The sequence below is a fragment of the Podarcis filfolensis genome (genome assembly GCF_964270895.1).
Source record: "Podarcis filfolensis genome assembly, chromosome: 17".
NCBI lineage: Eukaryota > Metazoa > Chordata > Lepidosauria > Squamata > Lacertidae > Podarcis > Podarcis filfolensis.
Genome location: NC_139621.1, coordinates 4,266,690 through 4,336,931, shown reverse-complemented (window position 1 = coordinate 4,336,931; position 70,242 = coordinate 4,266,690). Strand labels below are relative to the sequence as shown.

The 70,242-nt window shown below is 44.6% G+C and overlaps 2 protein-coding genes and 3 long non-coding RNA genes across 12 annotated transcripts; 4 read left to right on the top strand and 1 right to left on the bottom strand.

Moving 5' to 3' along the window:
- Positions 1–8,518: 8,518 nt before the first annotated feature.
- On the top strand, positions 8,519–16,452 carry UBL4A (ubiquitin like 4A). Its single transcript, XM_083592542.1, has 4 exons — positions 8,519–8,833; positions 12,583–12,688; positions 14,885–15,090; positions 16,178–16,452. The coding sequence occupies exons 1-4, from the start codon at positions 8,786–8,788 to the stop codon at positions 16,286–16,288; spliced, it is 471 nt and encodes a 156-aa protein (XP_083448668.1). The 5' UTR covers positions 8,519–8,785; the 3' UTR covers positions 16,289–16,452.
- Positions 16,453–23,484: 7,032 nt separating this feature from the next.
- Positions 23,485–37,234, bottom strand: LOC310752413. The gene is made up of 2 exons (XR_014542945.1): positions 37,200–37,234; positions 23,485–23,854 (listed from the first exon to the last, which is right to left on the bottom strand). It is a non-coding gene; the product is annotated as an uncharacterized lncRNA (long non-coding RNA).
- Positions 37,235–37,317: 83 nt separating this feature from the next.
- LOC310752411 lies at positions 37,318–46,904 on the top strand. 3 transcript variants are annotated; one of them, XR_014542941.1, is made up of 5 exons: positions 37,318–38,394; positions 38,942–40,331; positions 40,494–40,602; positions 40,696–40,753; positions 46,618–46,904. It is a non-coding gene; the product is annotated as an uncharacterized lncRNA (long non-coding RNA). The 3 variants fall into 3 exon arrangements; XR_014542942.1 differs by lacking the exon at positions 46,618–46,904 and adding an exon at positions 41,354–41,607; XR_014542943.1 differs by lacking the exon at positions 46,618–46,904 and adding an exon at positions 41,137–41,239.
- A 743-nt stretch (positions 46,905–47,647) lies between these two features.
- On the top strand, positions 47,648–52,193 carry LOC310752408 (EKC/KEOPS complex subunit LAGE3-like). The gene is made up of 3 exons (XM_083592543.1): positions 47,648–47,810; positions 49,035–49,163; positions 51,819–52,193. The coding sequence occupies exons 1-3, from the start codon at positions 47,755–47,757 to the stop codon at positions 51,928–51,930; spliced, it is 297 nt and encodes a 98-aa protein (XP_083448669.1). The 5' UTR covers positions 47,648–47,754; the 3' UTR covers positions 51,931–52,193.
- A 3,104-nt stretch (positions 52,194–55,297) lies between these two features.
- LOC310752410 lies at positions 55,298–69,538 on the top strand. Of its 6 annotated transcripts, XR_014542938.1 has the most exons (5): positions 55,298–56,400; positions 58,959–60,838; positions 61,190–61,298; positions 61,392–61,449; positions 61,837–62,656. It is a non-coding gene; the product is annotated as an uncharacterized lncRNA (long non-coding RNA). The 6 variants fall into 6 exon arrangements; XR_014542935.1 differs by lacking the exons at positions 55,298–56,400; positions 58,959–60,838; positions 61,837–62,656 and adding exons at positions 67,210–67,383; positions 69,358–69,538 and having other exon boundaries at positions 61,034–61,298; XR_014542937.1 differs by lacking the exons at positions 55,298–56,400; positions 58,959–60,838 and adding an exon at positions 62,667–63,072 and having other exon boundaries at positions 61,034–61,298; positions 61,837–61,956.
- The last annotated feature ends 704 nt before the right edge of the window (positions 69,539–70,242 follow it).

Below are 70,242 nucleotides of genomic sequence, written 5' to 3'. Positions count from 1 at the left end.
TCAGAAACAAATAAAAACTCCAAAATCCACACTTGTGCGATGCCTTTTATTACGGCCAACCAAAATGTCACTTGTAGGACCTAATAAAGGTGTTGCCCAACTGTGGATTTTGGATTATTATTATTTTCTTATAGACCGAGATGGCTACCTTTGCTTTTTATATAATGAAGTAAAAAAAAGTTTGGAGTTGGGTGATCGTTTTCTTCAGAGAATTACAGGGAATATGAGAGGGGCATTGTAGTCTCCCTCCCTGTGTGTGCATAAGTGTGTGTAAGAATATATATGCATCCTCTCTACTGTTGCCTCTGGTAAACAAATTTCTTATTAATGTTTTTGCACCGTTAAACAAGTTTTTTAAATGGAGGCAGTGAGGAATATGCAGTGTGAGTATATGCTGTCGCTCAGCAGTCTGAACAAAAGGAACTCTACCTCTGGCCTGTGAAGAGCCAGCTCTGCGCGTCAACATTCAGTATCCTCCGACTCCAGCACGGCCAATGGTCAGGGGTGAAGGGAGCTAAAATCCAACAACAGTGGGAAAACCACACGTTGACCACCTCTGAGCTAGTTCAACTTCAGCTCTCGCTACTCATGCAGAATGCCTGCTGAGTATAGATCACAGTCTGCTTGCCTTTCACTATTTCCAGGCTGGCTGTGTCTGGCATACCACAGGGGAGGGTGGTGACATTTGTGCCCAGTCCTCTCGTCTAGCACAGTTTGTTCTGAGGGCACTGATCGTTTGCTGCGGTTGGGTGTCTCAATTAAAGGTGTTTGATCTTGTGCCAGAGGGAAACAGTGACTTTACTACTACAAAACCGCCCTTCTCACCTGTCAGCTTAAAGAGTCCAATCTACTTTTTCAACTATGGCCCCAAATCCATTTTATGGACCACTTTCCCTTTCATCACCCCCCTCACCCTCCCCTGCACTGCCTGGTTGGGTGGACAGTGCTGGAGATGGATTAACAATCAGGCAGAGAATGGAGTAGAGTAGGACACCCCCCCACACACAAACCTAAACTGAGAGCCCCTTCTGTGTTGTAAGTATTAAGGAGAGGTAAGGAGACGCCTGTTCTGTTCTACGCTTGGTGGGGAGAGGCATGTTCTGCTCCAAAAGTCTTCATGGAATGGTTTGTTTCATTGTTTGATAGGGCAGTAAGAATGAGTACTAGCTAATGTTTGCAATCCTACCCGCACTAGGGAGTAGGTTTCATTGAAATTCAGTGGGAATTGTTTCTAAGTAAATATGCATAGGATTACATTGTAAGTTTGAGTAATGGTCGGGGTGTGCGTGATGGAAGTTGTAATCTAGCTTTGAAGAGGAAGTTAAATGAAAAAGAGAAGTGGTATCATAGATGCATTCTGGAAATGGTCGGGGTGGGGGTGGGGTTTCAACTAATGAAAATTGTGGGATTAGCAGGACGTTCATAACTGTTCCGCATCTGAGGATGAGGGTTGCCTAAGGGCATCAGATGTATAGAATTCAAATTCAGTCGTCGTAGAGCTCCCGTATCCTTTAATCCATTGCTGGGCATTATCTTTGTCGATTTGCTGGGCTATTTCCATTACTTAGAAGTGGGTGTTGGAGGACGGTTACTTTCCACTCTCGAAATAACTTCTTTGTGGTCAGGTGTCGTGTTTTTCTCTCCTCCTTGCATATCCCATGTCAGCCCAGATAGAGCTGCTCTTCCAGGATGTCTGCATCAATTTTACCAACACCTCCACTCAGCAGCCCCGTTGGGTAGCAGAGCTGGAACCTGCTCACCTAAGAGCTTCTGGGCAGTGTCTTTATTAACATAGGCTTCACAGATTAAAAAGAAAAAAGTGTTGGCATGAAGGCCACTTGGTAGAGCCCACCCAGAGTGCCAAGTGTACCCAAAGGTAGGCCCGTTGAAGGGGCAGAACTAGCAGGACTGCCATATTGTGCTTTGCTAAGTAGAAGTGGTTGACTAATATTTCCCCACCCCTGCTGATAAAAGAAAAATCCCATATCCTCTAAACTCCTCTACTTCCTGTGAAGGGAGTATGAGATAGGGCTTGAAAGGCAAGATGGGGGACACTCATGTGTTGGAATAAAAGTATTTGGGGAGATTTTATGAGGACTTTTTGCTCATTTCCCCCCTTTGATATCTTTCTTAGTTCCCACAGCGTTAGTGGTTGTGATGTGTAGATAGCCATTCAAAGGAGCAGGTTGAAATTTGTCAGTTTGGCTTAGGAGTTTCTGTGACTATGTTAACACAAAAACAGTGGTTCCATATAAGTATATTATTATTAATTCCATATCAGCATCTGTTTCTACAAATAAATAAAATGTGTAGATTAGGAATTGGGAGTAAATGGCTGAAGGGCATAAGAGGCTCCTGCCAAAGACACAGGGGAGCTACAAAGGTGAGGAGTTCTTCTCAGGCAAGATATTGCCCAACTCATTTCAGGAGGAATACCTTTGAAAGCGCAGGTCAGGGCTGTGTACACACCATACATTCAAAGCCCCCACACCCCAAATCCTGGTAACTGCAGTTTACCCTTCGCAAAGCATCTTAACAAGCTGCAGTTCTCAGGATTCCTTTACATGCAGCCCAGTCTGGGTGTTAGTGGGCCCAGTTTGCACGTTCAGAGCACTGGGCAGCCTCTTAAATGAGGTGAGCTGACTGAAGGTACTGATCAGACTGGCTGACAGCCAACCTGATTCATGTTTTCAAATGTGTCCCTCTGGCCACTGACCCATGGGATGGGGAATCCAAGCTCCTCATTGATTTTTCTTCTGTAGGTTAATGGTCCCTGATAAGACGTACCTCACCCCTATGCCAAAGAATCATTTGTGTAAGGAGTGAGTCAGTGAGTGGAGCAAGTGTTGGTGACTTAGCATGTTACCAACATGGAATTTGAGGGCGCTTATTGAAATAAGACTTATTGATACGATACGATAAGATAAGCATGCCCACATTAAAAACTCTTGCTTCTCTCCCCATATTCTACACCCACTCCTAAAATCTTGAATGTGGAATATCCCATAATCAGATGATGACCAGTGGATGGTTGATAGATTGGTGGGGGGAGTGGCTCATAGTTTTAGAATAGTTCTACAAATCTCTTCATCTTGTACTCCTCACATGCATAGATGGTCTTTCTCAATCCCCAGCCTACTACTGCTGAGCTCTGATTTTTCAATAAACGAAAGCAAAAATATAAACATTTTGTGCAAATACATTTAATATGCATTTGTAAAAGTTGCAAGAAACCCCACCAAGCTTTTCTTTGGGGGAAGTTATAGAACCTTAATGCTCATTTCTGAGAACCGGACTTCAAGGTGGTGGAGCTTTACCTCAGATGTTCTTTGGAGTGGTATTGCCAGCCCAGGCAATTGGATTGGACGTTATATTGTGGCAATGCCTCCACTAGTTTTTAAAACTAAGAAATGCAATCATAACATGTCTAAGTCTGGCATTTCTTTTTCTTTTGTTGCTTTGCCTAAGATATTGAATCCAAAAATACAGGCTATTCAGCACCTGCTCCCATCATGCACACAGATAAATTATCCACAAATACCTATATATTATCCTTTGAGTCAGGTCAGAGGCAAAAAAAAAAAAAAAGGAAAGAGAGACTGATAAGTGGAAAGGAATGAAGAGAACTAATTTGAGGGCAAGGTTAATCTAACTTGACAGGGCAGGTGGAATGCAATCCGCTCTGCACACCTGTGCGTGCATGCACACGCCTGCAGTGGCACTGTAGACAGGAAATTTCCATGAGATAAGATCACACTCCGTAATTACCTCCAGTTTACAAAAGAAAAAACACCTTCTCCCTCTGTAACTAGAGACATATATGCCACAACAGTGGAAGATGATTCCGCAATATCAGCAGCATTAACGGACGGAATACAGTGAGACTCACAAATAGCAGATTGGCTTTATTTCTGAAATAATAAAAACACTGTGCCTGTCTGGCCACTACAAGCATCTCCTAACACATGAAAAAAATACAAAGGGGGGGCACTTCACTAAGATGTGAAACTGGTTAAATATCAGTCTTTACAGAGGTTGCCAAGCTTTTGGAGCATGTGGACACATTTGCAAAGTGGAGAAACCTCGCATACATGGCAGGCTATTGGGGAAGGACCATCGCTCAGTGGTAGAGCATCTGCTTTCCCAAGTTCAATCCCCACCGGCATCTCCAGGTATAGCTGGGAAATAACCCTACCTGGAATCCTGGAGAGCAGCTGCCAGTCAGTGTGGACAGTACTGAGCTAGATGTACCAAGGGTCTGACTCAGTAGAAGGCAACTTTCTATTCTATTGACTACAATGAAGTGATTGTTTCAAGGTTAATTTCAGCAGGGAGAGGGTAGGTGGACACTGGGCTCCAGAGAAGGCCTGGGTGGTCGTAGAGGAGTACTGGGAGGGGCCAAGTTGGCGACCCTGTAGGTATTTCAAATCTCTGTTTTAAAACTCTTATTCCTCTGGCACAGGTATTTATGTGCAATGCTATTTATTGATGTTGAAACTGTCTCGATTGATTCACTTGTGAATTGAATCGGATCAGAGATGTTTGTTTTTTAATCACAACAGATGGGTTAATTAGCTGATCAATATGCTACAATGTCTGTGACTGAAAAACTTTGTGTTTCAGATTCCAGTATCTTTTGTTCCAGCCCAAGTTTCACCCCTCTGCAGATATCTTTCTGAAGTACTACCTGGCTGTGCCTTCCTGGCAGACAGCTGTAGCAATATCCCAAGGGACATGGCTAATTGTGGTAATAAGATTTTACCTGCCTCAGATCCCAGTGCTGTTACCTTCCTGTTGTTCAATCCATGTGTTAATTAGCTTGCCATGGTAGACAGAATAGGCTTGAACTGGTGAAATGCCAATTCAAATCCTCACAAAGCCATGAAGCTCACTTAGGGCTCATCTACACTTACTTTTGCTATGCACTTTCCAGGCATAGGTCTGGGCTTTCCAGGTCTGCGTCTGAGCAGGGGTTTTTCCTGGCGCTTTCCCTAGGAAAACCAGCATTTCACTGCTGAAGCAGATCAAATGGCAATCCATGGACACATGGCACAAAAGGAAATGTGGATGAGCCCTTAGTGGGCCTTTGATGACCAACCAACTGGAAAACTACAACACATATATAAAGGAGGGCGTTGGCTTTCCCCAAGAATCCTGGAACTGTAATGGTGGTGGGAACTGTAGCTCTGGGAGGGGCATATTACTGTCCCCAGGATTCTTCAGAGGAAGCCATGTGATTTAAATATGCTTTAAATGTGTGGGGTGTGCGCAGTCTCAGTATAAGGCAGCTTCCTATGTACCTATGATCTCTCCTTCCTTCTGTTTCAGTCTGGTACTCAGAAATGCTGCTTGTGTGCAGTGTGTGCTATAACTTGAACACCTGCCCCTGGAGCAACTGGGTTACTGCTGCCTGTTCCACTGGACTCTTGGGAGGGTTTGATTTTTTGTTTTTTACAAAATGATTTTTATTGCAATTTAAAATTCCAGGTACACATCAACTTTTTCTTTACATTGACATACATCTTCTACTTTATTCTTCTACACATATTTGCATACTCTAAATAATAATTATTGACTTCCCTCTACCTCTTAACAGCTTCTTCTTCTCTATTTCATTTTCTTTTGTATTGTGTCAAAATCCTACCAACCTTCTCTTTATATATGATTAAATATTTTGTAATTTTGTGAAATTTACTCTAGGCACATCCAAGCTTTGATTTGGGAACCATGTTTACACATATAATTTTTAAAACAATCCCATTCTTTTTTTATCCTTAAGCTCGAGTGATATAACAATATCACCAAGTGTTCCATGCTGCTCATATTTCCAGTGCAATTAGCACACTCAGAGTGAAGGGGCAAGAGCAGAGGGGGCTCAGGAAACGAAGCAAACTTTTAAAGCAGGGCTGAGTTATATTCCCATTTTGTTCAAGTGTTTTGAAATAACCATGCCCATTTGCTCCCAAAGAGTTGTATCACTTGCTAGAGGAGCCTGCTTCATCTTTGATTGTTAAGAAGAAAAGATTTTACGGAGAAAAAGGCAGCCCAATTTATCAGAATGGAACACTTCCCCATGAAGAAAGGCTATATAGATTACAGGTGTACTTTGGATCCTGAACGCCTTGCAAGTTTAACGTTTTTGCTCCCGAACGCCACAAACCTGGAAGTGAGTGTTCCGGTTTGTGAATGTTATTTGGAACCTGAATGTCTGACGTGGCTTCCTGCAGCCAATCGGAAGCCATGCCTTGGTTTCTGAACGTTCTGGAAGTCGAACGGACTTCTGGAACAGATTCCGTTGGACTTCCGAGTTACCACTGTAGTACCTTTTGGTTAATGAAAAAGGTAAGTAAGAGGGGTTGGGATGGATGATAACAGCATGACAATCATAGAACTGTAGAGTTGGAAGGGACCCCAAGAGTCATCTAGTATAACCCCCTGCAATGCAGTAATAAAAAAGCCTTACCGGATCATGCTAATGCCTTATCTAACACAACATTCTGTTTCCGACAGCCACTACATTCATGCCTATGGGAAGTCCGCAGGCAGGCTATGAGTACAATAGCCTGACAACGCTAAAGTTGGTATTATTAATTAATTTCCCTGCCTATTTCCCTGATGGGACTCATGCATGGAAACTTTAAAAAGAAGCACCTGCCTAGCCAGCAAAAAGAGCAGATGGCTTGTAAAGGCAAAATTATAGATATGATATGCTTTCACAAATCAGAACCACCAGTTTTGTAGGCAAGTGCACAGGCGAGTCCACTGAATGTGCTCTGGTGTGTGTGTCAGGGACCCCTTTGTATTTTTTTGTTTTTTGGAAGGGAAAAAAACAAAACTCAACATTTTGCTCTCTCCATAGCAGAGGAAAGAAAGTGAGGACCAACCTACTGAAGTTCATCCTTAGTGTTTTATAGACACATGACAGACACATGATGTAAAGGAGTGTCAGCTTGGCCCTGCGACTGTGGGTGCCCGCAGCGCCCATGGTCCTGGCACTGAAATCTGTGGGTTGGGTCCCCAGCCCCTTTCACGGGGAATTTTATGGGTGCTTCCAGGGCCCCAGGAAGTTGGCATCTCTGTGAGTGAGCCTGCCCAGAGAGAGAGCGACACAGCGACATTTTCTAGCTTCTTTTGTGCTTTCTTTGAGAGGCGGCACACAGGCCCAGACGGAGGGGTGGCCATATGGGCCACTTGGCCCGGGCCTCCGATTCCAAAGGGGGCCTCGGTCAGCATATTTATCTATATTTTGCATTTTGTCTTTCTATGCAGATACGGTTCAAGCCTTGAAATAAAATTATTTGTCAGCATAACTTCTGTGAAAATTATTTATATACTTACTTATTTATAAGACTTCAGTTATCCCCAGGGTAAAAAAAAGGGGGGCACATGATCTGGCTGGCTCGGGCCTCTGCCTGGCTCTGCAAGGCCCTGGCGGCACAACGACGGTGTTTCTTTCAAAGCACTTCAGCGAAGGAAAGCTTCGAGTCCGCCTGGATTTCGGCCTTTTATATTGCCTCCTTTGTCCTTGTGAGAGATTTTACTTTCTTGGGCTCCATGATCACTGCAGATGGTGACAGCAGCCACGAAATTAAGAGACGCCTGCTTCTTGGGAGGAAAGCAATGACCAACCTAGACAGCATCTTAAAAAGTAGAGACATCACCTTGCCAACAAAGGTCCGTATAGTAAAAGCTATGGTTTTCCCAGTAGTGATGTATGGAAGTGAGAGCTGGACCATAAAGAAGGCTGATCGTCGAAGAATTGATGCTTTTGAATTATGGTGCTGGAGGAGACTCTTGAGAGTCCCATGGACTGCAAGAAGATCAAACCTATCCATTCTTAAGGAAATCAGCCCTGAGTGCTCACTGGAAGGACAGATCGTGAAGCTGAGGCTCCAAGACTTTGGCCACCTCATGAGAAGAGAAGACTCCCTGGAAAAGACCCTGATGTTGGGAAAGATGGAGGGCACAAGGAGAAGGGGACGACAGAGGACGAGATGGTGGGACAGTGTCTTCGAAGCTACAAACATGAGTCTGGCTAAACTGCGGGAGGCAGTGGAAGACAGAAGTGCCTGGCGTGCTCTGGTCCAGGGGGTCACGAAGAGTCGGACACGACTAAACGACTAAACAACAACAAATATTGCCTCCTGTTCATTTCTACTGATTTCGCCCCGCGCTTGGCAGATTTTAAGCGCCGCAATGGACAATCTGGAATCAGTTAATCAACTAATTAATTTCATAAAATTTACACACCTCAAAAACCCTCAAAGCGGTTTACAAAAAGATAAAACAACAGACTCGGGGGGGAAACTCACAACCCTACTTCAAAACATACACAAGTTAAAATACCGAAAATGAAAATAACATTACCTTCGCTTTCTAAGCATCTTATTAAAGTCTCTCAGGCTGCGACCCCGAGTCTCCCTTATTCCCGCTCTACCCCACCTCCACTCTATGGTTAATCACTCCCGGGCACGTGAGCCTTTGCATCATAGAGTTTCATATGACGTGAAAGCGGTTGGGTTTCGCCGCGCCCGCTGCCTTCCGGTCTCTCGGATGTTGCCCTCCTCCTGCAGACTCAACTTCCGCCCCTCTGGCCGCTTTCTCTCTCTGGCAGCTTCAGTGCGCGTGCGGCCCCCCCGTCGAGATGAGAGGCCTCCGCGTCTTCCTTTCGCCTGCGTAGCTTCCCTTCGCCGCGCCGCTCTGTCTTCCGGACAGCTTCTTCCGCGCGTGTCTATGATTCAGTTAAAGGGGCCGCTTCTGGCTTTCCGAGCTGCGGGGTCCCGAGATGCTGCTTACGGTGAAGGCGCTCCAGGGCCGGGAATGCAGCCTCCAGGTATCCCTGCTCCTGCTGCTCCCGGGCGGGGGGATGCTGAGTCAGGGGCGAGGCCGAGCTGGGTGTGGGCTGTTGCCTGGGTGTAGCCCTCGCCCGCCCCAAGCCCAGAGGAGCCACCGGGAGGACCTGGCCTGGAGGAAGGAGGCCGAGGGCGGCAGGAGCGGGCGGGGGGTCGGAGGGCAGCGAGGGGTCCCTTCCAGGATGGAGAGAGCACAGCAGAGGTCGTATCTCCTGAGAATCCTCCGGAAAAGCAATCTCTCAAAGGACCTGCTGATGGCCTTTTACCATTGTACACTGTGGAGAGTGTATTAACTTATGGTCTGTGTGGTTTGGGAGCTGCACGGTCAGGGGGAAAACAATGCTGTCCAGGGTTGTAAAGAGAATAATTGGGTGCACTCTTCCCACCTTGGATCAAATCTATGCTTCCAGGTGCCATAAGAAGGCTGTAGAGATAGTGCAGGGCAGTGCGCACCCCGGAAATGACCTCTTTCAGCTTCTGGAAGAAGGTACAGGGCTATAAAGGCTAGGACTAGCTCACTGAGAAACATTCTATTCAAATGCGATTTTGGTTTTAAACGCAGTGTAAGGCAGTCTCTAAAGGAGTGTATTGTATTTAATTATGCCAACCTAGCAGTTCTAAGGGACGCAGGTGGTGCTGTGGGTTAAACCACAGAGCCTAGGACTTGCCGATCAGAAGGTTGGCGGTTCGAATCTCCGCGACGGGGTGAGCTCCCATTGCTCAGTCCCTGCTCCTGCCAACCTAGCAGTTCGAAAGCACGTCAAAGTGCAAGTAGATAAATAGGTACCACTCCGGCGGGAAGGTAAATGGTGCTTCCGGCCACTGCTATGGTTAGCCAGAAGCGGCTTAGTCATGCTGGCCACATGACCCGGAAGCTGTACGCCGGCTCCCTCGGCCAATAAAGCGAGATGAGCGCTGCAACCCCAGAGTCAGCCATGACTGGACCTAATAGTCAGGGGTCCCTTTACCTTTATCAGAGTTTTTAGGGGGCTAACAAGGCTGGGATAGCAGGCTTGTTGGGTTTTGAACGTTTGATGTAGATTTTTTCAATTTCGTTGTTCTGTATGGGACAATGACAATAAAGATTATCGTATCATATAGATGGCTGTGAAGGGATCTCATGCACTCTGGGGGGTGGGGGCTCCTGAGCAGATCTGACACCCCCCCCGGCCTTCAGCTGTTTCTCCTGCTGCCTTTTTCTTCCTCTGTTTATGAAGTCGAATTCAGCTCTGCCGCTGGAATATTTATTTTCATAGAGTCATAGAATGGTAGAGTTGGAAGGGAGCCCGAGGGTCGTCTCGTTCCTTTCAGTCTCCTCTTCTCCAGGCTGAACATACCCAGCTCCTTCAACCGTTCCTCATAAGGCTTGGTTTCCAGACCCTTGATCCTCTTGGTCTCCCCTCTCTGCTGTTGTTCCATCTTGTCAAATATCCTTCTTAATTTATGGTACACAGAACTGGACACAGTGTTCCAGGTGTGGTCTGACCAAGGCAAAATAGAGTGGTGGTATTGCTTCATTTCATAAAATGTGTACACAGCTTGGTTGTAAAAGAGAAACAAACAAAAAAACCTCAAAAACACAAAATGGCAGAATCAAGTTAAAATGCTAAAACAGATTAAAAGTGGCATCAAGTTCTACGTATCTGGGTGGGGCAGGCTTGTCTAAACAGCCTGTACCTATTTGAGATCAAGCAGGAACCCTCACTGTACCAAAAGGAGTACAGTGAGGGCTCCTGCTTGATCTCAATAGGCAGGGAGTTCCAAAGTGCAGGCGTGGGAATGCTAAACAGCCAAGTTCTTACAAATGTGGAACGGGTATGGCACCTGTAATAGTGCCAATTCCATCCATTGGATTTGATTAGGGTAACGCGATCTTATTGGTAAACTGGTCCTAAGTTCTTAAGGGCTTTATAGTGTCTGCTATCACTAGGGCTCACGCCCAGGATCTGATAGAGGAAGGTAAGTGTTTCTAACCATGCATTCTGTGCCTTCCCTTTGCAGGAAAGTAACCACATGCCTTTGGGTCAGAGTTAAGGGCTCTTAATACAAGGTTGGGGTACCTGTGGGAGTTGGGAGACCAGCAACATTTGGAGGGTCAGAGGTTCCCCATCCCTGATTTAGCACATTTATACCCCACATTTCTTCCATAACGCTCAAAGCAGACCAGACCTAAACCACCTCAGCTTCAGCAAGTGGTTGCTCATGTGGGAGGGTTGTTGTACTCGTGTTCTGTTTGCAAACTTCCCACAGGCATCTGGTTAGTCACTTTGGAAACAGAATGCCAGACTAGATGGTTTTTCATCCGATCCAGCAAGGCTCTTCTTGTGCTTTTATATCCCCTCAGACTGTACCTTGAAAAAAGATTACCTCCTTCCAAGGTCGGAACCCCCAGTAATGTTAGAAGTACATTAAAAATGTATTTCATTTCGTTTATGAAAAATCTCAAGTGATTTAACACTACAAAATCAACAAATAAGACAGTTTCTCATATAAGAGCAAAACAATCTCTGCTTAAAAGAACTGTTGAAAAAACAGAAGGTCTTCAGCAACACCAAAAAGACAGTAGAGATGGTGTTTGTCTGATATGCAGTGGGAGGGAGTTCCAAAGGATAGATGCTGCCACACTAAGGGCTCGATTCCTACATTGTATGGAAAAGACCTCTTGCTGAGGTAAGTGTTCACAAGAGGCCCTCTCCTACAGAGTGCAGTGGTTGGTTGACTATATAAAGGGTGAGACCGTCTTTTAGGTATCCTGGTCCCAAACTATATAGAAGGCTTTGAGCACCAGGACCAACACATTGAACTTAATGTGCATTGCTCTTCCTAAGCATTGCACACGCATGAACATGGTCATTCTCATAACAATTGCTTAAGGCATCCCTGTATTTATAAAGATATCAATAAATGATAATAGTATTATTGTCATGTTACAGCTGGGGGAACAGACTTTCAGTGGTTTCAAGGGAAAACAGAGATTTTAACTATGAATTTCCAGTTCATACCTTGTACAGTCAAACCTTGGCTCCCGAACGCCTCCATTTTGGAACGTTACGGCTTCCAAACACCGAAAACCCAGAAAAAAACATTTTCAAACGTTTTTCGGAAGCCGAATGTCTGACACGGCTTCCGCTTGAGTGCAGGAAGCTATTGCAACCAGTCAGAAGCCACACCTCAGTTGTCAAACATTTCGGAAGCCGAATGGACTTCCGGAACAGATTACTTTCACCAATGAGGTTTGACTGTACTTTCTACCTTCAAGTGATATCAGCATTTTCATGCCTGGGAGAAAAAGGGGCCAACACTAACTCAAGTTGAAAAACACTATATGCCTACTTAGTAATATTATTTAACAACTACCTGAAAAGCAGAAAATATTCATGCTGTGAAAAGCTGCACTTGCTGATCTTCTACCTTTCACAGGAGCTTTGCCAGAAGGAGAAAGAAAAAATGCCAGCCATAAATAGAACAAAATTATTTCCTGTGGACCAATTTGTCAATGGGGCAAGCTTCTTGGAGCAACTGGAGGGGTGGGGGTGGGAATTCACTCTGAAAAGGACCTGAGAACGGACAGGTACTGTAAGTGTAGGGTATATTACTGAACAAAAGGTTTGATCAGCTTTTCTAGTTCTGTGCTTGACCAGGGCCTATATTCTCCAGCATATGAAAGCCCTTGCTCTGAGCCTGTCAGTTTTGGGGGCCAGCCCCACTTCATCACATTCTTCCTTCTTAGGTCTCCCCAGATGAACGGATCTCCTCTCTCAAACGCTTGGTCTCCGAGAAGTTGAATGTCCCAGTATCCCAGCAGCGCCTGCTTTTCAAAGGCAAAGCTTTGGCAGGTGGGTGCTGATGGTGGTTTGGTGTGACTGTGTTGGTGGCCCCCTATGTTAGAGTATGGCAAGGCCAGTCTTATCATTAGGTAGAATAGGCGCCAGGTGAAAAAGTTCCTCTCCAACCAGGCCTTTGGCTAAGTGGCATCTGATACCCTCACTGTGGGTTAAACCACAGAGCCTAGGACTTGGCGATCAGAAGGTCGGCGGTTCGAATCCCCGCAACGGGGTGAGCTCCTGTTGCTCGGTCCCTGCTCCTGCCAACCTAGCAGTTCGAAAGCACGTCAAAGTGCAAGTAGATAAATAGGTACCGCTCCAGCAGGAAGGTAAACGGCATTTCCGTGCACTGCTCTGGTTCGCCAGAAGCAGCTAAGTCATGCTGGCCACATGACCCGGAAGCTGCACGCCGGCTCCCTCGGCCAGTAAAGCAAAATGAGTGCCGCAACCCCAGAGTCGGTCACGGCTGGACCTAATGGTCAGGGGTCCCTTTACCTTTTATCCTTTTAAATGTGTGATGGGAGGGAGGTGTTATTGGTTTGTTTTTGTTCTTATTTTTATTATATATTTTGTGTTTTTTATATTGCAATGTTATGTTGTGAACTGCTCTGGGATCTGCAGATGAAGGGTGGTATACAAGTTTAATTAATAATAATAATAATGAAGCAGCTGTCTCAGGCAGCTAAGTTTATTGAAAGAGTAGGAAGAAGTTTATTTATTATTATTGTATTTTACTCTCAGAGTGAGGTGTTTGTGGGATTTCCTGTCTTGGACCAGACCTGACTGTGTGTGAGGGAAGGAGGGCATCTTTGGATAGGAATCAATGGGATTGGTTTTGGGGCATGTAAGTGTGGTTGTAAATGACCTGTATGCATATGTAAGAGATTTGCATTGATATAGGAAATGCAATGTTTGAAAAACATTCAAGAAAGCTTTTATCTGTACTGAAAGTATATTTTCTTATGCTTGCAACCTTTCTGAAAATTGCTGCCTACAAATGGAGCTTGATGACTTCCTTTCATTTCCCTAACGTCTTCCCGAAGCATCCCAGCTATAGCTCTGATTTGTGCTGTTTTTTGTCTAAGCCTTTTCAAATCTCATTTGCCCTTATTTCATTTTAGACTCATGGCAGTGAGATTTGTGACATGTTTCATAGAAAAGAATAGTCTCTTAAGATTTGCCAGTATGCCTGCAAAAAACCCTGCTATGTCACTGTGGGGACTGGATGTTCTGTGACAATATGAAATAACCTGGTTTTCATAAGCCAAAACACAGATTTATTTTGCAGCAGATATTAAGAATCTATAATCTTTGCCTTTATGGGGGGCATATATTTTCTGCTCTGAACTCACAGCAAAGGATGTTTTGACTTTGAATGCAAATGGAGATGTGACTAGCTAGGACTGTGGAAAATTTAGCATTTTAGATGAACAACTCCCATAATAATAATGATATTAATTTATTCCATACCCTGCTCATCTAACTGGGTTTCCCCATCCATTCTGGGCAGCTTCCAGCTTAATAAAAGCACAGCAAAAACATCAGACAATAAAAACTTCCTGATATAGGGCTGCCTTCAGATGTCTTCAGAAAGTTGTGTAGTAGCTTATCTGCTTGACATCTGATGGAAGGGCGTTCCACAGGGTGGGTGCCACTACCAAGAAGGCCCTCTGCCTAGTTCCCTGTAACTTCACTTCTCGCAGCAGGGGGACACACTCCTGATCATTGGCTATGCCTGCTTGGGGCTGTTGGGAGTTGTAGTTCAGCAGCAGAGGTGCCAACTTGAATAAAATATTGGGGTGGGGGGAGCTAAGCCCCACCCCACATAACTGATCACATGACACCACACACACACACACACACACACACACACACACACACACACACCATTTGAATGACAATGCCCATGAACTTTGTGGGGGCCCCAGACCCCTCAAATATTTTTTAGAGGGAGGTGAAGGAACCTCGGCCCCTAAAAGTTGGCTCCCACATTCAGCAGCATCAGGAAAAACAGAGGTTCGCCACACCTGCACTAGCTGGATGCTTTGCCCTTTAGTTTTCTGTAGTAAATTGTATCCTTCCAGTCCGTGCAAAGTTATGGCTGGTGTGAGACCATAGCTTTGTGGCCCTGTGGAAGTTCTGGTTGCCAGAGTGAGGCCTCTTGCTGGCTGGCACCTGGCCTTTCAGCAGCTTGTGCTTCCTTCCCAGATGAACACCGTCTCTGTGATTACTCTATTGGACCCGAGTCAAAACTGAACCTCGTGATCAAGCCACCAGAGAAGGCATCGCCTGAGGAACCTGGCCGCAGAGCTGGACCCCCACAGAACCCTGTCATCTGGCACACACTGGCCCAAGTCCTAGGCAGGCATTTCAGCGTAGCTGATGCTGAGAAGGTGTTGGAGCAACTGCAAAAGGTAACTTTCTAACAGGAGTGTCAGGGCCGTCTTGAGCATATCCGGCGCCGTGGTGCAAAGCTCCCTCCGGCGCCCCCCCTCCCCAGTTTCCCGGAGTTTTTTAGGGAGGATGGCACTGCCGGCGGGGCTGGAGGAGGCGGGCAGCGTCTGGAGGGTGGCTCCAACGGGGAAGAGATGGAGGCTGGACGCGACGCTTCCTGGCTCAGCTGGCCGCTTTGTGCTGCGGTGGCCACCGCAGATGGAGGCTCTGTGTGTGGTGCTGCTTTGGCGCGGCATGGCGGAGGCGGGCGAGGGCGCGTCCAGCCTCCGCCTCTTCCCTGGCACCCTCCAGAACTTGGTGCCCTGCACCACTAGCCTCTATGGGTAAGGCACCCCTGAGGAGTGTAGGTGGGAATCCCCTCAGGTTTGGCTTATTGGTTCCCCTGACACTTGTGCAGCCTGATCCTAAGTGCCTTTACTTGGAAGTAATTCCTTCCGAGTTCAGTGAGGCTTACAGTGCAATCCTAACTATGTGCCATGGAGGGGGGGGGAAATCTCATTAAACTCAGTGGGCTTACACCCAGGCAAGTGGGGTTAGGACTGCAGCCTTGATCTTGACTGAGTGTGCTTGTGTTTGCAATTTCAGCCTGCAAAACATTATTGCTGTCTTTATCTTATTCAGGCTGCAGTTCTGTACCCAGTTATCTGGGAGTAAGTCGCATGAAACTCAGTGGGATTTACTTCTGAGAAGACATATATAAGCTGTCGGACTGCCAGTGTCCCAACAGCTCCTTGGGAATAACCTGCTTTTATTTGATGGCAGCGGTAGCTGAGAATGAGCCAGGCACTCACACACATGCATCAAGTGTGTATGAATCAGACTCCAATGACTTGCCCAAAATCACCCAATAAGCAGGATTTTTAACTTTTGTCTCCCACATCAAAATCTGTCACTGTATTGCATTGGTTAACCTGCAAATCTACACACACAGCGGTTTCTCATTGGGACCCTTTTAACTACAAAATGTCTGACTGTCTGGCAGGTGTGCTTCTGAACGCTGTGTTCAATTCTCTCTTTCTCTCTCCTCTCCCTCCCCCCCCATCCCAGGATTATGAGCGGAGCCTTCGATTACTGAGCTTGGATGACATTGAGCGCTTGGCCACACGCTTGCTTCACCCTGAGGTGGCTGAAGCTGTAGAAATGGGCTTTCTGGATTAGCTGGTGAACTTGGGGACTGAGCCTGCCTTTTTGGACAGAGAGCCCCCCTGGGCAGGGCCCAGCTTGGGGCTTAATGGGGGCGATCCCTCTGGACTGCTGTTAAAGGGGCACAGAGCATCTGTAGCCACTCCCCGTCCATTAAAGGTGGTGATGGGTGAGACTGATCTACTCTGTCTAGTGTGTTCGTCCGAAGTGGGGGAATGACTCTTGGGGAAAGATTGCTTGCCCAGTACTGAGAGATGCAGCTGCCATTGGGGTTGGGTGCTGCTGTGTTTAATAATATGGGGGGTTTCTTTTTCATCACCTAAGCCTGGTTGCATCTAATAGATTCATATTTATTGTTGTATCCAAAGGCCATCCTAAAAATAAAGTTTACCAAAATTTTCAGACAGAAAATCAAATCTGAATAACCCAAATTTAAAATACAAGTTTTGAAAACCTTAATATTGATGCTTTCATGTGTGTGTGTGTGTGTGTGTGTGTGTGGGAGAGAGGGGGGGGGAGACTTGCATTGTGCTGTGAGCAGAACGATTTGCCTTTTTGCCAGTGGAACATCCACTGAATCCAATATATGCTCATTGGAGGAGGAAAAACGCACAGCCCAACACAAAACCAGGAAATCAACAGGAGATGCTTACAGCATTCCTGGACACCCTACTAAAAACCATTAACCAGGGACTGTGCTGGCACTGCCGCCTGTATAATGCTTACCAGAGCATAGAGACAGCCAATGGAATCACCAAGGTGCAGACATGTTCTCATCACACAGCCCTCCATCACTGCACACATAATGTCAACAGTAATGCCAGCGTGTCCACTTTCCATCAGTTCCTGTAGCACATACAGCAGTGGCCCCAGCAGCACTAGTCCCTGGGCATCCCTATAATCAGAGGTTTTAATATTCTGATGCTCCTTATGAACACAACACACAAATGCACAGAGGGGGGAGAGGATGACCCTCATAATGAGCGTAGCACCTCCATAGTTCCTTGGGTAGGGGTCCTGCAGGAAGTATACATGGCCCTCCTATGGACAAGGGTTCAAGACCTGCCCAGGGTGGAGAAGATTCCTTTGCCAAGCAGCCAAAGGCAGGGACGAAGACACACTGGTAGTAGCCCCCATAGGCTCACTGCATGGGCCATAGGGGCTGAGAAGCAGGAGCCAGGAGTGTGAGCCCCTTAGGAGGAAAGGATAACTATGGTCCTAGTTGCCTTCTGAATGCCTGTGAAGCAAGGGAAGTACTGTATTTTTCGCTCTATAAGATGCACAGTTTAGAGGAGGAGAACAAGAAAAAAAAAATTCTCTCCCTCTCTGCGCAGCGCCCCTTCAGCGAAGCGGCAGGAGAAACGGAGCCCCTTCCATTTCTCTTCCCACTTTGCTGAAGGGGTGCTGCGCAGAGAGGGAAAGCTGTGCAGCGCCTCTCCAGCACCGATCCCTCTTGCTCTCCTGGCTTCAGCGAAAGCAACACGAAGCCTCCAGTGTGCAGCGGGAGCTCCATAAGACGCACACACATTTCCCCTTACTTTTTAGGAGGGGGAAAAGTGCGTTTTATAGAGCGAAAAATACGGTAATATCATTTGCAAAAGAGTAAAATGATGTGCAATTGGTACTCAAGCCCATTCTGCAGATCTCACAAAGCAGGTCCCTAACCACTCAGAAACAGCAGCAGACAGGGATCAGGCAGATCATTCATCTTCCCCCACCCACCTCCAGCCTCAGCATCCAATCAGATGCCAGTAGGAGGGGAAAGGGGGGGCAAAAGTGCTAGTTACAGAATGATTTGTCCCTTTCTAAGAGTACAGATCATTCTTGACTCATCCTGTTCAGATTGTATGAAATATTCCCCACCTCATTCAAACAGCATGGTTGATCCTCCATCTTCAGGATGCCACAAACAAACGCTCTGAAGATGTTTAGTTGTTGCTTATGTGGCTGTCAGAGGCAATTGCTAATATTTCTTTGTGTGGTGTTTCTGGATGGTGGCCAGATAACCAGCTCAAGGAAACTGGATCTGTCTAACGGAAAAGCACCCCAAATCAAGGCTGTATAATATATTCCAGGATTGTGCAGAAGAAAGAGACACTGTACACTACTGGCAAGCCGAAATGGACATGATGCAGGAGATCTGGGACTGAAAATCCAACATTTTTTTCTTTTTAACTTAAAAGCAGCTGCAGAGAGCTATGCATGTCGTCAGAGCCATGGCTCTGGGGAGGGGAGAGAGTGACCAGCCCCTACCCCACCAGCGATGCTGTCAGTTCTAAATCTCCCTGCCCAAAAGGTGCTTTGAGTATCTCCTAGCAAGAAAAGGCAAGTCTCTCTTTCTCCCCTCTTCAGCACTGTGGGGATCATAGCATCTTTGGTGTTTGTGTGTCTAGATAGGGTAATTTAGATCTGGGAAACAATCATAGAATTGTTAGGAAGGGTTTAATTCCTATTTCTCTCAATATCTTTGCTTTTTAAGTAGGTGAATAAACACATAGGAAAGTCCAGTCGTTGATCTCTTTGTTTCAGGCCTTACTTACAAGTTCTGCTTACTTACTTACAGTGTATAGCCCAGGGGTCAGCAACCTTTTTCAGCCGTGGGCCGGTCCACCGTCTCTCAGACCATGTGATGGGCCACAAATAACCCAGAGATGCATTTTAAATAAAAGGACACATTCTACTCATGTAAAAACACGCTGATTCCCGGACTGTCCGTGGGCCGGATTGATAAGGCGATTAGGTTGCCTACCCCTGGTATAGCCCATACTGCAGTGGGAATCGGGGGTAACATCTGTCACTCCAGATGTTGCTGGACTCCAGCTCCTATCATCCCTAACCATTGGCCTCGTTGGCTGGGGCTGATGGAGTCCAGCAACATATTGGGGGCAGAGGAGAACTGATTCCTCACTCTAGATCTACGCCAAGATGTCGCCGCTTGGGTAATCAACACCATAGATGGATGTTGGCACAATATTATCAATTTATGCTCTCGGACTTAGACAATGAACAATCTGGATTCTGCAAGGTATTCATGAACGTTGTTCCTGTGAGGTGAAAAGGCAACAGTTCAAGTTCAGATTTATTTGGATTAAGGCGCAAGCCAATTAACCATGCCATAAACTTAAAATACAGCACATTTCACATGAAATACTTAACTCTCAGGCATAAGGTCAGGCCAAGAGAGCCTGAGAGGAGGAGGAGGGGGTGGTGGGGGTGGCTAGCAATAACATAATTTACAGAGATGTAAGATTAGGGAGGCTGGATACATCGGGGTGTATGTGAAGCAGCAGCAGCAGGCTGTGTCTGGGAGCTATGGACTGAAGAGAGATGTGCCAGCAGTGGCAGCAGGGGTTATGGGAGAAAGGGCTGGTGGGGTTTCTCTTGGACCTATGACACTGCAGCTAATCTTAACAGGGATTATATTTTGAGTTAAATGGAAGCTATCAAAACAGTTGGCTCTGCCTCTTCATTCACTCCCATCCATGTGAACTAGAACGCAAACAGACAGTTCTTTAACACCTTTCTTCCCAGTGTGGGTAGCAAACATCTTTGTTAGAAGAATAAGCTTCCTTTAATTTTGACAACTCCTTCCCCTTGTTGTTATTGTTCATACTGGGAGGGTGGGATGGTCAAGTGCCCTTTGCCAGTAGGCTTTGGAAGAAGCAGCTGCTGTGTGTGTAATAAAGTCAGGAGATGCTCAGGGCCAGTTGGAGGCTGTCTGTTAGCCCAGCAATTATTTTTGTTACGTGGCCTTCAGTGGTTCCCTTCCAAAGCAAAACAGCCAGCTGTGCAGTGCTGAGTTGCTGTCTTTGTGATTGCTCTGCACCCTGATTTCTGACGTGTGCAGGCAGGCTCGGCCGAAACAATGGGGAGGGAAATGTGTGCTGTGTACATTCAAAGGCATATGCTTGGCTGCTGCTGCTGTTTGGTGAGGGAGGTTAAAATCATATTCTGCACTGAGCCCTGCACCTCAAGGTTAGGCACTGTTGGGCTGGCATCACTGTAGATATTGGAGTCTAAAGGAGGGAGGTAATTCTGCACCAGGAACAGAAGGCAAACCTTTGCACAGCTCAATAGTGGAAGAGAACTGGGAATGATGGTTCTGCTAATGGCTAGAGCAGGGAAGGGGAACCTGTGTCCTCTAAGATGCTGCTGAGCTCCCAACGGCCATCAGCCCTGCCACCATAGCCAAGTGGTCAGGGATGATGGGAGCTGTTGTCCAACAACATGTGGAAGGGCACAGGCTTCCTCACTCCTCAGCTAAATGGAGCCTCCCTATTCAGTGGCAAAATACCTCTGAATATCAGCGGCTTGCGGAGCAATGGCAGGAAATTGATGTTGTTGCCTTCATGCTTTGCTTGCGGGCTGCCCAGAAGCATTTGGCTGGCTATGTTTGGGAAGAGGATGCTGAATTATAGAGAGCTTTTGATCAGATCTAGCAGGTCTCTTCTCATCATTCTATTTCTGATGTTGCATGCTGTGAGTGCTATTGTTTATTGTATCCTAAACAGCATCTCTCCCCCAACTAAGAGAGAGGTAGCAGCAGAAGTACACAAACCAGGTACGAAAAGGCTAGAGAATCCAGAACCATAGGACCGAGCATGCTCTGTGGCCACATAGGACTGATTGATTGTTGGAGGAGCTGAAAGCCAGTGTGGGGAGAGGGGGAGATAGAATAGAGTGGCATGGATGAGGGTGGGGGGAGAAAGAGACACAGTCATAAAAAGTTCAGAGAGCACCATCTCATTGTCTGGAAAGGTCAGTTCCTGATTCACATTGAGATGCTATTTACAAATTTCCCCAGGGGGGAACGGATGCGAGAACTGCCCAGTGGTGTAAGTGGAGAAATGAAATGATTGTACCTGGCGTTGAGGACAAGCATGTCTATCACATACAGAGAAAATTAAAACACAGAAAACCCAAATGGAGAGGGGAAATCCCCCAAACAGGTCAAAGAGGATTCAGCATGCCCAGTGGCCACGAAATGCCAGCTGAGTGTTGGGAAGAAAGGGAATTTCGGGGCCTGGGGAATTCTGAACAGGGAACCCTCCACAATTAAATGTGTGCTCTTCAAATGAATGAAATGCCCTGGCTGCAGAGGAAGTGAATGGAATTTTCTTCCTTGTTGAGGATCTAAATGGAAGGGAGAGCTATAGCACGTACACACCCATGTTTTTTTGCAAGCTTTCTTTGAATACTGAAAACCTTGGCTTTCGTTTTACAATAGTGAGCTCTGAAAACGAAACTTCTAGCCCAACCCACATGGCTTAAGGAAGGAATAAACGAGAACTTCAAATAGTATGCAGCATGATGTACCCAAAGCTGAGCGGGCAACTCCATTTTCTCTAATGAAAATGGTTAAAGGCAAAAATCTAGCAAACACACACTTCCTTCTGATTGCTGTACTTGCGTGTTTTGCATACACACAGTGCATTTTTCTGGGGATACGCACACCCCTAAACATTTTGTGAATCTTTGTACTTTTGTCCATTTACTGTATTTATTTTCCCTGATTTGAACTATAAAATGGTGATTTTCTTGAGTCAAAATGAGAGTACCCCTAAACATTTTTTAGGGGGGAAAGCACTGCATACACATATTGCAAGGATGGCATATCACTGACTATATGAGCCAAGGAGGCAAGCAGATTTCTCCTGGAAACTCATTTACTGAAAAGCAAGTTTCACAATAATCAATGGAGCTTCCAAGTACAGGTTGGCACCAAGTACAGGTTGGCACCTCTGTGGCATCCACTGTGAACTTCCATACAGAATAGAATCATAGAATTGTAGAGTTTGGTATGTGTCTGCATCCTCACAGATCAAACTCTACGGGCAGAACATAATTATTTGCAAGCATTTAAAGCACTTTAACAGTCATAGCTTTCCCCAAAACAATCCTGGGGACTGGGAATTTGTTAAGGGCACTGGACTCTAGCTCAGGGCAGGGTTTCCTAACAATTCTCAGCACCCTTAATTCCTAGTATTCTTTGGAGGAAGACTTGTTATGGTAGTGCCTTACGTGTACAATGTAAATGTGACCATTGCGGTATGGATTAGTTATTACATGTGAAGAGCTGTCGCAGGCAGATAATCACAGGCGAAACCTTTTTTCCTGTAGTCATCCATGCATTCTGCTGTAAGGCCTCAAAAGCTGGGGCATATGTGTTTACTATTTGAGCACTACCACATCCTGTCATAACTTGCATGTAGGAGAAGAAATAAGAATGCAACCAGAACTTGCATATCACCACAATGCTTTCAATAGAGGTGGGCAGTCAGCTTATATCTTCAGCTGCAGAGATTTTGAGATACCCACCACTGATGTACATACATGTGTGAACTGAGTATACAGTTAGGATTGATATGTAAGGCATTGTCGTGTAACTTTAACATGCCCATTATGAATCTGATGCTGAACTAAAGATATGCCAGTTCTCGTGCCACCTAATGCTGCCAACCACCCTCTTCCTGAACAACTACATGCCATGCATAAATTCAGACAAACACTGTTTTCTTCACTGGCACATCCCTATGCCAGCAAACACTGTGCCTGTTGGATTGCTGCCTGCTGTACAGCGGTCAAAAGCTCAGGACGTGGCGGCAATTCTGTTGCCATCCCCATTGGTTCAAAGAGTCCTGGTGATGAGAAAGGGCTTGGCACATCTCCCAACATGCCAGGAAGTGTTTCTTGTAATACAGAAAAGAAACCAAGGCACAGAGTTATAGATAGTTTGGGCCCAAAGGGGAAAACAACAGATGGCATTTGAAGGAAGGTGCATTCCGGTTAGAAACAAAGATAGCACATTGCTATGTAAACTGATGATGTTTTATTTATATCGTGTCCTTTCCCAGGTCTCAGAGCAAGTAGTAGCATATTTGTTTGTTTCAGGTGAAATTTGTAAAAAGTAAGTTTTGACAAAACAGAAAAGCCCCCATATTTCCACACCATCAGTCCAAAAGAAGATGTTAGCATGTCTAAGTTCATGTGGTGGGGACTTGATTCCCGAAACAAGTATTTAGTTTTGTAGTTTGCTTTCAGGGCTGGTACACACACAAATATTCATCACCAGATCACTGCAACGCCCAGCAATGAATTTCACCTGTGAATGGACACCACAGACTGGACTTTTACCATGCTTCAAATGCAATATTGTTTCCCCTCAATGAAATCTGTTTGCACATTCAGCAGGTAAATGCAGAGAAACGAAATTATGGAGGGGGTTTTTATTTTAATTATAAAGTGTCTAATGTTTTCTCTCTAACATTTTCTAAAACAATGCAGGCCCTGCTCACAGAATTACGGTCTTTCCTTTGTTTTCGCATGTCTCATATATGAACTTAAACCCCAGACAGCTGATTCACACAAGCAATTCATCCTCTAATGTTACAGTGTCCAGCGACAAACATTGTGGGAACAAAACCACAGTATTCTGAGGTGTGAGTTGTTGTTGTTGGCCTACAGCTTCCGTCATCCCTGCTGCCTGGGCTGATGATGGGAGCTGGCTTCCAGTGTCTGGAGGGTCACAGCTTCCCGGCTCCTGCATTAAGGACCAACCATGCACATGTTGTGTGACTAGGCCTGCCAAGAAGAGGAAACAAAAATGACTGGTTACTTGTCTCTCCACTGGTCCAATGGTTTGTAAAACCCCATCCTGGTAGGGAAAAAATAGTGCAAAAACATTTGTGTACCATTTTGGCAAAATAAGCGACCAAATAAATAAATTAATTCTGAAATCATTATCATTGGTTATAAACTAAACAGGGATCCGTGGCTCACATTTTTTGGTTCTTGGGGGGGGGAATCTCAACCCCAATATTCCTTTCTTTGACCATGGTCACTTTTCTGACAGGCACTGCCTGTCAGGTGGGTAATGGGGGGAGGCCCTCACTTTACAAACTTGTTTTTCCCAGGTGTGGGACATGGCACAATCTGGGAGTTTGAATCAACACAGCAATGAGATGATAAATGGGCAGGGTAAGAAGGATAAATTTCTAAGTGCATGGTAATAGTTCGTTGATTATATCAACAAATTGGCACTGTCGCTATGACCACCTGCCATGGGTGTAGCCAGGATTTATTTATTTTGTGGGGGGGAATTAGGGTTGCCACATTTCAAAGAGCAAAAAAGAGGACGCCATGAAGATTCTCATTTTAAATACGCCTACTATATGTAGGCTATAGAAGCTGTGATATATTGCTGGGGGGGGGGCAGGAGAAGTGAAGGGGAAAGCAAGTCTTCAACCACCAGTCTTGTCTAGGACTCATCCAGAAAGTATAGCCAGAGACATTATGGCAAATTTTAAAAATGTTACCCCTGAAAAAGAGGATGTGTCCTGGAAAAAGAGGACACACAGCAATGGGGGGGGGGCAGAATTGAATTACTTGCGACACAATTGGTCAGTTAAGTATTTTTTTTATTTACTTTATTAGGGGGGCAGTTCCCCCGAACCCCCGGCCACACCACCTGCAACCAGGGGTGGAGGAAGGGTGGTACTTTAGGTGTGGGGCCTGTTGTGTATTGAGTCAAAGGATTTTATATCTGTATTATTGTTGTCTGTATTTGCATTAGGGTAAAGTAACTGCCTTTTGGTTCCAGAGGGTACAGCTACTATTGGTTCATTTAAGCTGCTGTATTTGGATCCTCTGTCTTATTGGTTTCCTCCAAAAGGCAGGACTGTGATTGCCTGATATTGTTCCCTCCAAAATGTATCCTTTCTTGCTAGTTCCCTGTCCCTATAAATGTAGCTCTCCCCTCCTCAGTTCTCAGTCTTGTTTGCTGTAATAAAGAAGCGTTACTACAGAACTGTCTCCAGCATATTATGTCAAGAGAGCTGAAATCACAAACCCCACGTCACAACAACTGGCGACGAGGATGGGATCCGGAATGCTGAGGAGCGGTTAAACGCAGCCCTGCCTCAGAGTCCGGATTGTAGCTAAGAAGAAGACTCACTGGCCGGCTGAGAAGACGACCCTGCCCACAGGACAATGGAGAGTCCAAGGGTATTGGAGCCCTTCCAGCCATCAGAGCCCCACACGTGGGAAGACTACGTCGAACGCTTTGAGTTCTTCGCAGTGGCTCAAGGGATCACCGATGCCAGCAAAAGAAGGGCCACATTCCTGAGCTACTGTGGGCCTGAGACCTTCAAGCTGGCCAAGGCATTGCTTGCTCCAGTGAAGCTAAGTGAGACACCTCTCAAAGATATTCTTGCCTGCCTGACAAGCCATTTGGCGCCTACTGAGACCAAGATGGCCCGGCGGTTGGAGTTTCATAAGAGGCAGCAGCGTGCTGGGGAGTCTGTATCTGCATTCCTAGCTGAACTGCGGAAGCTTGCTCAGCACTGCGACTTCCAAGATCTGGAAGAGACTCTCCTGGATCGGTTTATCGGTGGTCTGAGCAGCAAGAAAGCCAGAAGACGCATCGTGGCTAAAGAAGAGGTTACCCTTGCTTCAGCCTTGAAGGAGGCCGCTGCCACGGAGAATTATGAAAGAGAGGAGCTTGATGCCAGTCGCAAGGCCCCTAAGATAGAAGTTGCGCATGCCATGGACGAGCTAAAGGCTACTCCGAGCCAAAGCCCAGTCCGTGGGGTTGAGTCAGTGCGTCAGGCCTGCACAGTGCACAAAGATCACCGAGGCAGGTGCCCTGGTTGTGGCGGCAACCATGAGCGGAAGAGTTGTCGTTTCCGGGATGCTATGTGCCGGACGTGCGGGAAGACAGGTCACATCGCCAGGGTCTGTAGATCGGCGGCGCTGGGAGCGACAGGAGCAACTAGACTGGAGCATCGCAGACCGTCCACGGCAAACCATGTTCTAAAGGACTGCCACTACGTAACGGAGATCAACGGGAGGGTCATGCAGTTTCCAGCGCAAGGCAAGGCACACGTCAAGGTGAAGATTGAGGGTCAGCTGTGCGACATGGAGGTGGACTCCGGATCTAGATTCACTATCGTGTCGGACCAGACCGCGAGGACATTCTTCCCCAGGGGTAAGTTGCCCCCTCTGGAGCCCTTCCCGGCAACCTTGCAGTCATACTCAGCGGGCCGCATCCATGTCATGGGAATGTGTGCCGTGAGAGTACAGTTCCGGGACAAACAGGCGGTACTCAAACTGGTGATTGCGAAGGGCAGTTGCCCCAGTCTCCTGGGCACTGACTGGTTCCCCGCCCTGGGACTGAGTATATCAGGGCTTAATTCAATCCAAACCTGCCCTGAGATGAGCGAGGCATTATGCAAAGAATTTGCCGGTCTCTTTAATGGAAAACTGGGTTGTTATAAAGGGCCCCCAGTTGACTTCGAATTGGACCCTGGGGTGGCCCCAATCCGACTCAAACCAAGGCGAGTGCCATTTGCACTGCAACCCAAGATCGAAGCAGAGCTGGATAAATTGGTCAAGCAGGGAGTTCTCTCACCCGTGGACTCTGCTAAGTGGGAGACTCCAATTGTCACGCCCCTTAAAGCAAATGGGGAAGTCAGGATCTGTGCAGATTACAAATGTACTATCAATAAGGCACTCAGGGGAAACTCATACCCCATTCCAGTCGTATCACATCTGTTGGCTAAACTGGCTGGGGGCAAGGTGTTCGCCAAAATTGACCTGGCACAAGCTTACCAACAGCTGCCAGTAACCCCACAATCAGCGGAAGCACAGACTATTGTCACACATAAAGGGGCGTTCAGAGTTAACAGATTACAATTTGGAGTTTGTGTGGCCCCAGGGATTTTTCAAGGGCTCATGGAACGCCTGTTAAGAGGTCTGCCGGGGGTCTTGCCATTTTTTGATGACGTTTTGATTGCTGGAAAAGACCCACAGGAACTGGTTGCGCGTGTCCGTGCAGTGTTGCTCAAGTTCAAGGAGGTGGGGTTGCAACTGAAAAAGGAAAAATGCAGTTTTGGGGTGCCAACCGTGGATTTCTTGGGGTTTAAAATTGATGCATCAGGCATCCACCCCACAGATGCTAAGATTAAGGCCATCATCGAGACACCACGACCACAGAACAAGACGCAGTTGCAGTCATTCCTGGGACTTATTAACTTTTATCATTCGTTCTTGCCCCACAAAGCTTCGGTAGCTGAACCATTACATCGACTGTTGCAGAAAAAGAATGTGTGGCGATGGGGGCAGGGGCAGCAGAAGGCTTTTGACTCCTTGCGAGGAATGCTGAGTAGCAGGAGCGTCCTTGCTCATTACGATGAGTCGAAGCCACTGGTCCTGGCATGTGATGCCTCTCAATACGGCCTGGGGGCGGTGCTGAGTCATAGGGAACCGGATGGGTCGGAAAAGCCCATCTCTTTCTATTCCCGTACGTTGTCGCCCACGGAGCGCAACTATGCTCAAATTGACAAAGAGGCGCTTGCAATTGTGGCAGGAATCAAAAAGTTCCATGATTATGTGTATGGTCGCCATTTCTCCATTGAAACGGACCACAAACCACTGTTAGGGTTGTTCAACCCGAACAAACAAACGCCACAAATTCTCTCCCCCAGAATGTTGCGTTGGTCTATATTCCTGAACGGGTTCCAGTACACCTTGACCCATGTGCCGGGGAAACGGTTGTGCCACGCTGATGCGCTGAGTCGATTGCCTCTTCCTGGCGGGAGCAATGTGGATCCTGCTCCAGCGGAGCACATAATGATGGTGGAAACACTTCCGGGGGCTACTGTAACGGCTACTGATATAGCTGAGAAAACGAGGAAAGATGCTGTTCTCTCCCGTGTGCTCACTTGGGTGGGGAGGGGGTGGCCAGGTGGTCCGCATGAAGACAAATTCAGGCCTTATGCGACAAGGCAGCACGAGTTGTCCATGCATAAGGGTTGTCTCCTGTGGGGAGATAGGGTGATCATCCCAGCACCACTGAGAAACAGGGTTCTTGAGACGCTTCACATGGGACACCTGGGAATGGTCAGGATGAAGTCGCTAGCCCGATGTTATGTGTGGTGGCCTGGAATGGACCAGAACATAGAACAATGGGTACGAACATGCAAGGCATGCCAAGAGGTGCGGCCAGAAGTGGCCAGAGCACCAGTTCACTGGTGGGAGCAGTCCAGATCTCCCTGGAGCCGGCTGCACTTAGATTTTGCTGAAAAGTTGGATACTATTTGACATAACTATTGGGAATTCCCTGAAATATCTACATCTTTTTTAGGACTATTAAGTGAACTAATAAACTTAAAACTTGAGGTAATAGAAAACAATGAAAGTCTGGCATATTTTCTGTGAAACGGATTAGGCCAACAAGTGACTGAAGAGTGCAGAGACTGAACAATTTTTTTTTTCTTCTTCCTCTGAAATGCAAAAGAGATTATTATTTTTGATTTTTGTCCTTTGTTCTGTTTCTCTCTCCTTATGTTGTTGAAACAGCTATACTAGACATGTTTCTGTAGTATATTGGTTGTTTTTCATTTCTCCACTTCGCTCCAAACCTGGACTTTGAGGCTTATTAACTCCCCCCAATTGGGGCTGCTAATGCTCACTTCAAATCTCATTTCACTTCACTTTACTTCAATTTTTTCGCCCACTGTTCCCCTGAACTGGATATACGTAAGGATTAGAGGAAAGTCCCACTTTCCCCTTTCCTTTTTTTTTCTCTTCACTTCTTCTTATGACTTTAATTAAATCCCTGATATAATCTGTGGATACAAGCTTCGCCCATTCGCGCTGCACATTGGAATTGATAACTGTTGGGGATTCCCCTTCTTTCTTTTTTTCTTTTTCTTTTTCTTTTTTTTTTTTGGACTACATTTCGGACGTTTCCCTATTTTCGATATTGGATTGGGCCGACAAGCGGCTGAAGAGAACAGAACCGTTAAGGCCCAGATGGAAGAATCCTGGTGGAGCCTTATTTTTGAAGTAGACTGAGTTCCTTTTTGGTTACAATTTTGGTTACAATTTTGGTTATAATTTAGTTGTAATAGGTTAAAGTTTGTTTGACTATAATTGGATATAATTCGGGGGGGGGACTTGCTTTATTATAAAAACACTCCCACATTCCTTAAGACAATATTTGGAACCATTTAGATATAACAGAGATATTTGGTTATTTGATTTATTTGACCATTTGATTCTATACAGTGGGTACAGTGGGTTATCCAAGGTTGTCAATCAGTGGAAAGTGTTATAATTCAATATCGGGGTCACGAGATTAGAAGGATTTAAAGTGTCCAATTAATGGTATTTTATTTTTATTTTTTATTTTTTTTTCTCTTTTTTTTCTCTACTCTCTCCCTCTCACGTGTATATATGTAGAGTAATTAAATTAAGTTGGGAGGTAATATTGAGTATACAACAAATATTGATACAGTGGAAGAATTTTGGGCCCCGCCTCTGGTTTTTTCTAAGGGTGTTGGGAACTGGACCCAATAAGCTGTGTAAAAGGAACTTCCTGAAGCTTACAAAAGAGGTTTGGTTCTTTGTTTCTGGAGATTCTAGGAAAAACAAAACAAAACAAAAAGACTGTGAGCCCTTTAAGGGAGAGATTTGCCTGAGTATGTCGGGGAGAGATGGGAAAAAGGGGGGAGGGACTCCAGGGGAAAGGAAGTCATCACGTCAAGAAGAAATTAAAGAAATTAAAGACCTAGACATTCTATGGTTAAAAATAAAAGAAGAATTTAAACAAAACGAATTACACATGGAAAACAAATTAGGAGAAATGCAAGAGATGATTGATAAAAAGATAGAGGGGGCAGTTGGAGAACTCTCAATTAAGATCCAAGAGCTGTCAGCTAAATCTAAAATAATTGAAGAATCTAATAAAAAAATGCAGAAAGAGATGAGAGAACAGAAAAAAGAGACAGAAAAAATAAAGGAAGAAATGAGAAAAGTAAACAAAATACAAGAAAGGATTTGGGATAATCTAGCTATGACAGAAATGCGTCAGAAACAGCTTCATTTAAAATTTAGGGGAGTAGGTGAGGAGATGAATGAAGATATAAAAGAAAAAATGACTAAAGAATTATCTAAGTGGCTGGGAATAAAAGAAGAAGATGTGGCCTTCTCTATAGAGAATGCATTTAGAATAAAGGTGAAACCGCAACAAATCAAGTCAAGGAAACTCCTTGGAGATTGTTTAGTGATCTTTAATTCAATTGAGATGAAAAATTTAATTCTGAAAACGAGCTACCAAAAAAAACTTATAATTGAAGGTAGACCTATTATTATTTACAAAGAAATACCAGTTAGGTTGTTACGTAAAAGAGAAGGGTACAGACAAGTGGTAGGTGTCCTAAAAAGAAATGACATACAATATAGATGGGAGTTCCCTGAAGGGGTCACCTTCTTCTATAAAGACAAAAAATTTAAGTTGACGGACACTCAAGAGGTGGAGAAATTTCTAAGAAGGTATGAGAAGGAGCTTGGCAAGGCCGAAATCAGGTTAGGAGACAGGGGGGAAAGTAAAGATGAGAGAAGAAAAAAGAAGGAGAGGGGAAGTGAGAAAGATGAGAAAGAAGAGGAAGAAGAAGTTGATGAGGAAGAAGCCGCGGTGGGAAAAGATGCGGCAGAAGAGGAGGAACTCTTAGGGAACAGGGGTTCCAGACTATAAGATTGGTAACCCGGTTAGAGTAAATAAAAGTTAAACATAACAGCATCGCTGAAATTTCTGTCCTGGAATGTGAATGGGCTAAATGAAAAACTTAAAAGGAATAAAATTGAGAAGGCTTTGAAAAACAAGAACTATGATGTGATCTGTTTTCAAGAGACACATGTAGCCAAAAAACATAAACATATTTTGATAAATAAAAGGTTGGGGGTGGAATTTATTAACTCAGACGTAAATAAAAAAAGAGGAGTAGTTGTTTACGTTAAGGAAAAATGGGACCCCGTATTAACTTGTAAAGACGATGAGGGAAGAATACTGGGAATACAACTTAATCATCAAGGGGAAAAAATCAATGTGGTAACAGTTTATGCCCCAAATACAAACAAAGCAGAGTTTTTTGAAAAATTGGAACAAATATTACTAGATTTGGAAAATTACAAATTAATTCTACTTGGAGACATGAACGGTGTACCAATACCAGAACTTGACAGAAGTGGAAAAAAGGGGAAATCGAATCAAGGGAAGCTCCCAAGATCATTTAGTAATCTTGAGGAAAATTTAGATTTAATAGATATATGGAGGCATAAAAACCCAATAACGAAGCAGTTCACACATTTTTCAGAACCCCACCAGAGTTGGGGTAGAATTGATCAGATTTGGGTGTCACGTGCATTATCGACAAGAATAACAAAATGTGAGATCCAGCCTAGAACCCTTTCTGATCATTGTCCAATAGTCTTGGAAATAAAACGTGAAATATCGGGAGTGTACAGGTGGAGAATGAATGAATATCTATTTGAAATTGACGAGGTGAACGAAAAGGCTAAAAGTACTCTGAAAAATTATTTTGACTTAAATCTGAATAAAGAAACCCCAATTAATATAGTTTGGGATGCGAGTAAGGCAGTGTTAAGGGGTTTTTTAATACAACAAAACAATTACAGAAGGAAACTTAGAGAACAAAAGAAAGAAGAAATTATTACCCAACTGAGAGACTGTGAGAAAAAATTAACAATAAACTCGGGAGATGAAAGGACTAAACAAATAGTTAAAGTGCTACAATCACAATATTCAGCATTACTAAACCAAGAAGTAGAATGGAGAATTAAATCCATGAAGCAAAAATATTTTGAATCAGCAAATAAAACGGGGAGATTACTGGCGTGGCAATTAAGAAAAAGGAAAAAGCAAAATGTGATTAATAGAATAAAATCGGGAGATATGATAATAGAAGATCCAGATGAAATAAAAAAAAAGTTTCTCCAATTCTATGAAAAGTTGTATGAAAAAGGAGAGGAAGATAATGTAGAAATAGGAAAATACTTGGAAGAGTATAGAGGGGAATATTTAACTGATGAAGAAAGAGCTCAATTAAACAAGAAGATTACAATGGAAGAGATTAACGAGGCTATTAAGAAGATGAAACCCGGAAAAGCACCCGGACCGGATGGACTGTCAGCAAAGTATTATAAGGTTTTAAGGGAATATCTTGCTCCGGTGCTTAGTGAAGTGATTAATGATGTTCTACAAGGAGGGAAGATTCCAGATTCATGGAGGGAGGCACACATCACATTAATACCAAAAGCGGATGCTGAAAAGATGGACGTAAGTAACTACAGGCCGATATTGTTACTTAACTGCGATTACAAAATCTTCGCAGATATTTTGGCGAACAGACTCAGGAAATACTTAACAAAATCTATTCATAAAGATCAAGCGGGATTCCTCCCTAACAGGCAATTAAAAGATAATGTTCGGCATATACTGGACATTATTGAGTATTTGGATCTTAGGACCGACATTCCTGCGGCGATGATTTTTATCGATGCCGAAAAGGCTTTCGATAATGTTTCTTGGAGGTTTTTAATACAATGTATGAAAGCAGTAGGAATAGAAGGACCATTTTTGGAAGGTATTAAAGCAATATACTCAAGCCAAAGGGCCAAACTGATAATTAACAATAATCTCACTAATTCTTTTACAATTGCAAAGGGCACGAGACAGGGGTGCCCGTTGTCTCCCCTTCTATTTATTATGGTTTTGGAAATAATCGCAAATAAAATAAGGAAAACACCAAAAATAAGAGGTATAAGAATTGGAGAAAAAGAATATAAATTAAAGGCTTACGCCGATGATTTGGTATTGTCTTTAGAGGACCCAATAGAAAGTGCCAGTAATGCCCTGGAGTTATTAGAGGAATTCGGTAAATTGTCTGGGTTTAAGTTAAATAAAATAAAAACTAAGATCTTAACAAAAAATTTGGCCGAAGATGTAAAAAACCAGCTAGAACTAAAAACAGGTATTAAAGTGGTGAAAAAGGTAAAATACCTGGGAATATGGATCTCCCCGAAAAATATAAATTTAGTAGAGGATAACTACACTAAGGTCTGGAGAGAAATTAAGAAAGACTTAGATACTTGGAATAGGTTAAAATTGTCCTGGACAGGAAGGATGGCCGCGATTAAGATGAGCATTCTTCCGAGACTACTGTTTTTATTCCAGAATATCCCGGTAATTAGAGGTACGGCATGTTTTAAGAATTGGCAAAGAACTTTAGCTAAATTTATATGGCAAGGGAAAAGGGCAAGAATTAAATTCAAACTCCTCACGGATCTAAGAGAAAGAGGGGGTTTTGCAGTTCCGAACTTAAAACTTTATTATGAGGCCGCTTGTCTTTGTTGGATAAAAGAATGGGCCATTTTAAAAAACACGGATTTGTTGGATCTAGAGGGATTTGACATTAGATTCGGCTGGCATGCTTATTTGTGGCATGATAAAGGAAAGATCCATAGAGGCTTCTCTAATCATATCATTAGAGGCTCGTTATTAGAAGTTTGGAACAGGAACAAAAAGCTGATTGAAAGAGACACCCCTTGGTGGCTTTCACCAATTGATATCTTAACAATAAAAAAGTTAAATCTGGAATGTGAAAGATGGACATACGAAGATCTCCTAGTTAAATCAGAAAGAGGGTGGAAAATTAGACCGTACGAAGAGCTAAAGGATAAATTAACTGGATGGATACAATTTCACCAAATTAATGCGTTATGGTACGATCATAAAAAAATAGGAATGAGTGAAAAAAAGTCCAGGTACCAGGTGGAAATCTTAGAAAGTAATACTAAACTTTTATCCAAAATGTATAACCAACTGTTAGACTGGGATACTAAAGATGAAGAGGTGAAAGGAGTCATGGTCAAATGGGCCAGAGACCTTGGATATAATCTGGAGTTTGACAGATGGGTAAAACTTTGGAAGAAAGGTATGAAGTTCACAGCATGTGCTGCTCTCCGAGAAAACATGGAGAAAATGATGTATCGTTGGTACATCACCCCGGCAAAACTGGGGAAGATGTATAAGACCGGAGACAGCACATGCTGGAAATGTAAAACTAAAGAGGGTAATTTCTTTCACATGTGGTGGACCTGTGACGAAGTGAAAAGATTTTGGGGACAAATTTACGATGAATTAAAAAGAATACTGAAATACACCTTCCCCAAAAAACCTGAAGCGTTCCTTTTAGGTATGATCGGAGAGGAGATCAAAAATGAAGACCAAACATTCTTTCAATATGCAATGGTGGCCGCCAGGATTTTGTTAGCGCAAAACTGGAAAACTTCCAATATCCCCACCATTAGAGAATGGCAAATGAAATTATATGAGTATATAGAATTAGCTAGAATGTCACAAAAAATTAGGCATCAAAAAATCGTTAAGTTTACGAACGACTGGAATAAATTTCTAAGTTACATTGAAATCAATCTAGGTATTACCAAAATCACAGTGGGCGGAATCTAAAACCTGCGATGTAAAGAGCTGATATAATACAATCTGCAGATAAGCGATGAGTTTATTTTGCCTAAACCGAGATGGAAGGAAGTCAATTGAGTGATGTTATGTTGGTTTGTCTGTTTTATGTTTATAGGCGTTGTTTGTTGTTGTTGTTTGTTTGTTTGTTTGCTTTTTTTTCTTTTCAGTCTTTTTTCTTTTTTGTATTGTTTGATGTCGTTTCCAAAATATCAATAAAAAGATTAGTAAAAAAAAAAAAAGATTTTGCTGGGCCATTCCAGGGGAAGGTCTTTTTGGTTATTGTCGATGCATATTCCAAATGGTTAGAAGTGGCGATGGTCCCTAGCATGGCATCAGCTGCCGTAATCAAGGTGTTGAGGCAGCTGTTTGCAACCCACGGGTTACCTGAGACCATTGTATCAGATAATGGGGCAGCTTTTGTATCCCAAGAATTCAGGGCATTCTTGGCTGATAACTTCATAAGAGGGGTCACATCCGCGCCCTTTCACCCATCCTCCAATGGGCAGGCTGAGCTCATGGTAAGAACAGCCAAAGAATCCATTGCGCGCTTAATGGAGGGTAACTGGTCAGCTCGCATCGCGCGAATGTTATTTTTGCAGCATGCGACACCGTGTACTGTGACGGGCAAGTTGCCAGCTGAGCTGCTCTTGGGTAGAAGACTGGTAACGGTGCTGGATTATGTCCACCCTGATAAAATGCCAAACCGTAATTCAAGAGCAACCCCCCAGGCTGAGGCTGACACAACAAGGTATCTCGCCCCTGAAGATCTGGTCTGGGGGAGGAACTATTCACGAGGTTCGCGGTGGGTGGCTGGTGTGGTCACCCGGACTAGTGGACCAGCGTCCTACTATGTGACCTTGGAAAATGGGCAAGTTTGGAAGAGACATATAGATCAGCTGAGGCGCCGGGCGCTCAGCAGGGAGGGGTCAGATAATTCATCCCTGGCTAACAACGCAGAGCTGCAAGACCAGAGTGAAAATGGCCCAGAGGTGCAGTCACCAGGGGCTTCAGCAAATGAACCAGGGTCTGCTAGTCCTCAGGAGGACGAGGTACAGGTAGGGGACCCTGCGATGTCTGGGACTCCATCTGTTCCTGACGAAACCCCTATAGCACCCCCCCCCCACCACAGGTAACATCCAATCCAGAACCGGCAACACCTGTTGTCAGGAGATCAAGTAGAAGTTGTAGGCCCCCACAGTACCTGAGAGATTACGTCTGCGGTGCTCACTAGGGGGGGAGGGGTGTTGTGTATTGAGTCAAAGGATTTTATATCTGTATTATTGTTGTCTGTATTTGCATTAGGGTAAAGTAACTGCCTTTTGGTTCCAGAGGGTACAGCTACTATTGGTTCATTTAAGCTGCTGTATTTGGATCCTCTGTCTTATTGGTTTCCTCCAAAAGGCAGGACTGTGATTGCCTGATATTGTTCCCTCCAAAATGTATCCTTTCTAGCTAGTTCCCTGTCCCTATAAAGGTAGCTCTCCCCTCCTCAGTTCTCAGTCTTGTTTGCTTTAATAAAGAAGTGTTACTACAGAACTGTCTCCAGCATATTATGTCAAGAGAGCTGAAATCACAAACCCCATGTCACAACAGGGCCGCCCCAGGTGTCCCCACTGAGGGGGCTGACAAATTGCCGGGCGGCACTCACCATGGGGCCTGCAGCAGGGCCTGCAGCTTCTGGGAGAGACGTGGTGGCTCAGGCGTTTGCAGGCTCTGTGCTGCCCAAACGGTCTGCCCACTGCCTCCCCCCCCCCAGCTGTAGGGCGACTGAGTGGGAGGAGGCAGGCAGACTCTGGAGGCCCCACGGTGAGCCTTTCCCCTATGGATGCCTCACCCCACCCTCACCCTGCCCCTATGGGCACCTTGCTGCACCTTCGCCCTGCCCCATAGGCAGCAGCTTGCACCCCAGGCGCCCGAGCGGCTTCCTCCGCCGCTGACTCTCCCTGGCAATAATACTGGTTTTAGCCCTCTCACTGGTCAGAGCTGAAGTTGTTATTTACAACTTTAAAACGAGATGCAACAAATTTCCCCTTGTGATCTCCATAGTAGACAATTTTAAATGTTGCTTGTAGAGAGAGATAGAGGTAGATAGCTTTAACAGTTTCTTAGCATTTTCTTAAAGCGATAGGCTATCCCTTTTGGGGGCCCTTGGGCCCCTCCCCCAAGGAGAACCTCCAAATAGGCACCCTGTGGAGGAGAGTTTCCTGGCTGTCACTCAAAGAAGAATTCAAACTCAGGCTGCAGTGTTTACCAAAATCTTTAATGTTCAGATCAGTGCGATACTTGGGCAAAATGTCATTAAAAGGCACAGAAGGTTCTACAAATAGCCAAGCAAGCAAAGACATTGATCCAGCAATGACACATACCCTGGCTTAGGAGGTAACTCCTCTTAAGCCCCCCAAAAAATATTTAAGGGGGCTGGAAACCCCCCCCAAGTTGATGGCCATTGCCATTTAATTGTGTGTGCCATGTCATGTGACTATGTAGGGCAGGGCTTATCGCCTGCCCACCCCCCATATTTTATTCAAGTTGGCCCCCCAGCAACCCTGTTATTAGAGAGTGGGGCCGGCACTAATTTCTCACCCATGAGCAATGATCCCATGTTGAAAACAAACCCATTTGTATCCACTGTATTAATGCGCCAAGGGACTATTTTATGTACCCTTATGACCAACAGGTGGTGGAAGGAGCGAGCCAGAGTCTAGGGAGTGAGACTGTCCCTGGCTATAATACTGGTTTTAAATCTCTCACTGGTCAGAGCTGAAGTTGTTATTTACAACTTTAAAAAGGGATACAACAAATGTTCACTTGTGATCTCCAGAGTTGACAATTTTAAATGTTGCTTGTAGATGATAGACAAGACAGACAGACAGAAGCTAAATAGATTCAGTAACTCCCTAAAAAGTGTTAGGAGACGCAATACATTTTAAATTTAAAGGAAACTGAAAGAAAACAAGAAGACCAAGAAAGAATTAATCATAGTAAAACAGGGAGATGCTGGACAGATGCTGGACTTTGAGAAAGCCCCCAAAAGAAAGCATAGCCAAGCTGAATTTAAACGGAAACCTCATAAAAAACACCAAGATGAAGATTTTAAAGAGAATCAAGAAAAGCAGATACACCTGAAGACTAGAAAAGCCAAGGGAAAACAAAGACACATGAAGGAACGTGAGGGGCAAAATCAAGTTTATTTCCCTTTCGACCAACAAGTCTTTGGATGTACAAAAGAGCAGAGGAAAGGGTAGGTGGAGATGAAGTCTGCTTCAAGCCGAGTGAAGAATAATTGCAGAAAATAGAAGGCTTTTATTTTAAAAGGCAACTGGAGAAGCCATTTCATAAAAAGAAGGCTGGCGTTTCTGTTGCCGAAGTTATTATTATCATTACTGTTGTTACTATTTATTGAATTTCTATGCCGCCCTATACCCGAAGGTCTAAGGGCGGCTCACATAAAATATCAAATGTACAAAATCAAAACAGAAAGAACGACCCAAGAAGGGGTTCCCCGAGCAGAGACAGCAGGAATCAGGCTATCCCTGTCCAGAGAGGGGCGCAACTGGGCCACCAGCCGAAGCTGATGGAGGGCACTGGGGGTCACTGAGCGCCTTCCCTTGTCTCTCGCCAGAGGTGCAGGGTGACCAAGGCCGTTTCCGGGCCAAAAGCAGGCCTAAACCCTGATTGAAGTGGATCCAGAAAAACAGCTTCTTCCAAGAGCACCTGGATCTGGTCTGCGACCACTCGCTCCAGAACCTCGCTCCAGAAGTTGGAAAAACCAAGACGGGTAAGATTTTAACACAGGTAAGACTTAGAAGTGAGAAGGGTAGGGGGATCTAACGGGATCCAGGGGGATCCAGGGGGAAAGAAAGCTGTGCATGTGATAAAGAGCAAAGCAGAGGCGCAGAAGACAACATAGTTCCATTTAATTTCATTTTAGCTCAGATTGCCTTGTTGACAAAAATGCTTTGCCGCCATTTTGTGATAGCTTCTTGGGGACTATAGATAAGCTCCTTGGCTAATGGGCAGAACTTAATTTTATGTATATTGTGGCTTCCAAGGAGTAGAATAACAAACCCTCTTGAGCAGCTGCTTAAAAGTGGTGGCATTTGGCATATGAAGCCAAACAAATTGTACTTACTGGGCAACTGCAGAAGAGGGTCACCAAAATATTGTTGAGTTTTGGTTCCTTCAGATGTGTATAAATCCAAAAGGTTCCAAACGTGCCAGCATTTTGCATCCTCGCCAGTACTTCTGTTCCTAAGGTAGAATACCCATTTAGAATACCCGTTTTAAAAGCTGATGCATCAAACTGCTTCTTTTGTCTGTAACAGTTGCCTTGCTGATTTCAGTGTGAAAAAGCAAATAAGGCATTTTGAGGGTCAATCTACTGATGGCAATGGGAGAGGCGGCCTGGTAGAGGAATTGGAGTGAAGAGAGGTTTTCACCATTTTGCCAGCCATTTTTAAGCAAAAAAAGTCCAGCAAACGTTTAAGCACAAAAATATTCACAATTAGGAAGGATGAGCCGTGACCATTTTTTCCTGTACATAAAGGGCAGAATTTTTTTCTGCTAATGGCAAGGCTGAAATGACTGAGAAAATATTTGAAATCTTATGAATCACGACTCTCTGGCCATTTTTACTCATACATAAGGGGGTGGCTGATTGTTCCACTAATGACCAGAGAGGGCACACAAAATCATAACCCACATTTGTGAAACATTTTGGAATAGACGTCTGTACCCCTAAATCCTGTAGATAAAGGAGGCATTTGACTCCGAATTTTCTTTGCCTGGGGTACCGGTATGTCTGTTGAATGCCGGGAACATGATCCATAAAGGCTGAGACTATTCGAAATTTAATTTGATCCAAATTGTATTACTGGCTTTTTGGTGAAAACTTGCATGATAGGGTTGATAGTTGCTGGGTTTTTAACAAACGCTAAAATCTGGATCCTCGTCAGTACTTCTGTTCCTAAGGTAATATATTTAAAACCTGGTGTAGCAAACTGCTTCCTTTGCCTGTAACCTCTCAGTTGGTTACCTTCAACCGCAATCGTAGCTTCTATTAAAAAAGACTTTTGAATTCTCAGAGGTGGCGATAGGCACTAATAACTAACAAGTAATCTCTAAATGCTCTATAGTAATTATACCAGCAATACAGTTGTGTGTCTTCTGGCTGAAGGTCAACTAGGTGAGTATCTTGTGCTTGGCTGAGGGGAAAATCTCTGTTGTGTTCTGCCTGCAACTCTTTGTACAAAGATTCTTTCAGGTCGCAGTGAGGGGGACCATGCAAGCACCCTGAGCCTGTTGGAGAAAAGGTAGGCTCTAAATGGAATCATCCATCAAATATGCAAACTAAATATTCCAAAGAGCTTGTATTGAGCAACATTGGTTATTCAATCCCTGTTTCAGAAGAGCTGCGAACTCGGAAGCCTAATGCGGTCGCTCTCCGTGCTTCTACCTGGAGGGACTTCTCTTGTTGGGACACCACTGCAGGGGAGGCCCTTTCCTGTGCCATCACCACACAATAAGGTACATCTTTGGGTGGGACAGCCAGCCTTGTTTTGTTCCAGCTCTTTTTTTTACAGACCTCACAGAGCTACCTGTGCCGGAAGCAGATCTGCTCCATTGACAAAAGGCAGTGTCAGAGCTCTTGATACATCAAGTGACCATCTGCAGTGCAGGATTGAGAGACACCTGCGTCTTGACTGCCTGCTTTAGGTAACCGGCTGTTTATGCTCCTGTGTCTGGAGGGGAGGGCTGCTCAAGACCCTAGTCTCTTCCAGGTGCATCTCAGTGACACAAGAAGTAGAATTTTGCAACCCTTGAGGAAACTTAACGGCAAGTGAACTTCATACTCCACAATTCAGTGATCTTTTTCAGTACAATCCTTTTGTGCTGGCTTCTCCATTTCCCCCCACTTGATCTCTTCACAGTTCTGACCAAGAGCCCACCACACTCAGGTGAAGCCAGCTCTTCCTGCAGAAGTCAGGTCAGTAAGAACAGCTGTGTTCCAAAAACATTTCTCTGGAATTGGTGGGAAAGGGCCGGGGACAAACTAATGAGTCCAGATTGCTTTTCACAGACCAGCAGAAGGAACTTCCAGGCCCATGAATTCGCACTTCGGAGGAAGATACAAAAAGGTGAGCATAAAGGCAGAGTTTGAAGACTGGAACCAGTCTCTCTGTTCTGCCCTGCAAATGAATGGCAGTCAACATGGCACTCTGTGGCGTAAAGACATCTAGGTGAATATCCTTTGCTAATGGCAAGGGATAAAACCTTGATTGTGTTCTGTCTGCAACTTCATAATTCTTAAGGGTTTTCTTTTTTCCTGAGAGAACATTCTGTATTCAGAGTGTTCTCTCAGGTTTTGCTTTTCACCTTGTTGCATTGGCCAAAAAAAAGCAAAAGACGCTGGTGGTTGGCGCTCCTGGTTTCCAGGACGGGGTTCAAGCCCCTGCGGTGTCTCTGCTTACTTCCAATGCAACCTCTCTCTCTCTCTCTTTATCTATCTCTCCCCCTTAAGAACTAAATGGCGCAAAGTGCTCCTCTGATGCATCACTGGTGTGTGTCTAAGACAAGGTGGATTACATGGATGCTTCCCATCCTAGCACTCCTTGCCATAGGGAGCAAAATACTTACTTCTTTTATATATACTTTATATATATAAAAGACTGTCTCTTATTTTTGCATTGTTTGTTTAGAAAGTAACCTAAATATACAAACAAACGGATCCTATATAGATTATTCAGAATGTGGAAAAGGCCGGGATAAAAGAAGAAATGGCATGACATTCACTCATTAGCAGAAGAAGAAAAGCAAATATAAGATGCTCAGGTGTCCTATTTTACAGAAGACAGTTGTCAATTTTCAGGGCTATCAGAGGCTTAAGATGTGGACTGGTGACAGTTCTCTGTATGAAGGTGTCCTCTTTTTGAATGGCCGAGCATTCCAGGTCTGGCTGAAAGATACAGAAGGAAGAGCAGGGGCACTGAAGTTGCGCATCAACAGCAGACTAAGCACAACCACCTAGGCCACAGTCGTCCCCACTGCAGTGAGATGTATAATATTCCCCTGTAGAATTAAAGGGTGACCTAACACATCAGACATACTCAAGGTAATATATATTCAGCTAAGTCAGTGGTTTCAGTGACTATGACTTAGTAGAATACAAATTACTAATAAATGTGCATCTACACACAGCGTATGCAAACTGGTGTCCATTCCTTTGGCCAAGTGTCAATGGCCACTCTAAGCAAACACATGTCCAATTTCTGCAATCGGGGTTATCTAGGGATGCAACATTGTCAGGCCCTATTGTTTTCTCCTGATCACGAGGAATGCAGTTTGACCCTAAGTAAGTTTACTTTGAAGAAAGACTTACTCCCTAGTAAGTGCACGTTGGGATAGGGCTAGAGCTCCGTTTCAGAGTGCATGCTTTGTATGGAGGAGGTGGGGTCCCAGTTCATTTCCAGACAGGGCTGCTAAGAAAGATCCTTCCAGAGCCACTGCAAGTCAGGGATACCCAGGCATCAGAAGAACTATCCACCCAGATCTTCAGGAGGGCCAGAAATGCATTTTGCAACATTTTCCACATTAGTTTGTGGAAATTTCTTTCTTTCTTCAGGGCAGTATGGTGCTGAAGGGAACGGCACACACACACACACACACACACACACACACACACACGCACACACACACAATGTATACTTGGGAATGGAAGCACCAATGACTCACAATTCCTCTTCCAATATTTATTTTAGTGTGTGTAATTCCCCTTTGAGAAAATTCCAATATTACTGCATTAGAATGAAGTGCATATGACACTAAATGTGACACTCATTTGGTACCAATGTTCTGGGCCTGGTAACATGCCACAGAAGTGCTCTGGCCTGGCCAGAGAACAACTTGGAATGTTATACATGATTCTATAAACCATCATGATCACCATAAATCTACAGCAGTACTCATAAATCTCTGTTTTGTTTTTACAGCTTTCTCAGAAAATCAAGCATGTGTGAAAGGTCACAGCCAAGGCATAGATGCAAAGCACATTTAAAGCACATGGTCCCACCCACACACCCAGAATCATAGGAATTATAGTTTACCCATCACAGAGCTACAATGCTCAGCACATTTAAGAAACTACTGTTCCCAGAATCCTCTGGGGAAGCCATGTGTTTTAAATGTACAGTGGTACCTCAGATTAAGTACTTAATTCGTTCCGGAGGTTCGTACTTAACCTGAAACTGTTCTCAACCTGAAGCACCACTTTAGCTAATGGGGCCTCCTGCTGCCGCCGCAACGCCAGAGCACGATTTCTGTTCTCATTCTGAAGCAAAGTTCTTAACCTGAAGCACTATTTCTGGTTTAGCGGAGTCTGTAACCTGAAGCGTCTGTAACCCAAGGTACCACTTTATAGGGTGAATGGGACCAAAGTTCCATCTGCATTTTCTTGTGTGTCAGATTTCTCCCCTGACAGAGGACAGTAGTTTCCTTGCTGCAACCCGTTTCACTATGCAGAGGTCTAAAATCAGCAACAAATTAATTGCCATTATGTGACCCTCGCTCCTGCCGCACACTGGAAGACTCCCAGATTACAGGTGTAAAAACTGGGAAAAGTGAATTCAAGTTAAAAGTGTATGCAGATGACCTAGTGATAACAGTGGAAGAACCTAAAACTTTACTCCCTAAAGTAACAGAAAAAATTCAGAATTTTGGGGTAGTGGCAGGATTTAAGCTAAATAGGAATAAAACTAAATTATTAGTTAAAAACATGAAGGAAGAAGAAAGAACCGAATTAGAACAAAACATTGAGATAGAAGTCCATAAAAATGTTAAGTATTTAGGGATTTGGTTAACATCAAGAAATAGAAACCTATTTAAAAATAACTGAAAAAATTTGGCTTGAGGTAAAAAGAAATTTAGAAATATGGAGCAGAATGAATCTCTCAATGTTAGGAAAAATATCGGCGATTAAAATGAATGTGTTGCCAAAAATGCTATTTCTTTTTCAATCAATACCAGTCATCCTGAAAGATGAATGCTTTAAAAAATGGCAGAAAGAGATTTCAAGATTTATCTGGGGGGGGCAAAAAGCCAAGGATAAAACATAAAATACTTACAGATGTAAAAGATCTGCCCTCCCAGACCTTAAATTGTATTATGAATCTGCTTGTTTGGTATGGATCAGGGACTGGATGAGATTGGATAAGCAAGAGGCATTAGAACTAGAAGGACTTGACAACAGATTTGGCTGGCACGCATACTTATGGTACAGGAAAGGGAAGGTTCATAGAAGTTTTTACAACCATATAATCAGGAAATCACTAATGAGAGTATGGGAGACATACAAAGACTTATTGGAACACCTGCACAGACTTCCGGGTTAGCGCGATCGACTAATGGCGGATTCCCTCCGAGTTCCGGAGGGAATCTGCTCAGTAGGGGACGGGTCCTGCCGCGGCGGTGACGCGGGGACCCTCAGAAACCACAGGCGCTGAAGCCTGTGGACCTGGTGACTCGGCGGGCACCATTTGCGCCCCCCCTGACCCGCGAAGGAGCCTTTTTAAAGGCTTCGGAACGGGGGACAGGGAGCGGCGCGGTGCTGTGAGTCGACTGCTTCCCCTACAGAGTGAAGCCGCATGCCATGGTCGGAGAGCGCTGACTTCTTCCTTTGAACATTTGGACTAAAAGTAACAACCAGTGAGTAATACGGAAATTGGACTTAAAATTTCTTTTTTGGATTTGGCACGATCGGGTAAGGTGCAAAGAGGAAGTCCGTCTCCCCGCCTTGTAAACATCTTAAAGCAAGGACTAGATAACTAAGGTTGAGAGAACACCTTCTCTTTAAGAGGATAAAAGTAATTAATTTCACGTTTTGGCAGTATAAGCGAATTTGCTGGAGGATAAGAGTTAATTTTGAGAGTGGAACCGTCACCCCCCCCAGGACCCGGGAGCGATCCGTGAGAGAGCCTGTCGAAGAGACATAGAAGATTTTGACAGCTGTCAAACTAGCTGTCAAAGCTGGGGAAAAAAGAGAACTTTGTTTCTGTTGTCTTTGCTGGTTATATTTGTTACATTCAGGTAATAAATTGTTGAAAATAAAGAGAAAAAGCTAATTTGACTTTTGGATTGGAACTGGAAGGAATACTAAGTAACCAGAACTCCTCTAGAGGGGGCTCTGGGACATTACAAGAATGGCTGCAAGTGGAAAAATACTGACTGAACTGGAGAGGGCATTCTTTCTCCTGGGAAAGTTACAAGAACAAGGTAATGTTTTGGCTACAAATGTCACAACATTGAATGAAACAGTAAATAAACTTGCTGAATCTGGAAGGGACTTGACTCAAGTCTTTGTATCTGAACAAAAAGTTTTTGTAGCTGAACTAAAAATCTCTGCAGCTGAACAAGAAAAGAAATCTGAGAAATTTGAGAAAGTGGGGAAAGAGATATATGATGATTTGGAGGGAAAGGAAGGAGGAGCTATAATGCCGCAGATGATTAAGGAGAGCCAGAGGCCTGCTAAGATGGATATAAAGGAAAATAAGAATGGGATCATGAAAATCTGGTTTGAATTGAAAAATGAGGAATGGAGAGATCTCCTCATGTGGAGATCTGAAGACCTATGGATTACAAACTTGACTAAAGTGGAAGCTGGAGTTTTTGGGACATTTGGACTTAAAAGAAGTAAGAAACAAGATTTGGGTTACATTTTTAAATATGGAGGTCTGGCTGGAAGAAACATGGACCTTATTGGGACAGAGCTTCTCCGAGATTTGGTGTTTAATATAAAGGACTATCAAAAAAAACCGGCAGAGAGGAATTGAGAGAGAATTAAGAGCCTCGGACGTGAGGTCACCAGGCTGACAGCAGATAGACTGATGGACATTTGTTGGGGTTCGAAACCGGGAAAGGCGGGGAGTGGGGCTTTGGGAATCCAAAGGGTTACAATTATACTTTGTTTCTTTGTTTTTTGTTTTGCTACTTATATAAAAATGGGGAACTCGTGAAAGGGAATTGGGGTCGACCTTAGAAAAAGATATTAAGAATAAGTACTGATGTATAAGGACTGAGGTTTATGTTAAAATTGGTTAACTAAAATGAATTAAATATAATAAAGTAAAATTAGGGGATAAGAACTTGCTGAACTAAAAACTGATCTGGAATACAAGAAGGGGAGGTGTGGGGAAGTCAGGGAAATATGTTATTGAAAGTAAGGAATGCAAATTCTATGTGTGTGGGTTTTTTTGGTTTTTTTTACTTTTTTTGTTTTTTCTCTATTTTTTGAAAATTTCAATAAATATCTTTAAAAAAAAACCACAAAGACTTATTGGAACAAAAGACCCCATGGTGGCTCTCACCACATGAAGCATTACTGCTCAAACCACTTGGAAAGAAAGGAAAATGGCTCACATATGCTGATTTATTAAAGGAACATGTTGGAAAATGGAAATTAAGAGATTATGATGAGATCAAAGACCACTCTCAGAGTTGGTTGCATTATTGACAACTATATGAAACACATAAAGAAGACAGCAAGAAAGGATTTAGTTATACTAGATCTAGGTTTCAAACGGAAGTGATTGAAGGGAAAGTGAAACTACTGAAGGCCGCATACAGCATACTATTAGAATGGGAGATGAAAGATGAAGAGGTAAAATCAGTTATGATTAAATGGGCACAAGATGTAGGTCACAACATTATGATGGATGATTGGGAAAAATTATGGAAAACCGACTTAAAATTTACAGATTGTTCCCTACTGAAGGAGAATTACATGAAGATGATGTACAGATGGTACACAACACCAGTGCAGTTAGGGAAAATGTACAAAGCTAGTTCAAATATATGTTGGAAGGAAAAGGAGGGGGCGTTTTATCATATGTGGTGGGATTGTAAGGTACGGTAATTAAAATTTTTTGGGAAATGATATACAACGAATTGAAGAAAATTTTCCATTTTACATTTGTTAAAAAACCCGAGGCATTTTTGTTGGGGATTGTAGGGAAAGACCTGCCAAAAAAGTTGAAAAACATCTTCATGTATGTGACAACGGCCGCGAGAGTTCTGGTAGCACAAGGATGGAAGACTGAAGAAACCCCAACTAAAGAATCATGGCAAGAAAAATTGACGGACTACGCAGAATTGGCAAAACTGACATATAAGCTACCGGACAAGGATAACTGTGACTTTAAGGATGAATGGGAACCCTTTACAAAGTATTTGAAGACACAACAAAGCGAACTGGACTCCTTGGCTGGTTTTGAATAAAATTTACAAACTTTTTATTGATAATAATCAGCTAAATAGTTTGAGGATCTATATAATTTTGTAACATGCAGAAAACAGCATTCTTAGAGAAACCAAAGACTGGAACTGAGGGAAGTCGGGGGGGGGGGTCTGTGTGGGAGGGGGAGGGGGAAATGGGGAAATAAGGATGTTATGTTTTTGGATATGTCTTGTTATAATTTTGAATATTTTTTTTTTAAAAAAGGAAGACTCCCCCTTGCCAAGCTCAGCCAGAAGAGGGAGTGTTCCACAAGGTGGCAGAAGGGGTGGGCAGAGCGCTGCCTCTTGCTTTTTTTGCCGCCTGAAGCGGGTGCTTTGCCCTGCCTCCGCAGTGGGCCGGCTCCCATTATGTGGACCAGAAAGCCCGCAACTTCCGCGGGGCTTGTGTTCTGGAATCGCACCTAAGGCCAAAATCGCGCGTAGTCAAAACACATTGGGTGCAATGGTGTGCCAGATTGCCAAAGTCTTTCCCCCCAGATCCTTTCAAACCCATTTTTTTTATTAAACATCAACAACTGCTGAGCGTAGGAAGCTGAATACGTGCAAATTAGATGCACGCAAATGGCGGGATTGCTGTACTTTATACCAAAAGTGACTGGCCGATTTGCAAGCTATGCTCCCGAGTTTTGCTTTTGTGTTTATTGTTCTTCTGCGGAAAATCCCCAACCCTCCACACATTGGGCATATTTCCCTCTCATATTCATAAGCGCCTGTTGCTCGTCGCCACCTCCTCTCCGACGCTGCTACAGCTAAGGCTGGTGGATTCCGAAGGATCCTCCCCCGTGGGCTGGCCGCTCCCTGGGATCCACCCCCGGGGGAAGGGGGGGGGGAGGCAGCGGCGGCGGCGGCGGCGATGGAAGCAGCGGCGGCGGGCGGAGGGAGCGCTGTGTCCCGGCCAGGCCTCGCCTTGTATCCGGCGGGAAAGCAGCAGCATTGCGCCCGCGGAGGAGGGGGCGGGCTGGGCTCTCGGACGCCTGGGTCCCTTGGAGGGAGGCATCGCGGTTCCCCCTCCTTCCTTGTTTCCAAGAGGGGCGGGCATTGCTGCTCGGGGCCTCCTTTCCTTGTGGGGGGGGGGGACAGTAGTTTCCCGGACTAGGTTGGGGGGGAGGGCAGCGCCGGGATCGCGGGGCGTGAGCGAGGGGGGGTGCGGCCTCATCCTGCCTGGAGGAAGCGGGGGGGGGGGGCAAAGGCGCTTGAAATGGGTTTCCCCGGTTGCACATCGAAAGGGGAGTTCAGCTCCTGCCTCAATACCCGCCTTTGAGGTGCCAGAAGCGCAAAAGCCTCGCCCGGTCCTGCAACGGAAGCCCGGATGTGCGCCGTAAAAATAAAATAGAAACAGGTCCTGTGCTGTAGGTTCAGATGAGAAGTGCGATTAGGATCCGGCAGGTTGAGCAGTCTTGCTGGGAGGGGAGGAAGGGGGCCGGAGTTCGTGGATCACTTGCCAGGGTGTTGCTGAAGGGACTCTAAGCGCAGAGCCACCACGTGCATTTGAATGAATTGCAGTGTGCTAAGTTGCATTTCTGAATGGGACGCTGGTGGCGCTATGGGTTAAACCACAGAGCCTAGGACTTGCTGATCAGAAGGTTGGCGGTTCAAATCCCCGTGACGGGGAGCCACCTAGCAGTTCGAAAGCACGTCAAAGTGCAAGTAGATAAATAGGTACCGCTCCGGCGGGAAGGTAAACAGAGTTTCCGTGCGCTGCTCTGGTTCACCAGAAGTGGCTTAGTCATGCTGGCCACATGACCAGCTGTACGCCGGCTCCCTCAGCCAATAAAGCGAGATGAGCGCCGCAACCCCAGAGTCGGTCCTCTAATGGTCAGGGGTCCCTTTACCTTTACCTAAGTTGCATTTCCAGAGCTGCTGGGAAATCAAGGTGATGGGTTGCTAGGGTTTCACCCGCAAAGTATTATGGGCACTTTGTAGCTTTGTGAGGGGTAAGCTGCAGTGCCCAGGATTCTTTGTGAGGAGAGAAATGAGGACTAGAAGCTCTCCCAGAAATATTAAACATAGAATACAAAGGTGACTTTGAATAAGAGAGAGTGTCTCTTGTTGGAAAGGTAGGCAGTGTGTGCCTGTGTGTGGGGGGGGGATTTCTTTACATTTTATGCTCCTTATCGCTACCCCCAACATCAGTGAGCTGAGGATCCCTTTCCCATCATCATCATTGGCCCAGATTGCGCTGGGCTCCCTGGCCCCTGACCCTGAGCCCCGCAAAGAAGGGATCAGCAAGGAACTGGATGTGACAGAGGACACCTTGCATGTGTGAGTATTGGCCAGGCGCCCCCTTCTGCAAGAGGCAAGGTGTGGTGGCAGCCGGGGCACACTGAGTCCTGGGTGCAGCCTGCAGGAAGGTCTCCTGCACAAGCTGCAGGAGGATGAGAGACAAGGTGGCGCCGTACTGGATGGCATGTTGGACTTGAACCAGGGTTTAAACAACAACAGTTTTATTATTTGTACCCTGCCCATCTGACCATGTTGCCTCAGCCACTCTGTGCAGCTTCCAATAGATAGAAAAATATATAACATTTAAAACTTCCCTATACAGGGCTGCTTTTAGATGTCTTCTAAAAGTTGTATATTTATCTTCTTGACATCTGATGGGAGGATGTTCCATAGGGCAGGTGCCACCACCAAGGAGGCCCTCTTCCTGGATCTCTGTAACCTCATTTCTCACAGGAGGGAACTGCCAGAAGGCCCTTGGAGCTGAACCCTTTTGAATGAGGCTGTGTCTTGGCCTGACCTACCCTGCAGGGTTGTTTTGAGCATAATTTGGAGGAAGAGTGGGGTGCAAGTAACAGGAAGTGGTGTGCTGAGCAAGACCTGCGTTTCGATCAGTGTGCTTCTGCACACAGGACAACTTCCTGGGGACGTAGGAATCTGCCTACCATCCATTTAGCACAGGACCATCTGCAGTTTTTCAGGGGGACAGACAAGCATAGCTCCCAGACCTATCAGGGATTGACCATCTGCATGCAAAGTGGCTGCTCTCCCACTGAGCTGGGGCCCTTCCCCAAGGGGGGGGGTTGTGCCCACTGCTAGTGAATGAAAGTTGGTGAAATGCCCTTGTCATCATCCCTTGCCTGCAGAGATGAAGACTTCTGCACCCCGACTTTCTGTTGTCTCCCCTTGCTGACTTAGCTGCCAGAATCATTCATCTCTCACACCACTCCGATAACATGATGCTCATCCCTCGGATGTATCACAAACGCCTTGCTCTTGCCTTCAGAGCCCTCTGTGGTCATGCTCTCCCATCCTTAGGACAGCATTCTTGTATCCAGATACATCTCTGCCTGTGAGCTTTGTTCCTCAACCTCTAGACGTCTTCTGTTCCCCGAAACAACTCTGCCTTTTCCTCCCTGGTGCCCCATATGCCTGGTACCCCCTCTCAGAACCCCTCTGTGCATCCTCCTCACTTATTTCCTTCAAGCCCTCCCTCCCATCACCTTTCCCATGAAGCCCTTGGAGCAGGGACACTGCAGCAGCCAGGCCTCTAACTAAACCTGAGCACTTGTCAGTCGAATCATCGCCTCCTTCGCCTACCCCCACATCCCTCTCCTTCCTCTGTTGTGCCAAATTTTAAACTGTAAGCCTGTCAGGGCAGAGATCTATCCCCTTGAATTTTATGTAAAGTGCTATACAAGTCGATGATACTATACAGGTGAAACTCGGAAAATTAGAATATCGTGGAAAAGTTCATTTATTTCAGTAATTCAACTGAAAAGGTGAAACTAATATATGAGATAGACTCATGACATGCAAAGCGAGATATGTCAAGCCTTTCTTTGTTATAATTGTGATGATTATGGCGTACAGCTGATGAAAACCCCAAATTAACAATCTCAGAAAATTAGAATATTAAATGAAATCAGCAAAACAAGGATTGCAAATAGAGCAATATTGGATCAACTACTGCCTCAATGCGGCATGGCATGAATGCTATCAGCCTGTGGCACTGCTGAGGTGTTATGGAAGACCAGGATGCTTCAATAGCAGCCTTCAGCTCTTCTGCATTGCTCAGTCTCATGTCTCTCATCTTTCTCTTGGCAATGGCCCATAGATTCTCTATGGGGTTCCGGTCAGGTGAATTTGCTGGCCAATTAAGCGCAGTAATCCCATGGGCATTGAACCAGGTTTTGGTACTTTTTGCAGTGTGGGCAGGTGCCAAAGTCCTGCTGGAAAATGAAGTCAGCATCCCCATAAAGCTCATCTGCGGAAGGAAGCACAAAGTGGCTCCCCAAATCTGTTTTCTGATGAGAGCAGCTTTTGCATCTCATTTGGAAACCAAGGACCCAGAGTCTGGAGGAAGAATGGAAGAATGAAGTCCAGTGTGAAGTTTCCACAGTCTGTGTTGATTTGGGGAGCCATGTCATCAGCTGGTGTTGGTCCACTGTGCTTCATTAAGTCCAGGGTCAATGCAGCCGTCTACCATGAGATTTAGTTAGAGGCAGCAGCCAGGCCTCTAACTAAACCTCAGCACTTGTCAGCCAAATCATCGCCTCCTTCGCCTGCCCCCACGTCCCTCTCCTTCCTCTGTTGTTCCAAATTTTAAACTGTAAGCCTGTCAGGGCAGAGATCTATCCCCTCGTATTTTCTGTATAGTGCTATAGAAGGTGATGATACTATATGGAGGAGGAGGAGGAGAATAAGAATAATTCCTCCCTTCCTCTCTGTTGAGTCCTTTGCATTCAGGTAGTGCTATAATAATAATTAAGTGAAACAGTATATTTTCTGGCATCCAAATGTATTGGACCAGGTGCCCAGAGTCTGCCCAAGAGTCAAAGGGAAGCTGAAGGACTGGAATAGAGTGAGGATATTGGCAGAAGGAGTGGCATGTTCATTGGACTGTGAAGTGTGGTGCAAGTGTTGACGTTTTATGTTCCAGTCTGCACAAAATATATATATTTTATTTTTTTGCAGTCGATGGAGAGCGGATGAAGCCCGGATTCTGCGTGTGTCCATCAGCTCCTTCCTGGAGCATCTCTGCTTGGTGGTGGAAACGATGGACCTCTTTGGGCCTCCTGTGGCTTGATTGATGGTTGCAACAGGAAGATTCCCAATAGTCTTGGCTGGACTCTGGACTTGCCCATGATGTCAGAGGAGGCGCTGAACATGCCATCCTTAGAGCCAAGATGTGGCTTTGTGTTCTAGAGCCAGCGGAAAACTCTTTTCTCTCGGATACTCTTGGACATTGATAGATTTTGTGTGCTGAGAAGCAGGCAAGCCTGGGACTGCCTTGATATAAGACAAAGTACATAGAATCTGGTGCTCTAATAAATTATCCAGTGTACTTTACTTTTTAGTCTGCATGTGTTAACTGATTGAATATATTTGAGCCGGCGCACCATGTTGATTAATCAATTACACAAACACAAGCAAAATCTTAATCATAGTGTTTCTCCAGGTGTTGCTGGACTCCAGTTCCCTTCAGCCCCATCCAGCATGGCCGAGGGTCAGGGCTAATGGGAATTGTAGTCCTTACAGCACCTGGAGAGACACAGGTTCCCCATCCCCATTGCTGCATCTCTAGGTCTCTCTTGACACCAGGGAGAAAGCAGCTAATAGCTGGCAGTGAGGAAGAGGAGGGGGCCAAGTGGCAAAGGAGCCAAAACGGATGGCATGGCCTTAAAGTCCTATTTATATAGCAAGATTTGCCTTTTTTCTTTCTTTCTGGCAGGGCTCCTACATTTAAACAGCAAGCAAAACATCCCCACCTCGGTCACCACCTTTGCATTCTGGTGAAAGATTCACCTGTTGAATTTCTGTTTGACATTTGTCGTAAGTTACACTTGTAGCTTGCAGCTCCCTCTTGAAGGCACACATGCTGAAACCTGGCTTTGTGCTTGTGTAAAAAGACCCAAGAGCGCTTCTCGCCAGCCATTGCTGTTCCTGAACCAGGATAGTCTTGCCCAGTTATCCATGCTCTGGTAAGCTCCAGAGTGGGATTACTGCCATGCGCTGTAAGTGGGGCGATCCTTGAAGACCGTTTCAGAAATAACTAGTGCAGAAAAATGTATTTAGTTTTGTAGTTTGCTTTCAGGGCTGGTACACACACAAATATTCATCACCAGATCACTGCAACGCCCAGCAATAAGTTTCACCTGTGAATGGACACCACAGACAGGACTTTTACCATGTTTCCAATGGCTTCCAGCGTCTGAAGGGTCACAGCTTCCCGGCTCCTGCATTAAGGACCAACCATGCACATGTTGTGTGACTAGGCCTGCCAAGAAGAGGAAACAAAAATGATTGGTTACTTGTCTCTCCACTGGTCCAATGGTTTGTAAAGCCCCATCCTGGTAGGGAAAAAATAGTGCAAAAACATTTGTGTACCATTTTGGCAAAATAAATAAACAAATAAATAAATCCTGAAATCAACATAATTGCTTATAAACTAAATGGATCTCCTCCCTTTCGACTGTTGCACATAGACTGGCCTTCACCAAAGCGAGGTTTAACGTTTTTCCCTCCAATGTCCTGAGACATAGGTTCTCAAAGGGCCAAGCCCCCGCCGTGTGCGAATGTGATAAGGTGACGCCGGAGTCGCTCCAGCACATTATGTTCACTTGCCCCTTGTTTAATGTGCTACGGGCAAATTTGTTGGGATCAATCATACAGAAACTAGAGGGTACCCCACCAAAATTCCACCTTGCCCAAATCTTGCAGGACATGGATACCCACACGACCCTGAAGGTGGCTAGGTTCCTAGTTGCTGTCCTTTCCCAAAAGCGACGCCAAGGAGCTCTACAAGCTAATTAAGGCGTAGTATGCCTTTCCATTTTATAGTATTTTATTGTTATAGTAGTGTTTTAGCGATTGCTTTTTTTTCTCCTTACGGCACAAGCTGTTATTTATGTGTTGTTTTTACCTGTATGGGCCTATGGCCGTAATAAATGATATAAACTAAATGGATCTGTGCCTCACATTTTTTGGTTCTTGGGGGGGGATCTGAACCCCAATATTCCTTCTTTGACCATGGTCTCTTTTGACAGCCACTGCCAAAATGGAAATAGCTGTCAGGTGGGAAACGGGGGGAGGCCCTCACTTTACGATCTTGGTTTTACCCAGGTATGGGAAATGGCACAATCTGGGAGTTTGAATCAACACAGCAGAGTGAAGATAAATGGGCAGGGCAAAAAGGATAAATTTCTAAGTACATGGTAATTGTTCATTGATTATATCAATAAATTGGCACTGTCGCTATGACCACCTGCCATGGGTATAGCCAGGATTTATTTTAGGGGGGGGGGGCAAGTTAGGGTTGCCACATTTCAAAGAGCAAAAAAGAGGACACCATGAATATTCTCATTTTAAATACTCCTATTATGTAGGCTATAGAAGCTGTGATATATTGCTGAGGGGGGCAGGAGAAGTGAAGGGGAAAGCAAGTCTTCAACCACCAGTCTTGTCTGGGACTCATCCAGAAACTATAGCCAGAGACATTATGGCAAATTTTAAAAATGTTACCCCTGAAAAAGAGGATGTGTCCTGGAAAAAGAGGACACACGGCAACCGGGGGGGGGGGGGGCAGAATTGAATTACTTGCGACACAATTGGTCAGTTAAGTATTTTTATTTACAGTGGTACCTCGGGTTACATATGCTTCAGGTTACATACTCTTCAGGTTACAGACTCCGCTAACCCAGAAATATTACCTCGGGTTAAGAACTTTGCTTCAGGATGAGAACAGAAATCGTGCGATGGCAGCAGCAGGAGGCCCCATTAGCTAAAGTGGTACTTCATGTTAATAACAGTTTCACGTTAAGAATGGACCTCTGGAACGAATTAAGTTCTTAACCTGAGGTACCACTGTACTTGATTGGGGGGCAGTTCTCCCCCGAACCCCCGGCCACACCACCTGCAACCAGGGGCAGAGTAAGGGGGGGGGTGAGGTGGGTGTGGGGCCGCCCCGGGTGTCCCCACTGCGGGGGGTGACAAAATGCCGGGCGGCCCTCAACACGGGGCCTGCAGTGGGCCCAAGGCTCTGTGCTGCCCAAACGGTCCACCCACTGCCTCCCCCCCCCCAGCTGTAGGGCGACTGAGTGGGAGGAGGCAGGCAGACTCTGGAGGCCCCACGGTGAGCCTTTCCCCTATGGATGCCTCACCCCACCCTCACCCTGCCCCTATGGACACCTTGCTGCACCTTCGCCCTGCCCCATAGGCAGCAGCTTGCACCCCAGGCACCCGAGCGGCTTCCTCCGCCGCTGACTCTCCCTGGCAATAATACTGGTTTTAGCCCTCTCACTGGTCAGAGCTGAAGTTGTTATTTACAACTTTAAAACGAGATGCAACAAATTTCCCCTTGTGATCTCCATAGTAGACAATTTTAAATGTTGCTTGTAGAGAGAGATAGAGGTAGATAGCTTTAACAGTTTCCTAGCATTTTCTTAAAGCGATAGGCTATCCCTTTTGGGGGCCCTGGGGCCCCTCCCCCAAGGAGAACCTCCAAAAAAGCACCCTGTGGAGGAGAGTTTCCTGCCTGTCACTCAAAGAAGAATTGAAACTGCAGTGTCCACCAAAATCTTTAATGTTCAGATCAGTGCGCTACATGGGGAAAATGTCATTAAAAGGTACAGCATGTTCTACACATAGCCAAGCAAGCAAAGACATTGATCCAGGAATGAGACATACCCGGGCTTAGGAGCTAACTCCTCTTAAGCCCCCCCCAAAATATTTAAGGGGGCTGGAACCCCCCCAAACTGTCAATGGCCATTGCCATTTAATTGTGTGTGCCGTGTCATGTGACTATGTAGGGCAGGTCTTACTGCCCCCCGCCCCCCATATTTTATTCAAGTTGGCCCCCCAGCAACCCTGTTATTAGGGAGAGGGGCCGGCACTAATTTCTCACCCATGCGCAGTGATCCCATGTTGAAAACAAACCCATTTGTATCCCCTGTATTAATGCGCCAAGGGACTATTTTATGTGTCCTTGTGACCATCAGGTGGTGGAAGGAGCGAGGCAGAGTCTAGTGAGTGAGACTGTCCCTGGCTATAATACTGGTTTTAACCCTCTCACTGGTCAGAGCTGAAGTTGTTATTTACAACTTTAAAAAGAGATACAACAAATTTTCCATTGCGATCTCCATAGTTGGCAATTTTAAATGTTGCTTGTAGATGACAGAAAGATAGACAGACAGACAGAAGCTAAATAGATTCAGTAACTCCCTAAAAAGAGGTTACATTTTAAATTTAAAGGAAACTGAAAGAAAATAAGAAGACCAACAAAGAATTAATCATAGTAAAACACGGAGAGTAAATTCTGGACAGATGCTGGACTTTGAGAAAGCCCCCAAAAGAAAGCTTAGCCAAGAAAAATTTAAACTGAAAACTCAAAAAAACACCAAGATGAAGATTTTAAAGAGAATCAAGAAAAGCAGATACACCTGATGACAAGAAAAGCCAAGGGAAAACAAAGACACATGAAGGAACGTGAGGGGCGAAATCAAGTTTATTTCCCTTTCGACCAACAAGTCTTTGGATGTACAAAGGAGCAGAGGAAAGGGTAGGTGGATCTGAAGTCTGCTTCAAGCAGAGTGAAGAATAATTGCAGAAAATAGAAGGCTTTTATTTTATTTAATTTTTTAAATAATATTTATTACTTTTAAGGATTACAAAAAAGAAAAAAGGAAAGGAAAAACAAGATAAAAAAGAAACAACAATACAATACAATGTATAAACAATACACAACACGACACTGACACAATAAACTAAACAAAACAAACGAAAAACAATTTAAAAACACATCATACCATTTCAATATCATATCTTACATTCACTTGTTTCAACGACCTCCTCACACCTCCCTTTTTGTATTCCACTTCTATTAATTGTTTCAGCAATTCCTTTCCATCTTCCTCTATTTTCTGTCATATAGTTGTCTTAACATATTTTAACCTTATTTTCCCTTTAATACTCCAATAATCTACTTGTACTTAATTCCTTCTAACATTTCTACTAAAGCCGTATAGCTTCATTCCAACATTTTTCTAACACTCATTAATTTTACAATATTTCCATAAATAGTCTTTAAACTTTTTCCAATCTTCTTCCACCGTCTCTTCTCCCTGGTCTCGGATTCTGCCAGTCATTTCCGCCAATTCCATACAGTCCATCAACCTGGTAATCTTCTGTCCGAGGCTCTTAAATCTTTTCCAAGTCCCTTCTGCAAGTCTTCTTCGTATTTATACATGCACTTTACTTTGTCTTCTACTGATCTTATTTTTATTTTCCTTCCTTTGAGACTGAAGAGTAGATCTCGGGGAAACTCCCACCTAGAGATGATTTTATTCCTTCTCGGCAGGGCAACCAAATCTCCGTAGTTAAAACAAAGATCCAAAAGATATTTCGGGACGTCTTTCAAAATTTCTCCAAGTCTGAAGGCCCTCACAATTTTAATCTCTTCTTGACCCAAGTCCAGGTCCCAAAAATCAGCAAATTCCTGTGTGAGGGGATCTATCAAACTTTCCTTCTCCAATTCAGGTAGAGCTCTGATCCTCGAAATCTGATTTTCTTTAAATTCAATCATAGAAGGCATCAACTTATGGTCATCAAGTTGCATCTGTAAGGCTGGGACTCTCTCTCTCTCCAGTTGTGTTACTTTAGGTTCAACGACAACAACTTTCTCCCTAGCCTTCTCCGCAGTTTGCCATGTCAAAGTAGATTCCTGTATCAATTTCTGAATAGTTTCTGTATTGATGTTCACTTTTTGTCCCAAATTATCGATTTTGGTAGTTACCACATCCACCTTCTTATGGAGCTGTTCCAGTGAGTCATTTATCTTATTTAATGCAGCCGCTAAGGCCTCTTCTGTCGACATTCTTAACCGATTCAAGGTCAGTCCCAGAATCTCACAGCTTTTTATCTTGCAGCTGGAAATTCCCCCAGCTCAGCTCTTGTAACAGTTTCAAAGGCTTCCTCTAGAGGGAAACAGTTTCTATTTGTATTGGTCCTTTTAGACACAGTTCAAACAATAAAATTAGTTTCAATTTTCAGTTACTTTTACTCCTTTTTAAACGCAGACGGAGACAATGGAGACAATGTATTTCTCTTATTTAACTAGCTGTCAGTGAACGTTCTAATCACGGTCAATGAGCATTCTAAAGCACGTCAGTCCTGCTGGCAGCCCGTTTCCAGGATCGGAGCGGTGGTATTTTAACTCTGTTCGCTCTCTCCTGCAGGTATATTCAGTCCAAAACTTTCCCCCCTCTTCTCCTGCCACCAAGGGGGGTTTAGTATTTTTAACCGATGGAAATTTAGTCCTTTACAATAGACTTTCCGCGACTTCAGCTTGCATCCTCATTGCTTCAATCTATTTACAAAAGGGGAAGGTGGACTTCCTGTTTTGGACCTCCCCGTTTCGACACCAAATTAAGACGTTTAAAAATCCAATTCTCCGCTCTACTCACGGGTAGTTGCTTTAAGATCAAATTGTCCACAGGAAAAAGTCAGCGCTCTCCGGCAACAGCTATGCGGCTTCGCTCCGTGGAAGAAGCAATCAATTCGAAGCACTGCGCCGCTCACCCCACGTCGCTCCGGATCCCCGAAACCGGGTTTCCCCGTGAGTAGGGGAGGCGTAAAAAGTGCCAGCCAAATCCCACGTTCACAGGCTTCACCCGCCTGTGATTTTTAGTGGGTCTCCGCCTTCGCCGTGGCGGCCAGACCAGAATTTCCACGAGGCAAATTCCTCCCGATCAGAGGAATTCCGCCATTACCGGAGGTGCCAACCTGGAAGTAGAAGGCTTTTATTTTAAAAGGCAACTGGAGAAGCCATTTCATAAAAAGAAGGCTGGCGTTTCTGTTGCCGAAGTTATTATTATCATTACTGTTGTTACTATTTATTGAATTTCTATGCCGCCCTATACCCGAAGGTCTAAGGGCGGCTCACATAAAATATCAAATGTACAAAATCAAAACAAAAAGAACGACCCAAGAAGGGGTTCCCAGAGCAGAGACAACAGGAGTCAGGCTATCCCTGTCCAGAGAGGGGCGCAACTGGGCCACCAGCCGAAGCTGATGGAAGGCACTGGGGGTCACTGAGCGCCTTCCCTTGTCTCTCGACAGAGGTGCAGGGCGACCAAGGCCTAAACCCTGATGGAAATGGACCCAGAAAACCAGCTTCTTCCAAGGGCACCTGGATCTGGTCTGCGACCACTCGCTCCAGAACCTCGCTCCAGAAGTTGGAAAAACCAAGACAGGTAAGATTTTAAGACAGGTAAGACTTAGAAGTGAGAAGGGTAGGGGGATCTAACGGGATCCAGGGGGATCCAGGGGGAAAGAAAGCTGTGCATGTGATAAGGAGCAAAGCAGAGGCGCAGAAGACAACATAGTTCCATTTAATTTCATTTTAGCTCAGATTGCCTTGTTGACAAAAATGCTTTGCCGCCATTTTGTGATAGCTTCTTGTGGACTATAGATAAGCTCCTTTGCTAGTGGGCAGAACTTAATTTTATGTATATTGTGGCTTCCAAGGAGTAGAATAACAAACCCTCTTGAGCAGCTGCTTAAAAGTGGTGGCATTTGGCATATGAAGCCAAACGAATTGTACTTACTGGGCAACTGCAGAAGAGGGTCACTAAAATATTGTTGCGTTTTTGTTCCTTCAGATGTGTATAAATCCAAAAGGTTCCCAACATGCCAGCATTTTGCATCCTCACCATTAATTCTGTTCCTAAGGTAGAATACCCATTTAGAATACCCATTTTAAAAGCTGATGCATCAAACTGCTTCCTTTGTCTGTAACAGTTGCCTTGCTGATTTCAGTGTGAAAAAGCAAATGAGGCATTTTGAGGGTGAATCTACTGATGGCATTGGTAGAGGCGGCCTGGTAGAGGCCTTGGAGTGAGTAGAGGTTTTCACCATTTTGCCGGCCATTTTTAAGCAAAAAAAGTCCAGCAAGCGTTTAAGCACAAACATATTCACAATTAGGAAGGATGAGCCGTGACCATTTTTTCCTGTACATAAAGGGCAGAAAATGTTGTCTGCTAATGGTAAGGCTGAAATGACTGAGAAAATATTTGAAATCTTATGAATCCCATCTCTGGCCATTTTTACTCATACATAAGGGAGTGGCTGATTGTTCCACTAATGACCAGAGAGGGCCCACACAAAATCATAATATCCCACATTTGTCAAACATTTTGGAATATAGGTCTGTACCCTTCAATCCTGTAGATAAAGGAGGCATGTAGCTCCCAATTTTCTTTGCCTGGGGTACCGGTATGTCTGTTGAATGCAGGGAACATGATCCATAAATGCTGAGACTATTCGAAATTTAATTTGACCCAAATGGTATTACTGGCTTTTTGATGAAAACCTGCACGATAGGGTTGATAGTTGCTGGGTTTCCAACAAATACAAAATTTTAGATCCTCGCCAGTACTTCTGTTCCAAAGGTAATATATTTTAAAACCCGCTGTAGCAAACTGCTTCCTTTGCCTGTAACCTCTCACTTGGTTACCTTCAACCGCAATCGTAGCTTCTATTAAAAAAGACTTTTGAATTATCAGTGGTGGCACTAATAACTAACAAGTAATCTCTGAATGCTCTATAGTAATTATACCAGCAATACAGTTGTGTGTCTTCTGGCTGAAGGTCAACTAGGTGAGTATCTTGTGCTTGGCTGAGGGGAAAATCTCTGTTGTGTTCTGCCTGCAACTCTTTGTACAAAGATTCTTTCAGGTCACAGTGAGGGGGACCATTCAAGCACCCTGAGCCTGTTGGAGAAAAGGTAGGCTCTAAATGGAATCATCCATCAAATATGCAAACTAAATATTCCAAAGAGCTTGTATTGAGCAACATTGGTTATTCAATCCCTTTTTCAGAAGAGCTGCAAACTCGAAAGCTGAATGCTGTTGCTCTGCATGCTTCTACCTGGAGGGACTTCTCTTGTCGGGACACCACTGCAGGGGAGGCCCTTTCCTGTGCCATCACCACACAATAAGGTACATCTTTGGGTGGGACAGCCATCCTTGTTTTGTTCCAGCTCTTTTTTTTACAGATCTCACAGAGCTACCTGTGCCAGAAGCAGATCTGCTCCATTGACAAAAGGCAGTGTCAGAGCTCTTGATACATCAAGTGACCATCTGCAGTGCAGGATTGAGAGACACCTGCGTCTTGACTGCCTGCTTTAGGTAACTGGCTGTTTATGCTCCTGTGTCTGGAGGGGAGGGCTGCTGAAGACCCTAGTCTCTTCCAGGTGCATCTCAGTGACACAAGAAGTAGAATTTTGCAACCCTTCAGGAAACTTAACGGCAAGTGAACTTCACACTCCACAATTCAGTGATCTTTTTCAGTCCAATCCTTTTGGGCTGGCTTCTCCATTTCCCCCCGCTTGATCTCTTCACAGTTCTGTCCAAGAGCCTACCACACTCAGGGGAAGCCAGCTCTTCCTGCAGAAGTCAGGTCAGTAAGGACAGCTGTGTTCCAAAAACATTTATCTGGAATTGGTGGGAAAGGGCCGGGGACAAACTAATGAGTCCAGATTGCTTTTCACAGACCAGCAGAAGGAACTTCCAGGCCCATGAATTCACACTTTGGAGGGATAAACAAAAAGGTGAGCACAAAGGCAGAGTTTGAAGACTGGAACCAGTCTCTCTGTTCTGCCCTGCAAATTAATGGCAGTTAACATGGCACTCTGTGACGTAAACACATCTAGGTACATACCCTTTGCTAATGGCAAGTGATAAAACCTTGATTGTGTTCTGTCTGCAACTTCATAATTCTTAAGGGTTTTCTTTTTTCCTGAGAGAACATTCTGTATTCAGAGTGTTCTCTCAGGTTTTGCTTTTCACCTTGTTGCATTGGCCAAAAAAAAGCAAAAGACGCTGGTGGTTGGCGCTCCTGGTTTCCAGGACGGGGTTCAAGCCCCTGCGGTGTCCCTGCTTACTTCCAATGCAACCTCTCTCTCTCTCTCTCTCTTTATCTATCTCTCCCCCTTAAGAACTAAGTGAAGCGCAAAGTGCTCCTCTGATGCATCACTGGTGTGTGTCTAAGACAAGGTGGATTACATGGATGCTTCCCATCCTAGAACTCCTTGTCATAGGGAACAAAATACGTACAGGTGAAACTTGGAAAATTAGAATATCGTGGAAAAGTTTATTTATTTCAGTAATTCAACTTAAAAGGTGAAACTAATATAGGAGATAGACTCATGACATACAAAGTAAGATATGTCAAACCTTTATTTGTTAGAATTGTGATGATTATGGGATACAGCTGATAATAACCCCAAATTAACAATCTCAGAAAATTAGAATATTGTGAAAAGGTGCAGTAGCTATTCAATCCATAACACCTGCAATGGGTTCAGTAGGAAGCACAATCATGGGGAAGGCTGCTGACCTGACAGTTGTGCAGAAAGCCATCATTGAGACCCTCCATAAGGAGGGAAAAGCCTCAAACGGTAATTGCGGAAGAAGTTGGATGTTCCCAAAGTACTGTATCAAAGCACATTAATGGAAAGTTATGCGGAAGGGGAAAGTGTGGAAGAAAAAGGTGCACAAGCAGCATGGATGACCGCAGCCTGGAGAGGATTGTCAGGAAAAGACCATTCAAACGTGTTGGGGACTTTCACAAGGAGTGGACTGAGGCTGGAGTTAGTGCATCAAGAGCCACCACACACAGACGGATCCTGCAGATGGGCTTCAAATGTTGTATTCTTCTTGTCAAGCCACTCCTGAACAAGAAACAACATCAGAAGCGTCTTACCTGGGCTAAAGAAAAAAAGAACTGGTCTGTTGCACAGTGGTCCCAAGTCCTCTTTTCTGATAGGAGCAACTTTTCCATCTCATTTGGAAACCAAGGACCCAGAATCTGGAGGAAGAATGGGGAGGCACACAATGCCACACAATGCTTGAAGTCCAGTGTGAAGTTTCCAATGCCAGATGCTTGAAGTCCAGTGTGAAGTGTTGATTTGGGGAGCCATGCCATCAGCTGGTGTTGGTCCACTGTGCTTAAATTAACTCACCCCATTACTAAAACTGGTGGATGCTCACAGCCGTAAACTAAATGTATCAAAAATTACCATTCTTCTATATGCAGATGATATGATTCTGCTCTCACGAACTAGAATTGGCTTAAAGCGTTTGCTAGATGCCTGTATCGACTATTTGTCTAGAATGAAAATGAGCATGAACTTCAATAAAAGCAAAATAATGGTCTTCGGGAATTCTCGTAAGATATATAGCTGGGTTTTTGGTGGGAAACATATCCAGCAGGTATTCAGATTCAACTGTTTGGGGATCACTTTCCATCACAGGCTCTGGTGCTCCTCGCACTGCGCAGTGGCGGTAAATGCCAGCCAGCTGTCTATGCAGGCCATATTGCGCTTTTTTGCAACAAGAGGTAACCAACACATCCCTTCTGCCCTCAAGGATTTTAATGCTAAAGTTAGAGCCAAACTGCTCTATGCAATTTCAATCTGGATGTCAGGGTTTACCCAGTCAGCGGAACAAGTGCAGGCAGCCTTTCTATTGAAGATTTTCGCTGTCCCACTCTATGTACCTTACACAGCCTTGTTGTGTCTAGAGGGAGGCCAACATAAGCTAGAGACAGTTGGACAAGTTTTCTTTTATGCTGGCTAAACATTTGTTTTTCAGCAGACAAAGATACTTTACTTAGCAAAGTTTTGTCAGACCCCTTCCCTTCCCTTCTCCAGGGCTACAACTGTTTTGCACAAAGTTGGGGCAACTTGGGCTTTCAGAGGATCTCCTGGGTGCTGTGGCTTTTCCAATCGCCAAGGCCATGTTAAAAGTTAAAGAAAGTGAGCAGTTGGGTCCCACAAGGATCAGAACCGCTATTATTTCATTTATTCGTTTTGTGATCTAGAATTAGTGCTGGAGACTATTGAAAAAGGAACTGAAAATGAAACGGTCAGTATTGTAATGTCCCTGTACAGTTCTATACTGTGGTCCCATTTAGAATACCGTGTACAGTTTTGGGTGCCATATCTCTAAAACGAATATGGCATAGCTGGAAAAAGTGCAGAAGAGGGTGTTCTCGCTCTGTGTGGGATGGTCATTCTCTTACATGGAGTGTGTGGCTTTGGGGGGGATGCACAGTGATGGGGATGGCAGACACATTCCTTGCCCGTCTGATCAGCCAGATCAATCCTGGTGATCAACAGGGTGATAGATGTGGCAACCAGATTGCTCTTACATCTAGAATTGGGCAACTAAATGATTAAGGGGGTACAGTGCTTTTCCTTTGAGAAAAGGCTGAAGAGTTTGGAAATGTTCAGTCTATAAAAGGTCTATAAGAGGGTAGCAGACATGACAGAGGTTAGAAAATTAAATAAGATAAAGTGGTTAGAGAGAACTTTTCGTCACTCTCCCGAAATACTGACCTCAGGGGCACCCAGCGAAAGGAAGAACCACTTTATTCCATGAGAGATTAAACTGTGGAGTTAACTGCATGAAGATTTGGTGATGGCCACAGGAAAAAAATATTATTGGGACAAAAATTCTGGCCCACTGGTCTTATGTACCCGTTTAAAATTAACTTTGGGAAATTATTCCAATAAAAGAGACCATGCCAATATATAGAGCTTTCTTAGTGACATTTCTGAGCAATTGCACAGAAAGGTAGAGAGAGAGACACTGAATTAAAGCTGATCATTTAACATTTTCCTGTATAATTCTATATACATTTGTGCCAAGAGAAAGGAGAAATGGATAGAACTAGCAGGATACACACAGGTGAAGGGAGAACTGAGAAAATCAGAGCTTGGGTTCGATATTAAAAAACTATAATTTAAACATTTACTGAACAGTCACAAAGATCAAATATGCACAACTTTCTTTTGCAGAAAGAAAGGTCATCCTGCAATTAACTATCAGCCTCATGCAGCCTTCTCCTCTGTCTGTCCACATGCTCATCACATGGAGACCTGAAAGCATAATGCAGAGAATTATATGCTGAATTTACATTCTTCATTCCTCCTTTCATAACAACTTTCCCTAAACATTTGTCTGATCTTTTAGGAAGATATTTCAGGCTTTAGGTGCTATCATAACACTAATGTTTCAAAAATTATAACAACAGGGCATTTTTGACAACTGGAAAAGGCACTTGAGGTGTGGTGTGGTGGTTATGAGCGGTGGACTCAGTGGCGAAGCTGCAAGCTCTGGCACTGGGGGAAGACAGCATGTGGGGGCGTGGCTTGCGCGCATCACAGGAGGCATGGAGTGTGTCCTGAGGGCGTGGTGCACTGCATGTGGGGGTGTGGTGTGCATCCCGGGGGCGTGGCGAACATCCTGGAGACGAGGTGTGCCGCCAGTGGGGACGTGGTGCCTGGTGCACCAAGGGAGCGCGGCACATGTCCGGGGGTGGCCACGATGGCACCTCAACAGAATGGTGGTGCCGGGTGCAGTGGGTTCACTCTACACCCCTTCCTCCGCCACTGGGTGGACTCGTAATCTGGTGATTCGGGTTCGATTCCCTGCTCCTCCACATGCAGCTGGTGGGTTACCTTGGGCTAGTCACACTTCTCTTGAAGTCTCTCAGACTCACTCACCTCACAGGGTGCCTGTTGTGGGGGAGGAAGGGAAAGGATAATGTTAGCCGCTTTGAGACTCCTTAAAGGGAGTGAAAGGCGAAATATCAAGTCCAAACTCTTCAGGCTGCTATTATTGCACTAAGATACACTGTGGGACGAACAGATACTTCACTTTGTTAACGGAGAAATCTGAGGGCTCCCTTGGACAAAAAACAAGGATACCAGCCAGGAATACCAGAGCAAAACAGCAGCCAGTAGGCTTGGTCTTTATTGTAGACCGTCACGACAGGACCCCCACCTGCCACAAGGTGGAACAAGATGGAAGCCCCGAACAAAAGAGCCCCCAAACTTTTACTAGCTGCTAATCTCCATGTTACACCCCCAAACTACACCACTAATACATCACGGTTACATCATGAAAGGGGAGGTCTGGTGGCAGTAATCTAAGCATCTTGGACCCTTCCCCATGGTTCTCCTTGCCCTCCACCAAACACCCATCAAGTGAAGCAAAAGAGATATTTGCATTTCCCTGTTTCCCAGCCAAGTTAATCACACCCTTTTCTCTTCATCTGGATTTGTTATTTCTGGAAGGGCTACCTGTCTGGCACTCAGGTTGCCAGGAATTATCACTCAGGCAGAGGGGCTGCTGAGTAGCTGAGTTCACATGTCTATATGAATTTCTGAAGTTTTCCCAGTGAGCCAGTACATAGATACATTTATCAGTGAATTCTTACATTTGGTATTGTGCAGCAGAGGCCCTTGGAATAGATAGGAAGAAACTGTGATGAAGTGTTTTGTGGGGACAAATCACAAAAGTCACAAAAGTGATTGTGCTGATTTTGGTAGTGGGCTGCATGAGCGTGATATCTGCTGGAGGGGCAACCCCCCCAACCTATACATAAATTCCTGCAACAACTTAGACTGCACTGTTCCCCAAAACATGTTATCAAGGACTGGAAAAAGAGAACTGCAACATGCTTAGGTCACAAGATGATGTAGGTGTTTCCCCAAAACCATCTGCATTTGGGTGACTCAAATGGACTCAAACATTGACATGAGACAGCCACTCTAGCATCAGAGTGGAGGTAACCAAAGAAAAGGTGATCCGGGGGGGGGGGGGGCTAACCAAATCTGCCCCCCTTCCCAGCATGTTCCAGCATGGCAGGGGGTTGGACTAGATGGCCCTTGTGGTCTCTTACTGCTCTATGATTCCATGATTTTATGATTCTATGACACTAACTAGTACACTGCACTGTTCCACTAGATAGGCAAACTTGGCCCTCCAGATGTTTTGGGACCACAATTTCCATCATCCCTGACCACAGGTCGCGTTAGCTAATGATCTTGGGAGTTGTAGTCCCAAAACATCTGGAGGGCCGAGTTTGCCTATGCCTGCATTAGGTAGATATTGTTGCTATTTTTTAAGCTTAAGGTTATGTATATAGTAGCTGGCATCTATTTGTCATTGAGCTAGTGTGGTGTAGTGGTTAAGAGTGGTGGACTCGTAATCTGGAGAGCCAGGTTCGCTTCCCCGCTCTTCCACATGCAGTCTGCTGGGTGACCTTGGGCCAGTCACACTTCTTTCTGAACTCTCTCAGCCTGACCTACCTCACAAGGTATCTGTTGTGGGGGTGGAAAGGAAAGGAGATTTTTAGCTGCTTTGAGACTCCTTAAAGGTAGAGAAAAGCAGGATATAAAAACCAACTCCATGAATAAGAATTCTGCCATGATGATGAAAACTATGTGTTTAGATTTTGCTGTATAATACCAACCTGTGGAATATGACAGTTCGCAGTTTCAAAATCTCTTTGGCCACAGTGGATTGACAATCTGGACACACAAAAACCTCTGGAAGATCTTTTGAATCAATGCCTATGGCAAAAGCAGTCCTTGCAGCTTCCTTCACAGTAAACCATAGATTGGTCACACTCACCACTGGGCCTCCTGCACCCTTCCTTTAAAAAACGTATTGACCAGCTGCCTTCAAACAAGGTAGGTAAAAGATCTGAGCAATAGGTTAGTGTGTCCTTCCATCCCCCTGGGCATGATCTAGACCCAGTAATGTCACTCTCTTTCAAGCTTTGTCTCTTTGTGGGAGGAGGAGCGGCAATTTCAATTGGAATATATTTTTCTCGTCCTTCAAGATAGGTTTTCCCAGTGTAATATATTATTTCTTTTGCAATCCAGGGTCTAATGGCAGTCATATCCTTTTGTGTGTACTGTAATTGGGCAGCAGACACAATCAGATGGGCAATGGTACATGTGAAAGGACCGCAGTCACTGGAATTACCTTGCCTGGTTATATCAGTTGGTGCAAAAAATGACCAGTCTGCAAAACTATAGGGACAGTCTGAATCCATCTTATACAGACATGCTAAGAAGGATGTTATTCCATCAATCACAGAGTGGTTCAATCCATGGTTGGAATCTAGGCAGAGCATGGTCTTCCTTTTAAAAATGATTACTATCAGTATCCAGTGGACTCCACTGTCATTTACTGGAGTAATCCAAACAACTTTCTTTAGCACTCCAAATTTCAAACAGGACTTCAGGGCTTTCACTGACAATTTTTGACACATGAGGGTCTGAGTGAAGAGGCAACTAAATGCGAAAATTGTTCCATCGTGACCTAGCTCTTTGGTCATGATCACCCTGGAGGCAAGAAATGCATCTATTATGCAGTCATTTATCCAGTTCGATCCTTTCAGTGTGTCTATGTCATAACCATAAACACAGATGTTGGCAACAAGTTCCTCAGTTTGTAGACTGAGTATGTTAAAGGTACAGTTCTGCCATGGGGGAACTGATGTAGAAATCATTGATTTGCCCAAACACTTCTCACTTTGCGTTGAGAATATGGGGCTTCTATCAAAAGAATCAATATTGGTCACTGTCAAATCCTCTTTCCCACTTTTTGGAGTGGAGGTCATCTGAGGCTGAGCGCTTTCCAGGTCTCTCATAGTCAGTCAGTGATCTGTTTTTAAGGAGTCCAACTCCTCAGCAGCCTGCACTGAATCAGATGCTGGAACTACAGTTATCTTTTCCTTCAGTCTGGAGAACTTTCTTCCTGAGCTACTATTCTGCCTTTTATTTCACTTCAACTGTGTGAGCTGCAACCGGCGAGGCTTCCCTGGTTCTGGTGGCATGCCGATAGATTTTTTGGCAGCTATAATATGGTAGCAAGTCCTGGATGATGGCCAAGAGCAGCTCTCTTTGGGGAAAAGGCAGACAACATAATGCTTTTCCTTTACTACCCCTTACCACAAATACACCAAGCTAATAAATTGTACAATACCGTAAAGCCCACTAGTACCATTTGACAAACTGATGTTGCCTTCTCATAGCTTTCATCTTTCTTAGGCCGCGGAAGTTCTCCCCTTTGTACAAGATCCATGATTTGTGATGGATCACAAGCTATATGAGGAAAGACTGTATGTTCTGGTGATCTTGAGTGTCTGATCAACTGAGGCCGCAAATGAAAGTTTCCAGTGTTACATAGTCTACGCAAAGTTTCTCTCCAGTAAGAATTTTGCATTGCATATAAGGATAACACCATTGCTTCCATCGTCATTTCTTTCCATTGTGAAAGTCTTCTTAGAGCTGCATGAAAACTCTCAGAGACATTTGTGGGGATTCCACTTTTTTCTTTATATATGTTCAGTCTCTTTAGAATCCAGGCCGCAGCATGCTTTATTACTGCTTGGTGCAGTTTTTCCTTAAAGTAGTCCAAGAATGCTTTGCTCCAACCTGTCCTGAGTTTATCAAATTTGAATGTGTAGTCTTGCTCAGAATTTGACCTCAGAAGATCAAAAAAGTCAGCAAGGTATACCTTGGTATCCTCTGAACTGGCCCCATGTTTTTTCAACCAAAACATGATGTCTCTGCGGATGTGATTCCAGCATACCACTCTGTAGCTCTTGAGCAAAACATGATCCTAAGCCTTTTCAATTCCTTTTTCTCTGTCAGACACTATGACAACTTTTTCTGAATTGAGCAATGGACACTGCTTTGAAAGGGTTTCCAAAAATCTCCTGTGATTGTCTTCTCGCCTGCTGTCATGCATCATGAACATTACAGGAATCAGTGGTGATTCAGTGAAAAGCACATTTTGAAATAATAAAGTAGATAGGAAGAAGTCTCCAAGTCTCCAAGTTCTGTCATATGAAAAAAGCATAGGTAAATCTGTCTTCAATGATATTATTTTCCCAATTTCAGATGAAATATCTGTTAATTCAAAAACACTTACAAATCATCACGACTGATTTGTGAACATTGTCTTTCATGCATGCTTGTTTGTTTCTTACCTAAGGAAACAAAAATCAAAATTATATGGAATGCTTTAAAGTACAGTGGTACCTCTGGTTACGTACTTAATTCGTTCCGGAGGTCCGTTCTTAACCTGAAACTGTTCTTAACCTGAAGCACCACTTTAGCTAATGGGGCCTCTTGCTGCCGCCGTGCCACCAGAGCACGATTTCTGCTCTCATCCTGAAGCAAAGTTCTTAACCCAAGGTACTATTTCTGGGTTAGCGGAGTCTGTAACCTGAAGCGTATGTAACCCGAGGTACCACTGTAGTCATGAGAGGTCATTTCATACAACAAAATGCTGTTAAAAAAAAAAAAGAGCCAGGGAAGCAAGGAAAAAAGAAATTTTGGATGCCATATCAAAGAAAGAAAACGAATTAGGAAAAAACCTAAATAAACAATCGATAAAACAGGCAAGAAAATGATTACAATCACAGCATTCAATGATAATCAATGAAGAAATAGCATGGAAAGTTAAAAAAATGAAGCCGAAATTCTTTGAGCATGCAAACAAACCCGGAAAGTTGTTAGCATGGCAATTAAGGA

Coding starts and splice junctions, on each gene's coding strand:
- UBL4A (XM_083592542.1), top strand. CDS start 8,786: ATGCTGCTTACGGTGAAGGCGCTCCAGGGCCGGGAATGCAGCCTCCAG. Junction 12,689..14,884: donor CAAAGGCAAAGCTTTGGCAG/GTGGGTGCTGAT, acceptor CTTCCTTCCCAG/ATGAACACCGTCTCTGTGAT. Junction 15,091..16,177: donor TGTTGGAGCAACTGCAAAAG/GTAACTTTCTAA, acceptor CCCCCATCCCAG/GATTATGAGCGGAGCCTTCG.
- LOC310752408 (XM_083592543.1), top strand. CDS start 47,755: ATGGAAGCAGCGGCGGCGGGCGGAGGGAGCGCTGTGTCCCGGCCAGGC. Junction 47,811..49,034: donor TCCCGGCCAGGCCTCGCCTT/GTATCCGGCGGG, acceptor CCCCAACATCAG/TGAGCTGAGGATCCCTTTCC. Junction 49,164..51,818: donor ACAGAGGACACCTTGCATGT/GTGAGTATTGGC, acceptor ATTTTTTTGCAG/TCGATGGAGAGCGGATGAAG.